At 44.4% G+C, this 72,089-nt stretch overlaps 1 long non-coding RNA gene and 1 pseudogene across 1 annotated transcript; one reads left to right on the forward strand and one right to left on the reverse strand.

Annotated features, from left to right (window-relative positions):
• The first annotated feature begins 25,670 nt into the window (after window positions 1–25,670).
• Window positions 25,671–40,312, forward strand: LOC144890909 (uncharacterized). Its single transcript, XR_013622574.1, has 3 exons — window positions 25,671–25,687; window positions 28,322–28,455; window positions 40,248–40,312. It is a non-coding gene; the product is annotated as an uncharacterized LOC144890909 (long non-coding RNA).
• A 17,184-nt stretch (window positions 40,313–57,496) lies between these two features.
• On the reverse strand, window positions 57,497–58,609 carry LOC144890656 (syntenin-1 pseudogene; annotated as a pseudogene).
• Between the last annotated feature and the right edge of the window lie 13,480 nt (window positions 58,610–72,089).

Consider the following 72,089-nt stretch of genomic DNA (forward strand, 5'->3'; position numbering starts at 1 on the left):
CGGTGAGAAAAAGTCGGAGAAGAAGCTGGTTGCTTTGCGTTCTGGATCGAACGTTGTCGAGCAAGAGACACGAGTGAACTTTGGGTTTCCTGGAAAGGGATTCCGCGATAGAGTTGTTATCGCTGTGACTGATCAAACCTGCGTGTCAGGTTGGCGTTGGATTCGGAGGAACCATCGTCGTGTGATTACGTTTCAAGTACGAGCCGTCCGCCATTTTGACTCATGCGCTTCGCGCGTCAAGCAAACCTTCCTTGATTCGTCAACCGTTTCCACCGCGTTCAGACGTATCTGTGGTGGGTGGGTGCACCGAGGCTTCTGACGATTACTTTGCGGCTCGCCGATCGTGAACAGTGAAAGTTCGTACCTGGAGGGGGCCTTTGGATTTCCCAGTCGCCGTGAGTGCGCCTTTGTGCCGCTTTAACCACGTGACCGCTTTTCTCCGCTTTGGACCGCGTGCGCCTTGGTGCCGTTTTGGGCGGCGTGTCTGTGCCTGCCCTCGGAACGAGATTCTGGTTTAGAGTCGACATCGTTCCGTTGATCACTGGAGGGGACCAACTCTGAGCTCGAAGACAGGAATATCGAGACATTGGGGAAGGTTCTTTCCACTCAATTGGAACACTGTGAGTTACCTTATGCATGCTAGCTGATGGAATAGAGAGTGCACTCTTAATTGTCATTTGTGGTAATGTTATTCCTGTGTGATTTATAATGTATTATTGGTTTGTTCATAACCATTGGTGTGGTTTCCTTACTGATTTCGACACGGAATAATATATTTTTCTGCCGTGGCCCCTCCCGGGGTTCGGAGGTATACCGAGATCAGGAGGTCGGGGAGGAACACTTAACACTTCAATCCCACAACTCCCTCCAGGTCTTTAAAACAGCTGTTCACCACCATCTCTTATCTTCCGCCATCCAAAACCTTGATCTTTTCTACCCCCTTTAATTCACCGCAGATCCACTTTTTTGAAATACCGACTTCTTTCCTGGAAGTCTTAGCGGTGTCCATGTGTTTGTTTGTTTTTTTAACCTCTCCTACCCCCTCCCCCCTTCCCACGCCTCCTCCCCCCAAGCCTTCTCCCTCCCACAGATCTCCCGATGTCCCTGCTCTCCATCTTGTCTCCCGCTCCCTTTATCATATGTTTTATGTATTAGTTTGTATTTTTGGATCAATGTTAGCTCTTACATGAGCCTCGATGTTGTATACAAAAACAACAACAAAAAAACATGAAGATGCGAAGTGAAAAATGGAACACCTGATCAGCCCCAATAGTTCTCATCTTTTGAAATTGTCAGTTTCCCCATAAAGAGAAAAATAAATTGGACCTATTTAATGATAATGCGTTTGGTGTTTATTGCTGCCAATTTACCCACACTGCAAATGTTAAATGTGTAAGCGTTGATAATTTAATTGTGTTTTAACGATTCCACCTCTGTACCTAATTTGTGAGTTGCAGAAGTAAACCTCAATATGCTCTTCACTTCACATCTCATATATAAGGCATTGCTTGGGAATTGCACACACGCGGCCATGCTGCTGGAAGCCTCTTGCGAGCTTTCTGTCATTGCGGAACATGGCAATTGAAAATAATGAATCTCTAGATTGAATACAAGTAACCTTTAATGGTAATCATAAACATATGGCCAGGTTTTAACACTAAAGTGGAATTGTGTTTCGACTGCAACCCCCAACGGACATCATGCGATGGAAAGGGAATTTGAGTGCGGAGCACCTGAGAGATTTGTTCACTGTCTAATCATGAAAAATGGATGCATTATGGTCTTAAAGGCATTCATTGCCACATTATGATTTTACAGGCTGCAGTGGGTAAAAATATGTCCTACTCAAACAAACCATCCCTTTTGCTGCCCGAGGGCTTTGAAACATGAAAGAAGGATGAGTTTCTTTCTCCATTTAAGCTTTGCTCTGACTCTGCGCTTAATCTCAACATTCCAGTGGCCCTCTCCAAGTTATACAAACATTTTTGGGAATGTTGGCTTCTGATGACATGCGTTGTTTGATAAGGCTACAAGTGCAGAGCTCTTGGTAAATAGTAACCAGAGGGCACTGGAGTTCAACCTGCATGTATTTCTGCATCCGCTCTCAATAATAAAAATCAACCGGTCACTGTTCGTGTCGTGCGGCACTCACAACTCGAGGTCAACTGGGCGACCATCCATAAGAGTGGGATGGAAGATGCGTGTTCTCGAAAAAAGTGAGAAACAACTTTAAAGCAGGCGTATGCCGAGTTCTCAAAAACCTTACAGCATCGCAAGAGTTTCCATGAATTATAGTGGGTCGTGTCCTTCTTTTTTCTTCTCTTTCCCTGACGGAATGAGCTTCAGCAGCTGGAGCGAAACGCAACAAGTCTGTAAGCAGTTAATGGAGTGACATGTGTTGTAGCTTTGGCCAAACCTCAAGGCTTTCAACAATTACGGGTAAACTGCGGACTCTTTCACTCAGCAACCAAACACAGTCAATGGGGTCACACGACGCAGTCAAGAACATTTGAGTGTGTATTTCCTGATTGTGCATCGTTTCCTGGGGAACTTCTATCAGAATGTTTACTTCTGTCCTTGTTCATTTCCAATGAGTATTTTTTTTCCCTTTACCATCTCTTTTGTTATTAGTTTTCCCCAGGAATCCCCAGCATCAACCAAAGAGCATATATGAGAATCATAGATAAAAAACAAGTTATAAAGAATATATGAAAATCAATATAAATAAAAAACAAGCAATAAAGACCGGCATGCAACAAGATAAAAAATATCCCCTTAGAATTTCTAGTCAATTGGAATACCCCAATATAAAAAGGTGGATGAGTAAACCAACAATAAAAGCTATGGAACAGGATGTAAATCAACAAACAAGTCCACACAAAATGTTAAACAACAAACAAACCAGCGGGGCAAGATGTAAACAAACAAACCAGCGGAGCAAGATGTAAACCAACAAACAAACCAGCGGAGCAAGATGTAAACAAACAAACAAACCAGCGGAGCAAGATGTAAACAAACAAACCAGCGGAGCAAGATGTAAACAAACAAACCAGCGGAGCAAGATGTAAACCAACAAACGGCGCAGGATTCCTACAGCCCGGCCCGATTTAAGTATAGCTTCAGAGGAAGGCATGTTGGCACACTGGATATGAGTCAGGCTAATCTGCTGATGTGTATGGATTTTAAGGTGTTTGTGAGAATATCACATGGATGGTTTAAGAATGCCATGATAACATAATGTGATGGATATTGAATTCTCTTGGTTCAGTTCTGGTTCTTTGCTTTATCCACTTGAGAGCTGCTTCAGTTGATTCTGTACAAGCAGGTGCAATACCAGTGGGGCGAAAATGAGAGTTCTGGGACACTTTACCTTAGACAACCCAACCCTCCTATGATGATATGTAATAATATAACCATCATACATAACAATATGGACATTTATTTACTTATTCATAGTTATAAAAAACAACGGGTTTAAAATATATATTAAAAAGTTCTGGGGCACACTTTACCTCTTAATAAGAGTGGGCTATACGGGGGTCAAAAATACTTTTATTGTTATTCTTCTTAGGTGACAGTTTTTTTGTATTCCATTTGACCTATCTCAACATGAAATGACAAAATTTTCGGCCTGGGGTCCAAGAAAAAAGTGTACAGGGCAAAAATTGTAGTGTCAAAAATAGACAATGTGAAATAAAAATAGACAATATAACTTATGTCTTAATAAAAATATGATTACTTAACATCGAAAACATCAAAAATATGTCTTAACTCAAAACATACAGCAAAAATATGTCTTAACTCAACATCTGAAGGTTTGACACTACTTCTAATTGCATAAATAGATTGCCTGGCCCCATAAACATAGGGTTAGACACCACAACCAAGTAAAAAGACACAGAAATGACAAAGTTATGGCTAAAAATGTGATTTTTCAGGGAAAACGGCGGCCATTTTGGATTTTTGCCCTGCACACTGTTTTCTTGGACCCCAGGCCGAAAATTTTGTCATTTCATGTTGAGATAGGTCAAATGGAATACAAAAAAACTGTCACCTAAGTAAAACAAAAAATGACCCATTTATAGCCCACTATAAATTTTTATAAGCCCACTATAAATATAAGTATAAATATAAATATAAGCCCACTATAAAGCCCAAAACAAACTCTTAACCTTTAATATTCCCCCAAAGAATATATTAATCATATAACCTCCACAATTGCATAACTGTCATCATTTGAAATAACAAGTCCATATATTTACACATGAAAAAAGCAAATGATGACTGCATTGTCATAAGACATTTGAACATACCCACAAATACATAATTATTGATAAAACAATGTGCTAAATGTGTAACTTTCTCTCCTATAAACAACAAGAAAATGGCTAAAAGATATTGTCATAATACTTGCAATAAGTGTATTTTTGAAGTAATTTTAAACATCATCTCGAAGCTAAAATTCATAATGGACTAACAAAAACATTAGCCGATTATTATTTGCCTCAGTTGTTTTTGTAATGTTGTAAAATTACATTTAAGAGAGCATTTAAAAACCCCTAAACAAAACAAAAAATGTGCTGATATAAACATTGAAAGTCACTTTTTCTTCCTTAAAAATATATTTAAAATGAAAATATTTATTTATAAACAGTGAATAAACTTTTTTTTTCAACATAAAATTATATATTACATATGGTGAGTAAAAAAAAGACAATTTTTTAATACTAAACAAAATACTGTAATAAATACAATGAATCTATCCAGATGAATTGTATTTATTACAGGAGTGTTTTATTTTTAAGAATTTTTGTTATGTCTTTAAAATAAAACACTCATATAATAAATAGGATTAGGGTTAGGACTCTTGATGGGACTCATAAGAATACTCTGATGATGATCAATAAATACAGCAAAGAAAAACGTTTTTCCTCCAAATATAAACGGTGAGAAAAACATATCGTCGAACTTTTGACAAATCTCTTAACGCCTCTTATTTTAGAAGACCCACCACAGCACAAACACACAGACTACAAGTAGGAGCAATAGAACCACCCACTCATTGTGATGTTTGTGGTATAGACTTTCAAAATGTTACGATAAACCATAAACCACAAACCACAACTGAAATTATTCTCCTGAAATTGAAGATACTGCTCACCTAAGAACTGAACGAAGAGATAATGCTTACGAAGAAAACATGAACGTCATCTTATTTAATTTGAAAATTTCTGTAAATCATACAAATGTTGCTACTCCTAAAGCGAATCTCCATATAATTAAACATGTTAGAAAAGGGTTTAAAACAATTGGGTTCAATAAAAAATTTATTCAGCATTTAACGCCACAATAAATAATAACTCACCAGAAGGAAAGCAATCTATATTATATTAGCCGTAGGTGATTCTGTCTGTCTGTCTGTCTGTCCTTCCGGGGGTGTGGCTTACTCCATTTAGAGAGTAGCTCCACCCATTCTGTGAGAGGCTTCATAAACAAATATCCACCATTTTATTAACTTGCATAGCTTTGAGGCCTGTTTTGTTAGGCCCACGGTGTCTTGCGCTCAGTTTTATTTCAACTCTAATTCGATATATCATTTCATTTTTCACAGTCGCTAACATAGTTTTAGACTCGGTTGAAAAACAACGGGAAGAAAATTCGATGAAAGTTTCCGTTTATAGAACGAAATGAATTCTCAAAGGCCTGTGATTTCAAGGCCATTGAGTCTCTCTCATGCCTTTATCTCCAATCTAACTCACCATCTGATTTCATTTGTATCGTTGGTTTTATACTGGGTGTCAGCAATAATTGAGAACATTCACGCACACACGGAAAAATGCAGATATATTATTTTAAAAATCACGCCACGATGTATCATACACCGCCCAACATGACACAGACGGCAACATGTCGACATATATTAAAAATTCGCTTTTTCTTTTCCGTTAAGATATATTACTTTTCCGTTTGATGACAGTCGTCACAAAAACGTCAAAAATGATGCCGACATATATTTCGTCGTTCCTTATTTCATTCAACATTATTATCCGGAAGTAAAGGTTCACGTGTTCATTTCACGTGTGAAAAAACAAACTCCACCTTTGGTGGCGGAGATAATAACATAGCAAGAATGACCGCACTGTGGCCACAACCTGCACCAAAATCCAGTAACGGCCTGATTGGGAAAACATAAATTTAAATCGCTCTTATAAGATGAACGGCGTGATTGGGAAACACACATTTAATGTGCTATTGAAGGATTAACTCGACACCTCTCATCCATGACAGCCTCCCCATAGTTATATCAGAATGAGCTGATTCGTCACACGATCACGGGTTGTTTAACCCCAATATGGGACCGTTCAAAAATTACGTAACGCTTTTTAAAATATTAATTTGCATAACGTAATGCTTGCTTACCGCTTTCTGATGGGCTTGATTAAATCTTACTATTGTTCGACATATGATTAGATTTTTCGGGGTCCCTCATCATGAATAACACTCGACCGAAACAAAGCCAATGGAAATTTGACGTAGCAGACTCGGGTAAGTGAGTAATCAGCAGAGGCCTAATGTGTTCGACTCAGTGGCCCACCAGAAAACCAATATGGCGGTTATATTGTTTCGTCCGTGCTATGGTGGGTGGAGTCAAACGGCAGATGTGGCTGGCTGCCCAACCAATGGGTACACATTTCAAAAATCAAACCCCAACAACACCAACGGCAACGCGAAGCTCTTGTAGACCTGTGATAAAAGTATATAAAGTAAGTAAGACATACCTTTCTGTCCACGAAAGTCCAAACTCATCCCCTTCCATCAAAGGTTAGCCAATAATTAGTCTTCAGACAAGTCCTCAGACAGCAGGTTTATAATCTCATCCCGATCTTTGGTGATAAGTGTGTATTCCTTTTGGACTTAGAAGGGACAAGAACTGGAGGGGGTTAAAAATATTTTAAAAATAAATTACAATCAATCTATGGGATAAATGTCATACATATAGAAGAACCACCTTTCGAGGCCATTTTCCCCCACAAAGCAGAGGTTGGCCTTGTTTTGGCACCGTGGTCCCCTTTTTGAAGCAATGTTTTACAGCCGGATGTCCTTCCTGCCGCCAACCCTGTTAGTCGCCTCTTGCGACACACAGGGAATTACCAGTGAACTGGTACTCAATTTGCCGACCTCAGAAGGATGACAGGCTGAGTCAACCCCCCTGGCATTAATTCAGCGAATGACCGGGATTCAAACCGAGGATCCTAGGATCCTAAGCCGGCACCATAACAGCTAAGCCAACATCAGGCTTAAATGTCATATATATAGGATGAAGAAAAAAATACTGCGTACCTATCTGTCCTACATAACTTTAAGTATTTTTTTTGTCGTGCCTTGATTTGAATAAAGAACCCCATCAGGGAGTTCTTGAAGGTGTTTTTTTTATTTATAATATCGACTTCAAGCTCATCTTCCCTGTCCAAGAGCAGATAAACTCTCGAAGCTGGTGATGGAGACTGCACTTGTCTGTCTAAAATTTGCCTTTTTATACTCTGAGAGCATTTTCGGCCACACAGTTCATCATTATAATCTATGAGTAATTCCGCTTGCAAACAAAACAGCCTAATTACCACATGCGAATGAGCCATATAAGTTAATCATTCATCTGAAAGGTGAACACAAGTCCAGGCAGGTGTATAGAAGTTAATGGGGGGTGGCCTATTAAAGGTCTCTATGAGAGCATTTCACTTACACAGCACAAAAGGTTAAGTGCCCCAGAACTTTTTTTCACCGAAGATTTTTTTTTTTAAACTATGATTAAGTAAATGAAGACTATATTAAGGTTATACGGTTATGAAGATTATATGATTACATCACGATATTAGGAGTTAGGTGTCAAAGGTAAATTGTTCCAGAACTGTCATTTTCACCTTACTAATTCTCCTCAGGAGGATGGTCGTGGGTGTGATGCCAATTATGGGCAATAGCCTTCTTTGGATGACCTTCTTTGGTTGCATGCAAACCTTCTTTGGTTGCATGCAAACCTTCTTTGGTTGCATGCAAATCTTCTTTGGTTGCATGCAAACCTTCTTTGGTTGCATGCAAACCTTCTTTGGTTGCATGCAAACCTTCTTTGGTTGACCTTCTTTGGTTGCATGCAAACCTTCTTTGGTTGCATGCAAATAGCCTTCTTTGGATGACCTTCTTTGGTTGCATGCAAACCTTCTTTGGTTGCATGCAAATAGCCGTCTTTGGTTGACCTTCTTTGGTTGCATGCAAACCTTCCTTGGTTTCATGCAAATAGCCTTCTTTGTTTGCATGCAAACAAAGAGTCTTCATTCTCATTGAATATTTGGGGTTGGGGGGAAGAGAGGGTTAAAATTTGTAGGTGCACTGATTGTGGGATCCAGAGCAGGTCACCAAATCCTAAATGGCTCCGACGTAAATGGAGATGTCTGTAACGGAACAGCAATGCAACAATGACAGGATGCATCAGTTGGGAGTCTACTTGTCTATGAGCTGCCTGCTCCTAAGTTTGCTTCCATATGGAATTGAATCCCACAAGAAATTAGTGTCTGGTGCCGTGCCAGTGGAGAGCAATGGACTGTATAAGAGTGTACTCTCATATGAGCTATGCACTCACTCACACTGGAGATTAAATCCTAAATTTCAGAATTAAATTTCACGAGGGCAGAGGGTATCTGATTACCTAAGGTGATTCAAATTTGATCCGGTCTTTTGCTCATAAATGGCAGAGGATCTAGAACTTGGACTTTTGCTCGTATGGGCAGAGGGGATACCGATTGCCTAGGTCACTAGGATGATCCAATTTTGATCAGAACCTTTGCTCATAAATGGTAGAGGATGTAGATCGATACATTGTGAAGGAATTAGTTTTTAGTGTTGATAACTAATACTCATAAGCACATTCTTCTTACTTGCTGAAAATGTTTCTAGCATAACCACAAAAAGATACACTCAATGATACAGAAAAGGGACTTTGGCGCAGGAGGAGGCCATTCAGCACATCATGCCTGCGCTGCACAATCTCAAGAAACCATAACCCATCCACACACAAGCTGCGAGTCAGGTTCACTATGTTAACAAATATAATTTCGTTCGAAATTTTGGGAGATGAGCAAACCTGTACATTTTTGGAATCATCAGAGCATGGAGAATCCGAAAATCAAGGTTGGATTTGCACAAACACAGATGTTGGATTTTCAAAATGGCCGCCATAAAATACATATTTTGCGCGATCTCGGCTTCTAGTCAACCTAGAAACTTCATTAAATATGCTAATCCTACGTTTTATGGGTCAAGGAATCCAATAAAGGCCTCAAAATAGTGCTCAGGATTATAGAAAAGCAACAAACAAAGGTAATTGGAAACCATTGTGTTTATATTTATGATATAACTGTATTACATAATACATGATATTGCAAGTCCTTTGAAGTTATAGGTATGGGTTTATAAAGCAAGAAAGCAGCCTTGTTAGTATCAGATTGAACTATAAGTCCTATACACAGGATCTACTAGGTCTATACCGTTCAGGAATATGCTTTTACAGATCTTCATCACTGTCCTGAGTGTCATTTTCGCAAAGGTGTCTACGCAAATGTAAACATTAATTTTTGGATTCCTCATGCTCTGAATATTCCAAAAATGTATAGTTTTGCTAATCTCCAAATATTTTGAACGAAAAAACGTAGTGAACCTGACAATATGGACAAGTCCTGCCAATATTCCCATACCAAAGTATCTCCAATGGATTTAGGTACCTATCTATTTCAAATTTAAATAGATTTACCAGACTCGTTAGCATAATGGTTAAAATGTCTGTTCTGAGTCTGGGAGGGTCGGCGGTTCAAACCGTAGCTGAGTTATACCAAATAGTTTAGAAATGGTATGTGCTGCTTCGTTGCTTGATGCTTGTGGGAAGGGAAACACCGCTGGGAAGGCGATGGAAAGCCACCCTAGTCCCCTTTTTGAAGCAATGTTTTATGGCCGGATGCCCTTCCTGCCGACAACCCTGTTCGTCGCCTCTTGCGACACACAGGGAATTACCAGTGAACTGGTACTCAATTTGCCGACCTCGGAAGGATGGCTGGGTCGAGTCAACCCCCCTGGCGTTAATTCAGCGATTGACCGGGATTCGAACCCAGGATCCTCGGATCCCAAGCCTGCACCCTAACCGCTAAGCCAACACCAATGATAAAACCATCCTGTATGCAACTGGAGCAAATCATTTACCGAATGAATCGCAGGCACACTGACCATGTCGATGAACAGCGCAAACATCGAGCACGTTAGTCGATGATGTTGGCGATGTCAGGTAGACTGACCAAAGAGTTCCTGTGGCTCAAGTCGTCTCAGAAAGAACCACTAATGAATGAGTCAACCATTCGTTCCATCTTAGTTGAAGTCAAAAACAAAATTCCAGGTCAAATTTCAACTAACCATATGATTTCTCAAGCACTGATTCCCTTGATCATCACAATCATACTTAGCTTTTAATATCAAATGTGACAAATATACTTCCTCATAATAAGGCCTTATCCTTACTACTACCTTATCAATCTTTATCAATCGATACCAGTGATTTAATGCAACCTCAAGGATCAAATTGTCTTCATAGACGCAACACTTTCTTTCTATAGTGAATGGCAATTGCATCTGGAATTAGTCGAACGGGAGAAGCGAAAGTTACTTGATATTTAAAACAAAGTTTTGGCCATTACTTGCCCATCTGTTTCATTTTTTCCCCCTTTTCGAGTTAGAACACATTGAAGGGATTCAACATGAACAACTCCTCCGCCCCCCTTTCTCTCACTGTCCCTGATTTAATTCCTGCCCTTTCTTTTGATTGCAAAACGAGCTGTATATCCAAAGCTTCTGGTTTAAATGAGAGTCATGCTTAGCTATAAACACTGCCAAAATCACCCCTGAAACTGACAAGCGAGGAGGCAAACTGTTCTCCAAGCAGCTTTCATTGTGTCGGTTTGGCCGAGGAACAGCGGAGAGTCAGCTCTGGATGTGGTCCGTCAGGACACGCCGAGGGTACAAGGAACCATCACCAGGAAGTTGAAACAGCTGAAGAAATGAAACACTGGCATGGCATGCAAGATGGCGTCAGTATTGATACGTACATGTTGTGTCCATATTTGTGTGTGTGCTCCAGGTATGTGTGTGTGTGTGTGTTTGTGTCGTTGGTTCTTATCTCCATATGCGTGTTTCAGAAGGTGAAACGGAGCCCTCCCAGGTCTCAAAGTATCCACCTTTGTGTATGCGTGTGTACATATACAGATATATACATATTACAGTCTTGGCTAAAAACATTGGCACCCTTGCACTTTTTTCAAATAATGCACCATTTCTTCCAAAAAATTGTTGAAATTAAAAAATATTTTGGGATCCACAGATGTATTTCTTTGGTTTGCATTGGAACAAAAATAAAGCTATGTGTGTGTATAAAAATATATATATACAACAACATATATACGTACACACATATGATCTAAAATTTAAGCCATGAGGGAACATTGTCCGAAGTTTGTGTGTCCAAAAAGACACGTCTCAGAATTGTGGTGTGTGATCGATTTGCAATTAATTCGATGGCAGAGATTTGAATATCGTCTATTGAGTGATCCGGTTGATTAAAGTGTACAGTGTAAGGCAGAGATTTGCCCTAATTGGTGTGAAAGTTACCACCTCACGGTAGCTCAATCTGCCTTGCAGCATGCCCAGGGCATGCTGCCGTTGTTCCCTTGACAATCGTGGCATGTTGATTGAAATGCCCATTTTGCACTGGCCTTTTTAAAGCCAATATCAAGACATCACGTGCAGCTCATTAAAACCATCCCGTACCCCTTGGCTAATCACTGACAGTCAAAACGGCTGTTCAACAGCTGTGCTATGAAGTGACCATTGAAGGTTCAAGTGACCATCCGTGACCGTTTTGTCTGACAGTGAGGACACTATTGTCCACAAATAAGTTCACACATTTACAACACGCAGTGTTATTGTTGATATTTAAAGGTTTCAAAGGTGGTAAGTTTATTTTGCGTTTCAGTATATGTGTGAGCTTAGTTCCCTTCTACTGTTAATTCTGCGTTGAGTAGGAGCCAGGAAAATAGGCCCTACTTGCCACCGATTTCCCAGCCACCCTAGCCTCGATCCAGTTTGTTAAGCATTGGTTGATCATTGGGCGAGTTAACACGAGGTAGGCCTGGGAAGGATCGGGGCGGAGTCGAGGCAGAGCGGCAGAAGCGATGACGGTAAGCATGAGCCGCCAATCAGAGCTCGAGGGTGGTGGTGGCGGCGTGGCGTCAGAGGGCGTGGTGAGAAGAGTCGGGTGAGTTCCAGAAGGTTCGGGGGGCGTAGCTATAAAACCACTGTGCGAAAGCCCTCGAGAGGACTCGCAGAAGAGAGAGAGAGATAAAGGACTCGCGTTGTGATGAACTTGACGAACTTGCACAAGAACGCACGGGCTAACCAGCTCGGAGTGTATTGAAGAAGAGGAGTTGGCCGCTACATACACGCGGGCGCAGTCAGACGCGCTTATGAACGAGTATTGCGCATTTGAGACACGCGAGTGAACAAGGCTTCGTAACCGCCAGCCGCGCTAAAGTCCGCCCTCTACCGTTCCGCCCCATCATCCCTTTGTACGAGAAACGCGCTATGAGTCCCTGCCTTCGCCTGCCACCATCTTCGCGGGACGTACCGGGGACCATGGAGAGCCGGACGGGAACCATCTCTGGACGCGTTGGGGAACACCTGCCCATCTGCAATCCCCTGTGTGAGTGTGAGATGGGCCCGTTGTCCCAGGGATAAGTTAAGACTGCTTAAGGATTGCTCTGTCTCCTCATCCTTGAACTGTATATATGTGTGGCAATAATTAAACCCTTGTTCTTTCTTTCTGATTCGATCAGTCCTGTGGTTTCCTCAATTGACTAAGCGTGGCACGAATAAGATCGCTCCAATCGGGTTCCAACATCTAAGACTGCACGGACCACGTGTACGCAATCCGCTCGGCGTACTCAAACCACACGTGGTTCGTGTGAGGCTTGTTTCCTCGCTCCCAGGGCAGCGCGGGGACTTAGGTACGAGCGAAAAGTAGTCCCGAAACCCTACGCCGCGTGTGTCTGGGAGGGACGTAATGTCTCGGTTCCGCCAGGCCCAGTAAAGATAAGGGGATTAATCCCCCCTTAATAAGGGGAAGAAGGCCGGCGTAGAGAACCATAACAATATATATATATATATATATATATATATATATATATATATATATATATATATATATATATATATTAGATTAATGAACAGGATTAAATAATTAAATTGATATATGTGGGAAAATTACATGCCCAGACCAGGAATAGAACCCAGGTCCTCTGGAAAACTGTACCAGTACTGTGCCATCAGATCTATCTGGGCGACCCCGACTGAGCATGCAATTTTCCCACACATATGATTGATTGCCACTCTCTTTCCGTCAATGCTTCCGGGGCACTCGCTGCCAACCATAGGAGCAGCAACGGTCTGATCATGAGAGGGTCTTCCTCCAATGGGGGGAGAAATCCATGTCCGCTATTATAAACACCACTAGGGCGTAGTGAAGGTGTGTGTACACATAGTCAAAGTGGAGGTGCTGTCCCAGTGTGTGCACGCATACGTGCAAGTTGCTGTTATTGGTGTTGGTGCAAGTAGTGCGTGCAAGTTGCTGTTGGTGCAAGTTGTGTGCGTGCAAGTTTCTGTTGTTGGTGCAAGTTGTGTGCGTGCAAGTTGCTGTTGGTACAATTTGTGTGCGTGCAAGTTGCTGTTGTTGGTGCAAGTTGTGTGCGTGCAAGTTTCTGTTGTTGGTGCAAGTTGTGTGCGTGCAAGTTGCTGTTGTTGGTGCAAGTTGTGTGCGTGCAAGTTGTGTGCGTGCAAGTTGTGTGCGTGCAAGTTGCTGTTGTTGGTGCAAGTTGTGTGCGTGCAAGGTGTGTGCGTGCAAGTTGCTGTTGTTGGTGCAAGTTGTGTGCATGCAAGTTTCTGTTGTTGGTGCAAGTTGTGTGCGTGCAAGTTGCTGTTGTTGGCTGCTATCTCCACATATGGGTGGGTGTCAGGACATGGAACGTTGAACTACCAGGTGTGTGTGTGTGTGTGTGTGTGTGTGTGTGTGTGTGTGTGTGTGTGTGTGTGTATGTGTGTATTGCCAGCAAAATTGCCATTGGCCATTGTTCTTAGACCAATATTGTTGTAAATTTGAATCTGAATGACTGCTACATGTGTCGGGCATAACATAATGGAGAGTCATTGCAGTACAATGAGTGTTAAGCTGGCTGTGCAATCTATATCCAAACTTTCAAAAAATCCCATGGGTGATCTCACAAAGCGCGCACTGTGTCGGCTTATGTTCAACTGCGTAGCATTCACTAGCTATGTGTGACAAATACACGTCAAAGGTATGCATAGCTGTCATAGATATTGCTTATTACAATTTTCACTTGATTAATGATTCATTATATGACATTACTGTGATGGTCCTTCATTGTGGATCCAATTTGTTATTCACATTGAGATTACATTACACATCCATTATGCATACCAAAGGTGGACGGAGGTTGTTTTCACCCCTGTTTTTCTGTCTGTCTGTCTGTGAGCAAGATATCTCAAAAAGTTGTGGACGGATTCAGCCAGAAACTTTGTGGACAGTTTCGGTGTACGACAAGGACGAATTGAATCGATTTTGATGAAGATTTGGATCCGCATCCAAGAATTTTAAAAGTGATTCTTTACCATTGAGAGATACGACCAAAAACGATATATAGCATGGTATTTCAAAAAGTTGTGGACCGATTATAACAAAACTTGGTGGATGAGTTGTTTAGGTAACAAGAACAAGCCAATTCCAGATCCGAATCCAGATCTGGCCTATCAGTGGGATACAAATCGTAAAATGTTCAACATGGCGGAGGTATAAGCTCTACAGGTTCTGGAGATACCTGTGAGCAAAAGAAAACTATCCAGAATTATGAAAAATAACATGAATTTGTAATAACTTGCAATGTAGCATTCATATGGATAATTATTAAATATTTTGCAGAAATTATGTATCATAGCAATTGCAGTCAATTGCAATTCAATTATTTTTGTTAATTAAAAAAATATCATATATTAGGGAATAAAAACACGTTTACAAAACTTGCAATAAAAATGTACAAAACCAAATTTGGAACACATTGCTGCCATCTGCAAAAACGTTTTCACAAACTTTAGGTTTACAAAGCCTTGGTAGTTGGCACCCCACATACACTGCCTTGCCTCATTACTTCACTTGGCATATCTGAGAGCTTTCCTGTCCTTTGTGGATAACCCATATCTGCCGCAGATAAATAGTATTCAGCTTGCACGTGGTAAAAACATTAGGGCAGAGCTGAAAGCAATTACAGACTCTGGGATGGAAATATGAATTGGCAGCAAATGGCCCTGCCTGTGATGGGAGCTCAACATTTGTCAGAGATCAATCGAGAGTACAGGAGGACCCTGCGGTAGTGAACCTAGTAGTACGCGTTCTGCCAACGATGCTCGTGTCGTCACGTGTGCCAGGGTGTTTTGTGCCAAAGTGGCTGCCCTGTTTTGCCTGATGATTCCGTGAACCGTGCGAGCTCGATGCTAGGAGGCAGTGGTGCGCAATAGGAGGCGAGAGGCTGGAGGTGGGGGCAGGAGGCTAAGGGATGTTTGCTCTGGCAAGGTTCCTGGCTGAGCAGGTTTTTTGCAGATGTGGAGCTGGCACACACATCCATACGCCCTCCTCCTGCTCCTCCTCATCCCCAGTCTCTTCCACCGTAGCCTTCATCCATGGATAATGTGCGGCTTTCTGCACTTCGGACACGCAGGCGTGCGCCATAAGCACCTGTGTGAATAGGCAGCTCTGTAGGCATGGCCTGGCAAAAACACTTTCTTGTCTTTAGGGTCTTGTATAATAGTTTGCATCATCTTGATGACAATACTTCAAAAGCAGTATCTTCAATTACTCTTACTAGCAACTGTACCAGCCCTACGGGCAGGGCTTCAATTGGGAGGCCCAAATGAAAAGGCAAAATATCAGAAATTGAAGGATTTTTTTTATTTTGAACGATTTATTTAAACATCCGTTAAATCATATCACACGCAAATCAGCAAAATCTAAACAGTATTTGTAGAATTTCAACAAAAGCCACATCACTGTTCATATCGGTAAATATTATTCCATCGTGTTTGGAAAAACTGGAAAATTGGGAAATTGGAAAAATTGGGAAAAAAATTGGAAAAACAATATAGCCTATTTTACTCCAGGGGGTCCCAGGATTGGCTGAACAAAATTTCGTTGCGATCGGTTCAGCCGTTTTTGCGGTACCAGGGAACAGACAGACAGATAGACGGACGGACATTTGGTGAATTATAGTAAGATACTCAAGGAAGGGAATCCTTGGCGAAACAGGATGTTCAGTGAGCAACAAGTTAGATCTAACCTATTAGATTTCTTTAATTGCAGGGTATGCAGTTGAAACATGTCAATGGAAATACAATTCTTTAAACTGCAGATGGATCTGTTCTTTTCAGGAAAGCTTAAGGTGGAGAAACCCAGGTTGGTCACAATTTTCATCTTGCCAGAACTTAACTCTCGGGCTGTTTGTTCGAACCCTCCATGATGATCATCTTACTCTAGATTACCAAACCAGTGTGGATGGATATAAGACAATTTATCTGGCAACATTCAAGCTGACGATTAACAACATTGTCTCACAAGCATCCTTCATCACTGGCTGGGTGTACTTTTTAGAGGTGCTGTCCCTGTATTCATGGGACCACACACCCGAGCTCATTAAAGACCTGCAGTGGGAGGCCCAGTAACAACTAATGTTCGTAATTCAGCAGGTAAGGAATATGATGAATTCCCTTGATGAATTATTGATGAATTGGATTTAATGGAAAGTAAACTCAACTTTCACAAAGTGAGAATTACTAGATATATTCATTCATGAGCTTTTCACTTCATCTCCTTATATAAATATAATTCACCATCAGCCAGTAAATGCAACTTAGTCAATTTCCTAATCATTTCTGTGGAGGTGACCATGTCCTTATTTTGTTGGTCCCTGATTGGCCATACGAAATGCCACATGCTTTTAATAATCTATACTATAAGAGAGTCATTTGTCTGTGTGTGTTTCTGTGTCTGTGTGTTGCCATTTTTTACGGGGCAAAGCAGTCTAGAACAGTGTTTGTCCATCCGTCCGTATGTATGTATGTATGTATGTATGTATTGTTACAGACGCGGTGGTGGATGTTGGTTCACCGAGCGGTTTGGTATGACCACGCCTGCACGTTTACCCGATTATACTCGAACGTTGCCGAGTCGCGCTACGCTGAATCAATGAAGGAAAAGGACACAACGGCTGGGACTAAAATGACACGACACCAAGGGTTCAGTTCTCAAGACCTCCGGAGGAGGTTATATTAGGGGGGAAGGTTAGATTACAGGAATGAGAGGGACAGCATAGAAAGACAGGCACTTAGACACACTTATCTTATTCCCTGACAGACGACAGATAAACAGGACAAAACTGACTCACACGGGGATTGATGGCAAGGAAAGGCAGAATCGATGGCTCCAGGTGCACCTGGGCTCAGGGCAGGATCGACCCGGTCCGGTCTAGAGATGCGGGGAGGTCGCAGCGCTCGGATGTGGTGATTGTCTTCTCAAGCTGGGGGCGCATCTCACGTCACATCCGGTGAGTCGCTGCGTATATCCGGCGGGGAGTGACACGCCCTCGGCTCGTTAGCTCCGCCCCAGATGGAATCGGTCCGCCCTTCTTATTGGGTGCGGGGGGGTTACCAGGCTCCGCCCTTGACGAGGAGCTGACAGCCAGCCCCTTCGTGGTAACCCCGTGGAGCGCATGGGTAATGGCGGCTAACCGAGCCGGAGTGAGGACGCACACTCCCCGTGCGCGCCGTTGTTGTAGTTGTTGTTGTAGTTGTTGTTGTAGTTGTTGTTGTAGTTGTTGTTTGGGGAAGAAGATGGGAGGAGGTATGGGAAGGTCCTAAACTCACTACTGGTGCCATATAATCACATTCTGGTGCAACGAAGAGTCAGAATTAATGGAAACGAGTCCTTAACTGACATAGACTAAGAATAACTAGCAAGATGTCCGAAAGTTGTCTACGTGAGATGCGGTGGACCTGGGCACGACATTTAATGGGGGAAAAAGGGGAAGGTCGGTTCTACAGAGTGTTGTTTACAGACAATGGGACTAGGGAATGGGGGATTGGGGATAGTTGGGGAGTATTGGGGAAATAGGGGAATATTTACAAGCGGATATGGAGGCCAAATCCCATATTCGCAACAGTATGTATGTATGTATGTATGTATGTATTGTTATGGATTCATCACTTCCACCTTTGTTGTTATTATGTACTTGTAGGATTTTTAGTTTCAGGTAATATTGTTGTTAAGATTTTTGTGTGAAATGGAGATGATTTTAGTAAAAGGTAGAAGTAAATGTTTGTGAAGGAAAAAGAAAAACGCGGCAAAGAAACGGAAGAGGGGAGAGGAGTATCGGTAGGGAGAGAGAGATACGGCCGTGACGTCGCATCGGGGCTGCGAGCGGACATTTTTTGATATTGGTCGCGAATGAGTTGAGGCTTCTCGGGGGGAGCGGGAGGTGGGGGGGGGGGGGGGGGGGGGAGGGGGCAAAGGGATTATCCGCGACATTGTCATATATTGCGAGTGTAATTAAACCTGCGTCTCAGGTTTTATCACCAAGTGTGAGTTATTGTTGGAGGGAGCCAGAGCTTCCATTACGTGTCTACACACCATTTTTTCCTCGACGAGGTGGTCTGCTTGGTGCATCTTATTTAGTTATTTTCACCTGAAAAACATCGCCCGTCTCCGTCCATCCCTCTCCTCCGTGGCTGCAGAAACCCTCATCCACGCCTTCATCACTTCCCGTCTGGACTACTGCAATAGCCTTCTTTATGGTTCACCCTCAACAATCACCAATAAACTCCAATACATTCAGAACTCCGCTGCCCGTCTACTCACCCATTCCCGGACCCGTGACCACATCACCCCCGTCCTTTACAAGCTTCACTGGCTCCCCATCTCCCAGAGAATCCAGTACAAAATCCTCCTCTTGACCTACAAAGCCCTCCATAACCTGGCCCCATCCTACCTGGCTGACCTCCTCTCCAGACACACTCCCACCCGCAACCTCCGCTCTGCTGGTACCAACCTCCTGACCCCACCCATCCGGACCAAATTTAGATCCTGGGGGGACAGGGCCTTCTCCATCGCTGCTCCCACCCTCTGGAACTCGCTACCTCACACCATCAGAGACTCCTCCTCACTCACCACATTCAAAACATCACTCAAGACCCACCTGTTCAACACTGCATTCAACATTTAACCCACAGCATCTAACCCCTGACTATCTCCTCTCCTTCTCCCTCCTTTGTGCTTTGAATATTTCCCTATTGATTCTTCTTTTTTTGCAATTGTTTTTATGTTTTGCTATGCATTATGTTTTGCACTCTGTCAAAGCGTCTTTGGGCTTCCTGAAAAGCGCTATATAAAATAAATGCATTATTATATTATTATTATCTTGTTTTGTCGTTGGGATTTCCATATCGACCTCATCGTCTGGATTGCCGTTGGTTTCCATATCGACTCAATTCCCAAATCGACCTCTCACCTCGTAACTCCTCATCCACAGCCGCGCCAATGCCTGCCTGTTGTTTTGCCGTTCTGCACGACTTCGATCTCCAACCAGCGTGGGGATCCGTGCACGGACTTTGGGGAGTGTTACATTCCACTCACGTTGGTGTATCGTGTGTTTATTGCTTCTTTGGGGAATGATGGTACCATCATATGTATTGTTCATTTGATGCAAGTGATATTTTCATTGTACTTTCTTTAATAGGGTTATTATTGTGTATGTGAGAGCCTTAATACAATTACTTGTTTTGTTCTACACAATTGCGTTGGTGTGGTTTTACCATGGTTTAGTAGAGACCACAAAATAACAAATCTTTCTGCCGTGTTCCCGCTCCAGACTCTGAGGTGCACCGTAACCGGGGTTTGGGGAGGTAATACGTAACAGTATGTATGTATGTATGTATGTATGTATGTATGTATGTATGTATGTATGTATGTATGTATGTATGTCCCCTCAAACGTATACCAATCAGAGCCGAGGATCTGGTCACATGACAGGGTGATGTGATTACATTTCATGTCATTATGGCAAACATCGGCTGACTCCACACTCCGCCATTTTGATTCCAATTTCGTACAGGCCGAACATATCGTCGAACCTGTCATATATCACAGTCGCCATGCTCTACCTTTACGTTCTTCATTCAGTGTGAAACACAAACAAACCGATTGTTAAAATCACCATAAAATATCAAAAGCATAGGTGTTACGGTTCTTCCAGCGACACAGTACGTATAGACCTTAGGCTTCATGCCTCACCTTCAGGCCGCTTAGGACAAATTAGCCCAGGTTTCTTAGTACAGTAGTATTGTTTTCATAATAATGATAATAGCGTTAATACTAATAATATAGTAAATATAATCGTAACACTGCAATCCTTTTGTCGTTATTGCAAAGCTAATGGATTGAAGCGGTGTATTGTTCATGAATCAATGATAAGCGGTGCACGGTACTAACAACTGCGGAAGCAAGGTATTAGCCTCGGGTTTTAAAAATAATATTATTTTTGAAATAATGATAACGTAGCGTTAATATTATAGTAAATCTAATCGTTACACTAATCCCTCCGTAGTGACTGCAAAGATACTGGAGGTTAAAATAGGTCATCTTCTATATATTAAAGTCGCGGCAGTTTTGTGTCCGTCTGTCATGCTACGTCATTACGTCTATGATGTCATTACGCCGTACAATGGCGTATGATGGCTGACTCCACTGACCGACATTTAAATGTATATACCGTACAGGCCAAACATGTTGTCGAAGCGGTCGAACCTGTTATGTGTTTTTACACATGGCCGTCTGTACGTTGCAGCGAGTAGAGTACTAAGGCTACACCGCTGTTAGACTTTCGGTCTTGTTTCTCAGAGATGGCTGAACAGGTCTTTATCAAACTTTCAGAGGTTCCTATCAGTGAGTGCCAGGAGTGTTTTAAGCCAATTTTTTTTTTAATTCTGAAAAAAGTTCGTTTTTTTGGATTAAAAAAAAATCGTTTGATAGTGCATGAGGCTTTGTAGCTATATGAAAGGTAATATTAAATTATCCCCAATTAGTGTGTGTAATGTCATATTAAATGGGAATTTTCCTTTTTGGGTGTAGGTACCTACAAAAAATAGAAAAAAAACCCAAATAGATTTCTTCAAAATGTCAACAGGATTAGAACATCACCTGGCTATGCTGGGTACACCTGCCAGTATTCTATAAAACAATAAAGAAACTAGAACGGCACTCAGTAGAGAGCATACCTCCGCCTGTTTGGCCATATCACTCAATGGTGAAGAATCACTTAAAAAATTATACTATCCGGATCCGAATCCAGATCTTCACCAAAATTGAATCGATTCTTCCTTGTCACACACTCAACCGGTCCACCAAGGTTCGTCCAAATCCGTCCACAACTTTTTGGGATATCCTGTTATGTATCATTTTTGGCCCGATCTCCCAATGGTGAAGAATCACTTAAATAATTAAATAACTCTCATATCCGAATCCATATTCAGATCTTCACCAAAATCGAATCGATTCTTTCTTGTCACACACACACAACCGGTCCACCAACGTTCGTCCAAATCCATCCACAATTTTTTGGGATATCCTGTTACGTATCATTTTTGGCCCTATCTCCCAATGGTGAAGAATCACTTAAATAATTAAATAATTAAATAAGTCTCATATCTGAATCCACATTCAGATCTTCACCAAAATCGAATCGAATCATCCTTGTCACACACACGACCTGTTCACCAACGTTCGTCCAAATCCATCCACAATTTTTTGGGATATCCTGTTACGTATCATTTTTGGCCCTATCTCCCAATGGTGAAGAATCACTTAAATAATTAAATAATTAAATAAGTCTCATATCTGAATCCACATTCAGATCTTCACCAAAATCGAATCGAATTATCCTTGTCACACGCACGACCTGTTCACCAACGTTTGTCCAAATCCGTCCACAACTTTTTGAGATATCCTGCTATGTATCGTTTTTGGCCCTATCTCCCAATGGTGAAGAATCACTTAAAAAATTCTAGTAGCCGGATCCGAATCCGGATGTTCACCAAAATCTAATAATTTCGTCCTTGTCACCTTCGCTACATCTCTGCCAAATTTCGTTCGAATGCGTCCACAACTTTTTTTAGATATCTTGTTCACAAACAAACGGACAGACAGGGGTGAAAACATAACGTCCATCCACCTTTGGTGGCGGAGGTAAAAAAAAAAAAAAAACCCTTTTATTGATCAGATACAGTAAAGGTGACGAGATTTGAGGTTATCTTCTCTTTAAGTCTAGAATGAATCGCCATTAATTTCCTTGTTTCCAACAAAGATTCTGCTGAGGATAACTTCTACAAAGGGTTTATGCAAGGGCATGCGATGATGTCACGTCACCAGACACAATTCATGGCCAGGTTTCCAGACCGGTTAAGAATGTCCGATTGATCAATCATATCCTACTTGTTAATGTTATTTTAAAACAATTTCAGGTTTCAAGAACCGCAAGGATAAAATGAGGTTTCAAAAGGAATGAAACGCTCCTTGGTAAAGCTATGAATCGTTTGCTCGGCACATGGCTCAACCACACTCCATGAAGAAAACGCTACTGCCCCCCTGATGATGCTCATAAAACGATGTTTGTTCGCAGGAGAATAATCTAACATGACATTCAATGCCGTGCAGGTTGCAAAAGAACAAATGTAGTACTGCAAACCAAGCATTGCATTTGTTAAGTTATGGAGTGGCAGCCTCCATGTTATATCTCATTTAAATTTTTCACTCCAGTCTTATCCCGTTTTGATTTACATCTTGTCAGGAACTCATTTTCACACAACAAACATTGCACCGAGCCACTGGAGTAGCGTTAGTTTGGCAAAACATCGTGAAACCACACTTTGAGTGGCTAAGCCAAGAGATGTGCTTTGTTGTAACGAAACAGTTTCCATATTCAACGGGATGCATGTCACATGGGCAGAAGTTTTTTTTGAGCGAGCGTTTCGCCTCCTCCTGCGTTTCGAGTTGGGCAGCAGCTGCAGAACACATGTTGGCACATCGTGGAAATATTCGCCAGCAGAACACGCGGCTTTGAAAGCACGCCCAATGCCTCATTGTTGGAGGCACCTCCATAGGCAGGTTTCTGAGCTAGGTGGTGATCTGGAATGGTGAGGAAGGTAACGTTTAAGATGTCTGTGATCTCACCGTGACTCCCGAGTCTTTGAACTTGAACGGAAGAACTTTGAAAATGAAAATGGCCGCCATGGAAAGAACGAGCCCTCAGAACAAGCTCAAAGGGTAGAAGAGGACACAGAAAAGGAATGTGAGGTTAAGAGCGGATGGAAATTGACAATGATGACCAGTAGCCCACGACCCAGAGGGACAGATGGCAAAGTGCGTTTGTAAAAGTTTAGATTAACTTTATTGACACAAAGTAGAACCATGTATGCTCAACAAAGCTGGTACAGATGTATTTACCATAAAGACCAACACAAATTGTTAACCCGTGCACGCAAAGTGAAAAATGCGGTTAAGCAATCAGTAACTTCTGTCTGTCTGTCCTGTTTATAAATGTCAGTTTATTATCGAGGAACAACTTGATTTCAATAGAATGATGTATTTTGAACAGGAATCGAAAATGAAACCCGGAGTTTAGTGATAGGCCTACTTATGCTCTGAAATCATCCCGATCGCGCATGCGCAGAGAGGAGCGAGATAATTTGTTTACCGTCTGTCTGGCAGTCAATGAAAATTGAAAATCATTTCAAACAGAAAACTTACTGTTTTTAAGGACGTCATAAAGGACACAAAGCACAGGTATGAATTACCAATGTCACATGTTAAATGAGGTGGTGTATAAGACACTGCTTCATATTTTTCTACAACTTATAAAATCCTCATTTTATTTTATTTCAATTGAATTATATACTTGAACACTGCAGAACACAAATTGCCTTTTTGACACTTCCAAAAACCCTTCCATTCAGCAGTACTTGGACAAAATATTATTGCATTTTACGTCATCACAACCAATCAAATTTGCCGTTCGTAGACCCCGCCCATGTCCATTTTTTCAAGACAGCGTGAGGTATAGTGTTCTATGAACTCTACTTTTACTAAGTTATAGTTTTATCGCAATTATTTACATGATATTTTTTACATATTTATGATCTTGGTTTAAGCGATAACGGGTGTCTTAATATAACTTTCTCATCATAAAGATAAAATAAAGAAAAAAATATTGATACAAAACAAGCCATCTGCCATCTGGTATGGTGTACCTTTTGTCTTAAGAGCAGAATGAGAATGGGTGGAGCCAATTTTGTCTCACAGTAAAACCTACCAGGAAATACAAGGAACTTCAACACAGGAGGAACTTACAAGTTCAACTTACGAGTTAAAAAATACAAGGAACTTGGGTGTGTAATAACATCCTTTTTGAACATGATTAACGAGGTGCTCATAAGAAAAAGAAAAAAAAACCGATGTGGTGGCTTACCAATATGGCGGCCCGCCATCTTGGTCAGCCCACTGCACGTCGCGTCGTCGTCTGCACTGCGTCGGCGTTCTTAAGCCCCCACTTTGTTTGAGCCTACTTAAACGTGCCTTGCCTTGGAAACACGATCGATATTTATGGTGTGGGGATGCCAATGGCAATATCCCCCCCAATATTTTTTGCCTTTTCCCTTCACAGTACAAATGCGTCTTGTTTACGGGCCGCCCGCTACACCGAGCGAGACGCCCGCCCGGGTTTTCAAAATAGCTTCCGTGTTTATTTATTTCTTTTGTCCGCATGCATTTTGAGATACTTTCTACTTTACCATTTGAGCTTTTGTCATAAAATTTTTAACTAACTTTTATTATGAGAAGATGTAGAACACTGGTTAATAAATTTTACATTTTAAAAATAAAAAATACGTTTCCGTCACGGTAAAAGCTTCAATGTAAGAAGAAGAGGAACAGAGGCGAAAGGAAAGGAAATTGTCATGTATGAAGGTGCAAATTAATATTCACCCGTTTTCTCCCGACACGGTGACCGCGGGTTTATTTCCGTTTCCGGGAGTTACGGCCCAGCTCGGATGGCGCTGAGTTGAATCGGGCTCGGGCCTGTATCGGGAGAGTCAATAAATGTGCAACAATCGGTCGTAGTCTTTCGAGATACTTTACATGGCGATGAGGATGGGATGCTTGGAAAGGATGCATGTGCAACAGACCGTGGTGACTTAAACCTGCAGGTGCGAAGGACACGCAGGGCATAGGCCTATCTGATGGATCGAGGAAACTCATGTTCATCACCGAATGAAAGTCGTTTCAGATCCACAAGGAGTTCATCCTCATCTCCGCAGCCAAATCTCACAAGATGCATAGTTTTTCCCAGCACCAATTTCTTGAAGAATGCACATGTTTCATCATCACAACCTGACGAGTCCAGTTGCCAAATGGGATTCGGGAGCCCAAGCGTGTTTCGAGGTATGGATGATGTTTTATGGTTGATTCTGGTACTATGGCATGTGCTGAGCAGGAATCAGCCGGGTGCCGCTTTGGCAGCTTTGGGGAAAATTTTTTACGGGCCAAAAACAAAATGGCCACCGGGCGACTATGTCGGCGATCATAAATACCCCATAACTTCCTTATTATTGGTGCTAGAAAGTTAATCTTGTTGTCTACACCTATGTTTTATGCACTAAGATTACCCATAACTACACTAGAAATAAACAAATTTGCACCTAAGCTAAAAATATTGTGAGAAAAATTTGAAAGTTTATTCACAAATTCATTCCTTTATTGAAATTCAGCAGGTGAGTACAATCTATCAACCTTGGCCACCACCAATAGCTATTAGTACCCGACTGCAAAGCCGCAATGAGCCGGCGAAGCCAAAGCCTCTTGCCACTATTTTACCCATCACTATGGCATCAGTAGGTTAGGTAGTTGGTAGTAGGTAGGTGTAGTAGGTACCGTACCGAGTTCAAAATGACACCATTTGCATTCTGGATGAGATTATAAAATTTCCTTCTTGATTAATTCAGTGAATTCCGTCTCAACTTCGGATATTTCCGGCCGTGAAAATCTATCCCCTTCGGCCGCGAGATTTCTAAAAAATAATTCTTCGTCAATTTTAGAATATTTGACGCCGTTTTCAGCCTCCGAAAGCTTTAAAAATATATTTTTCAAATGCTCGAATGTCATTGGTTCCGGTGTTTGGTGGCGATTTTCGTTCAAGATAACGAGGTTGGTCTTAACGTATTTTAATTACAAATTAGAGGTGCATTAGATTGTGAATCAAACAAAGACGGGTGAAAGAAACTCCTATTGAACGTTTTTCAATTTGTTATGCATACTTCCGCATCCACAAGATGGCGGCCTCCATTGCACTTCGGAATTCTCAAGCCAAGGGATACAGCATGATCTGGTTTTCGACATAATACGTACGCGTTTATTGACAACACCGGCTGCGCCGGCTACTAGTACCGACTACAAAGCCGCAATGACCGGCAAAGCCAAAGCCTCTTGCCACTATTTTACCCATCACGATGGCATCAGTAGGTTAGGTAGTTGATAGTAGGTAGGTAGGTAGTTGGTAGTAGGTAGGTGTAGTAGGTACCGTACCTGGTAAGACTTGGTAAAAGAGAACAGCAGACAGTTCTCCCCAATACCTACATACAATAAATGTCACAAGAAGCTTAAGGAAGTAACTGTATGATGTGCTAGCTTAGGGCCTATTTTAAGAAATTTTAACTGGGCTTAACATACGTTTTCACAGTATGTGTGTAGTCTAACTTCAGTTGCTGCCAGGGCTGGTTCTCTCCGGGCACTGCGGCTTCCGCTTGCAGTGATTAATTCGGTGAATTCCGTCTCAACTTCGGATATTTCCGGCCGTGAAAAACTATCCATATTTCTAAACTAAATATGTAAACCGCTTATACCGTATTTCTGGCTGTGAAAAACTATCCCATACGGCCGCGCGATTTCTAAAAAATAATTCTTCGTCAATGTTAGAATATTTGACGCCGTTTTCACCCTCCGAAACGCGTAATAAGCTTTAAAAAAATATTTTTTCAAATGCTCGAATCTCATTGGTTGTGGTGTTTGATGACGATTTTCGTTGAAGATAACGAGGTTGGTCTTAACGTATTTTAATTACTAATTAGAGGTTCATTCGATTGTGAATCAAAGAAGGACGGGTGAAACAAATTGCTATTGAACTTTTTCTCAATTGTTTTATGCAAACTTAGGCATCCGGTCGATGGCGGCCACCATTGAGTGATTTCATTTTAGAAATATTTTTGCAAATGCTCGACTCTCATTGGGTCCGGTGTTTGGTGACGCGTTTCGTTGAAGATAACCAGGCCCGTGCGGGCCGATGTTGGTCTTAAAGTATTTTAATAATACATTGGAGGTGTGACGTGTGGTGTGACGTGGGAAATATACGTACGAAAAGGCCAACCCCCGCTTTGCGGGGAAAAATGGCCTCTAAACGGTGGTTTTATTGGAGGTGCATAAGATTGTGAATCAAACAATTACGGGTGAAAGAAACTCCTAATGAACGTTTTAAATTTGTTTTGCATACTTCCGCATCCGCAAGATGGCGGCCTCCACTGCGCTTTGGATTCTCGAGCCAAGGCATAATCAGGTTTTCAACATAATACGTACGCGTTCAATGACAACACCGGCTTCGCCAGTTATTATGTTAACTGTTCTTAACAAAATTAACACTATGATATAGCCATACTAATAACACCTACAGATAATGCTGATCAGTCATATCAATACATACAGCGAATGAAACATCACATTGTTCATGAACAGAGTATTATACCAACTCAACAATAGATAAGAATATTGGACGGAATACTAATTCATATCAATTCATTCATCCTACTGATACACAATATTAAATAAACTTGTATCACTCATTAAAATTTACAGGTATCCGGTATCATAATATCAATCGATTAAAACTAAACGCGGTAAGTACCATTTAACCAATCATTTAGCCCAGTTGTAAAATACATTAATTTAGACAAGTCCTTCAGACGTCTTCATCATCGTCCTGTGATGATATGGTTCTGGTGTGATCATTGTTGCATTCTGCTCCAGCAGATAATTGCAGAACATGGAACATGACATCTGGGCAACCACACAACTACATCTACCGGTGGAACATGGACGTGCTGAAGCACAGCCACATTTGATCATCTGTAGCACCTCGAGTGGATCAGGAGAAACATCATCAGGTAACATCACTGGAAACAACTTGTTGTCCTCCTTCCTGGTCCATCCATACTGTACAGGATCTGCTGCTGCAGGCGGCATGCTTGAGAGTGAAGATTTCCAGATCATAGTCTGATCGTGGGCACGGTAGACATGCTCAGCAAAGGCATCTGAAGTGGGTGGCAGAGACTTTAGCTTTGGAGCACTGGATATTTTCGTGTTTGCCATTTTTGTCGACCAGACAGCATAACGCATCTCTGACATGTCTCCATCATACTTTGAGCCATAACACATGGATATGAATGATTCAGCTTCAGATACTACATCGTCCATATTGACGTCTTGCATTCCCAACAACTTCAGTGACGTTCCGCTGCTCAGTGCTTTCAAGGCTGTTGCTTTACCAATGCCGTAAAGATATGAAGTAGTGTCACAACCGCTCAATGCATGAACTCCAGGAAGATAGTCTGTGATGTTCCTATGTTTGTTTGCCGCAGCCTTTATGTCTATGACACATCGTCCAGCAATGGGGCTCTCCATCGTCACACCACAATTTAGTTTCTCTCTACAGTAGAAGTGTATGAGGAGTACAAAGACATCAGTGTCATCACAAACTACGCAGATGTTCGATGTACCTCTGACTGCGAATTCTACCAACTGGTTCACTATGATAACATCAGCCTCCTCGTGAGTGTTATGCAGATTATTCCTCGTGGTTATTTCACCGTTTCTGATCGCTACAGGAACTGGGTGTTCAGATGTGATGACCAGCACTTTGTTAGTATTGCCTACCAGATGATCAACCAGATATTGGCTGATCAAGCTGATCAGTTGGGTCTTGTTGTGTGTGACATTCAGAACTATTTTCCTGGCCAGTAGAGGCGTATGCAGTGTCAGTAGATGTTTGTGGCTAGCATCTTTGCCAGCGTGGTTGGATCTAGCACCCTTGGTACTTGTTGGTGGATATCTATCAAAGATGAGATGTACACAACACTTTTGAAGGTAGTAGTTGAGGCTTCCCATGAAGTTCTTTATGTAATCTTCGACAGTACCACTTGCAGGCCAATGGACACTCCACAACAAGGCACACCCGTCAATGATTATGGCATCTGGAGGGTTGGTACGACAGTTTGATACTTCAACTTGTAGCTTAGTCTTCAACGTGGCTTTGGCCTGTGATCTCATGTGTCCGTTTTCGTCGAATAGTGATGGTGGAACTGCAGATAATTCATACGTGAGACCCTCTTTAATGTTCAGATCGCGAGACTGTTGAAGGCTGAGGACTCTGGTGTATATAAGTTCAGTGTCTTAGACAGGTGGACCATCACTCTTGATAGATTTCTTGTTAGCAGCCATTGTGATTACACTCTTCTTCAGGGTTCCATGGAAGCTAGCTGGCCATCCTGATTCAAACTCATTCATCTGCTGTTGTCTGATTTGTAGTGAAATGTCTTAAAATGTTGAAGTCTGTTGTCCCTGATCTGCGAGATTTTTTGTGGGGAATAACTTCATCAGTTCCTAGATTGTCATCTTTCTGCCTGGATAGAAATCTTTTTATGTGATGTGCTGATGTATATGTAGATACACAATTCTTGTGACATCTGATCGAATCAACTCCAACAAGTTTATTAATTAACCCATCACCACGCCTGATGCTACAGTTTCTAACAGTTTCTACTCTACCAACACCACAGTTTATAAGATTAGGAGCATCATTTGTACAGTCAAAGAAGCATCTGCCATACATCATTGGTCGTAGGGTTGCAAAATTCCCGGGAATTTTGAATGCGGTAAATTTCCACCCACAATATTGGGAATTTTGCGGGAATATTGGGAATTTTCGGAAACTTTCGGAAACTTTGAGAATTTTCACACAATTTGAAATTTTGATGTGAGAAAAAGATTAGGGATATTGGATTAAGGTTCTCTGGTTAACTCAATAATGTTTTTTTAAGAAAAAAGAAACATGCTTCAATAGTTTTAGCACTAAGACCACTGATTGTAAGTAATCTAAACATTTTTATTACTTACTGAACTGTGGAACATATTGTAGCGGATTTGAGAATCATGTAATTTTTGTAAATATCACCCTCTGTAAATAGTAATTCTTTGTAAATACCTCCGTTTCATGTAAAGGTCAAAGGTCGTCCCCTTAGCTAGTCCATGTACAAGCACGTAGCCAATCGTAAGATCCTCTATAGTTATTTCTTTATTCTATGTCAGTATAAGGCTCTGTTTCCCATTAGTTGACTCTGCATTGCACCAAATGAAATAAGGTAGAATCCCCTTTCAATTGCCACCAAAAACGCAATTGCCGGCAGCGTTCGCTGCGCTTTGGCTGGGGCTCGCTCAAATCGCCCCACAAACCTCCATTACGCACATGGTTAAGCTGGAGAAGAAGGAGGAGGAGCCGTCGGATCACGGGCGTGGCACCACCTCGTCATCAAAGGTAGAGCCAGCGAGCCCCCACCAGCCAACCAGGGCTGATGAGATACCATCACGGGCGTGGCGCGCATTGATCTTAAAGCGCGTTATATAAGCGGCCGCGCAAGCCTTTTCGCGGCAGATGCGTGACCCGGCAGATGCGTGACCCGGGAGATGCGTGACCCAGGAGATGCGTAAGAGTTCAGTGGAGAAGGAGTGGAATTGCGCTGAACCAAGTCGGGCTTGCGGTTCTGCCGAGAGATAGACGACGCTGTCCAGCCCCTGCGCGCGCGCAGCTTTGATGCGCAGCTTTGACGCGCAGCTTCGACGCGCTGCTACGCGGGAACCAGATTGCGGTGGCATCGGTGGCCGTCGATTTCCAGCCCGACGTCCCGTGTGGGAGCAAGCTCCAGCTGAACCTTCCTCTCCTTCCAGCCATCCACCCCTGCCATTCGTGTAAGTCTGACTGTCGTCTGTTTGTCTTTGTTGTCTGGGGTTTTAAGTTAAGCCTGTAGATAAGCTAGAATTGCACTGTGTCTTCCTCTTCTGTAAATTACTTTCGTTTTCTTTCCTGCTCCCTTGGTTTCTTTGATTGTGTAAATAATAGTTAATAAATTCCTGTTCCTCCTTACTTTGGCTTCTTCTTCCACATCCGATCGTGTTTGTGATTTCCCCCATTGAGTATCTGTGGCACGATTTGGCCGGCGCATATGAATCGGGTTTAGTACTTGTTAATGGTTCGAATCGCGGGCTGCTAAAACCGCTCGGCAAATAACATCTTGTCCGTGGTTTCGAACGGGGCTATCCACCGGCTTCGTGGAGAGGTTGGCGGAGGTGTACGGGACTCCCTTGACCAATCACCTCGGCCAATCTCACCCCACGAAGAAGCGGGATAGTTCCAGGACCGGGGAGACGGCCAGCTTAACAGGACAAGGGGCTAACCACCCCTTGCTAACGGGAGAGCTGTCCCCCGTTTCCGTAACAATATCATTACACATTTTTTACGACCTGTGTAAAAACAGTACACATAATGCCCATGAGTCAACAAGCACTGGAATAGTATTATACCCCAAATCACATGTGATTAAATCTTATTCTTGAAAATCACATTTGTCAAAAGTTACAAACATTTTGAAGTCTTATTCTTGAAAGTTTTTATCAGTGTTACAAACATTTTTATCTCCACTGTTTGGGTAAAATGTTCACCTACACAAACAAGGTTAAAATTTGATTGGTCAGTAGAATAATAGATGTTGTTTTGAAAATTACCCAGGGAAAATTATTGGCGTTCATTAATACTAGGGCATGCCCGTACTATATATATATCTAAAATTATATCCCCCCCCTCTATTTACATGAAATGGTTTGGTCCATTCGCAAAGCCAAAGCGAACGGCTTGCGAGTACGGTGGCAATCCCCCCCCTCTATTTACATGAAATGGTTTGGTCCAAAGCGAACGGCTTGCGAGTACGGTGACAATCCCCCCCCCCCCCCCTATTTACATGAAATGGTTTGGTCCAAAGCGAACGGCTTGCGGAGTTTGGTAAAGAAATCGCCATAGCTCGGTAACTACTTGTCCGATTAATATGAAACCTTGAAAAGGCACATCCTCGGGTCCCCAGCAATATACCTGGCAAGTTTCAAGTATATCGGACCCGTGGTTGTCGAGAAACAGCGGTCACAGACAAACACACAAACACACAGACACACAGACACACAGAGATTACTGGAATTATAGATAGATATATTAAATAGTTAAAGAGCATATGTTTTGTTTTGCAATTAGCAGCAAGATTCTTGAATAAAGAATTAGCTGACATAATGAACAACTTGTGAACATGTATAATGGATACATACTTTATATGTGAAATAGATTTACTTTATATATTGTTGCGGATATCAACGTTGGCCTTTCCCCTTACCAAGAGGGGATTAGTCCCCTTGTCTTTTACTAGCCGACGCGATCTGCGGGGCGAAAGGTAGGCTGGCTGGTGGTTACTTCGCGGCTCAGCCGCGTACGTAATAAATGAACCGGGCTTTATATGCGCTCCCAATACAGTTCACTGCAAAGCGCCTCTCCCGCAGGAGTCCTCTCACAGAGCGCAAGGCCAAACATGCGAGTCCTTATACATGCGCGAATCGTGCCAGTCCTCATACAATCAGACGTCTCCACGCAGCCCTTTTCAGCTCAAGCTCCCTCTGTAAGTCCTTTCAAAGCCAACCTTCCAACGGGTCCTTTATCATGCGCAAGCCCAAACATGCGAGTCCTCGACAGTCCTCTTTCATGCGCGCTCTCCCAACAAGTCCTTTCACACGAGTCCTTATACAATCAGACGTCTCCGCACAGTCCTTTTTAAGGGCTTTGTGCGCGCGCTTATATAGCCTTTTCAGCGAACCTTCCAGCACTTGCTAGATGCGCCCTTACCACGCCCTCTTAAACCATGCCCACGGAGCCCTGGTTGGTCGTTGCCCTCACCGTCACCGCCTTCTGACGTGCTGCTTGATGCGGCCACACCTCTTCCTCACGCTCCTCCCCCCTTTCCAGTCCTACCTCGTGGCCACCCGACTAGTTTGAGCGAGCACCTGGCAGCTAACGCTGCCGGCTCAACGCGTAACAAACGAGGTGGATTAGCCGAATGGGGCGCGGGATGGATGCTGCCCAACGATGTCGATTTGGATGGTGGCCGCAAAATGAATGGGACCTAAGCTTATTTCTTTTACACAACGCAGGTATCACTAATGGAAATGGCCTTATCCTCATACATACTATGACATAACTAATGTTCTAAGGTGGCCTACGTGTTGCTTGTGGACTAACTATGGGGGCAGACCTTTAACCTTTAATGATGTTATATTTACACTCTCAGAACCGCAACACTGCACCCCTCCTTCGCCAGGCTCGCCCCAGAGACGAACCCACACACGTGAGTACGACCAGTTCTGATGCAAGGGTCAGGACTACTCTTTAACTTAGTGTGACACTTAGGTGTGGTTTCCCTCTACAGTAACTCTAACGCCCTGTGTGTGACAGTTTTAAACACTAGATATGTCCCGCCTACTGCGTTGTGTACTATCAGACTCACGCCCACAACTAACCGAATTACGGAAATAATTCGCAAACTATACATAAAGCTGGTGGGGAGCACGTTATTTACAAGACTAATCTACTTTTTTACAACATTACAACCCAGGACCTGTTCTTTTTCTGGGAGAGAAAGAAGTTTGGAGAGGAGAAACGCAGAATGCACTGCACCAATACACCATACACCAATATGCACCAAAAATGCACAATCATCAAAAAAAAAAATGCACAATCACATTTCAAAAATATAATCAATGATGTCTTGTGCTTGGCTGCTGGGCGGCTGCATATTGGCTGCGTCTTGCGTCTTCGTCTTCGGTGTGCCATCATCAAAACTTAGTCTTTTTTCCTGACACACCAAAGGAATTAATAAAAAGGCACAAACCGTGTCCGTTTTTATTTCGGCCAACAGGGCCAACTTAGGTGGTCCGACTGCATGGCATTGATGCCACTTAAAAACACAGTGGTACGCAGGAGCAATATAACGCTTGCAGCGATTGTCTGCCCCAGCAAAGGTGCCAGGCCACAGAACGTGTGGTCCATAGGTGCACCGGTGCAGGCAACAGGTAGCAGAGTGCAGTGCAAAAGTGCAGCCGCACAGCTCAGGGTTCCTGCACACTCCCCTCAACAAAAGATATGGGTCTATGGGTGGGGAGGAAAGACAAAGCAGAGAGAGTCAGCGGGGGAAAGGGCGCAAGGGTACACCCAATACAAGGTAATGAAACATGAGGGGTGCGGGAGAGCGAGCGGAGAAAGCTCGTCCCTAGCCGTTCGTCACCCCCCATGTCAACCTACACTACCCTTGCCCCTCCCCGTATTTACACTTCCTTTACAAATTCCGTCTCTACCGTCTCGTCTCCCATATCTCCCCCTAAACCAAATTTGTCATCCCTTCCCTCCCAAGAAGAAAGAGATGGAATACACACAATGTCTCACCCACATCATGATGCGTCTTTCATTCCAAATCATCCGCAAAACCTGGTGTGGAGTCCTGTCACCTTGGTGAGTGGATGTGGATGGTGCGAAGAGATTTCATCCTAACTATACTCTAATTGACATTAACTCTTTAAACTACCCGGGGTCATGCCCTGCCACTTGGCATCTTTAAACTATGCGGTTCTAAAAACCAATTCCCATTGACCTACTCTGTGGTGCCCAACCAAATTTGGGTCTCACTCCCCCCATTTTTCAATACTGTGCCTTCGCACAATTTTGGGGCTTGGTCGTGTGGCTCTACCAGCAGGTCTACCTACCTGCGCACCTCCGCCACTGAAGTCGCCACCCGAGCTTGCCTAGCTCCTCACAACTACCCTAAACTGGGGAAGGCCCTCCTGGCTCTCTCACCCCTCTGATGCCCTCTCTGGCATTGGGCTACCCGGGTCCTCTCTTAGGATCCTCGGGCCCCGCTGAACTCTACTTGAACGCTACCTGGCTACCAGAGCCTACCTGCGGCCTCACCTGGCCGACAGACTACCAGTGGCGGAGTGCTCATTTAACCATACTCACGAACAGGCTCACACGCCCAGCCATTCCACTCACTTATGCACCCCTCAAAGCACTTCTTTGCAACTCCCTGCACCACAGTTGTCAATATCCAGCAATTTACCTACTCCCTCTACCTAAATTTAAACTACCCTCCCTGGGTATTTGTGAAGCCCATCTTCCCCCATCCACTCCTTCGCACCATGCACTCCACACCACTCATTCCACAGTACTCACTCCACACACCATTTATTCCACACCATTTATTCACTTGCACCCCATGCAAGTCAATCACTCAACACACTTACACACATCCTCAATACACCACTCATACACTTTCTCCGGTCAGCCCAGACCAATGCCTCATTTCACCAAGTTCATTCCAAAGAGCCTCACACACACAACCATTCTTGACCAATGCCTCATTTCACCAAGTTCATCCACAAACAATTTCATTCAATTCCTCATTTATGCCTAAAGCTCATCCTCATACTCACACGCACAGCATCATCGAACTAACTACTTCCCCTAATACTTGTGCTTTCCCCGTCTTCCCTTTACACTGAGCACTTCCCTCGTCATTATCATCCACCTAATCTGACTACGGCCCCTCTACCGGTACAAAGTCACTACTTAAATCTTGTCCCTACTGTCATTTACTAAATCCCTAACAATATCCTAGCCCGCCCTCGGCTAGTTTTCACTGCCGTCCCCATAAATCTACTGCTCCTTTGCCCCAAAATAATGATGAAGAATGGTAAAGCTACCATTCGCAATCATCACTGCTACCATTTGTCCACTATACTCGAGACTCTCGGTGCGGCAATACATCGTTATCACAGCTCGGCTTCGCAAAGCCGAGCAATGCATACTGGAGGTCTGCCTCCTGTTGGTTGGGTCCGTCCGGCATTTCCGATTCTGGGGAGGAGGCTTACTTGGGCCGAGGTTCCAGGCGCCATCCCTGCGCGGAGCCTTTCGGTCTCCGGCACGATGACCCAACCTCCCCCGGTCGGAGCACCGCGCCCGCCAGGGGGCGAAGGTCCGACCTCGCCTTCCTCCCCTCAAACCGTGCCGTTTTCCCCTTGCGCCACGGCACGGCACCGACCATACAGGGTGGGGCCCGGCCCGAATCGTACACGGCGCTCCTTGCGAGACCGCCGCGGCAACGATCCCCGCCGGCCCCCGCAGCACACAAAGAACCCCACGCCCCGAGAGCTCGCGTCGGCTGTACGTCGCCCTAAACGCTGCCTCGGTCTGCGTCGATGCCCGACTCGCATTCTCACACCCACACCGCGCGACTCACTCCTCTCTCGCACATCCAGGCGTCCCCATACACTCCGGCGCACTCCACTCAGGTGCATTCACGCCGCTCGCACACTCCATTAGTACACATCCTCGCGCATACCCTGGCGCACACTCCCGTTACAACCTCTGTAACAACCATGGGTGCGCACTCCTGCACATACCCAATCAGAGCACACTTACCCATGGGTGTGCAATCTCTCGTTGCACACCCAATCACGTGCTCTGGTGTGCACTCCCGCACACTCTCTCCAACACGCTCTGGTGTGCATCCTCGCACACTCTTCATCCATCTCACACTCCGTTCCACACTCTTCCCACATACACTCCGTCGAGCATTCTTCTTCGCACTCTGTAACACACTCGTGCTTCGGTGCCGTTTGCACACGCGCGCCATTCACCTTTGTACACCTCACCACGGACCTTCCACGAGCGCCCGGTGACGTCGGGATCCCAAGCGCGCGAAAATCTTTTCGTGCCAAACACTTTCGCGCCATACATTTTCGCGCCACACACAGCCCTACTCACCTCCGGGACCCTTTTCCGCAGCAGCGCCTGCAAATTCTCATTTTGGTTAGGCAGCACGACATCACCATGCGAATGCAGACTTTGAGTACATTCCATTTTTTCCTCCCGCGATTGATTTTCTAAGTCTGCCATCTCCTCAACCCCAATTTCCACTATCATTATTTCTTTTTCTTTTTCCTCGACGACCGCCGGTGCTAATAAAATAAAATTTTCTAATTCGGCGGCCGTCGGCTTTTCCACACCCCGTGTCGCGATTTCTATACCAGTCCACGTAACTATGCTCTGCTCCAGCTCGCTTTCCCCGCGTTCCTCAAATCGCGCTACCTCGTCACGTACCAATGCGACCTTCCCGCCTGACCTGCGCTTTATTTCTTTCCCGATCTTTTATTTGGCCTCCTATTCTGTTACCACACCCTTTTAACCCGTCCTTCATTCCTACCATTTGATTCTCTTGGGTGGCCATCCTGTTTACCAACCCTGTTAACCCCTCTTTCATTTCTTTCATTTGGCCACCCACGTCCTTCAATTGGCCCCCCATTTCCTTCATTTGGCCCCCCATTTAGTGTTCCAAATTATTTAACCCATCTTTCATTTGGCCACCCATTTCCTTCAATTGGCCCCCCATTTATTTTTGCTCCCGGGTGGATTTATCACTTTTGGCGTCAAACTTACCATTTACTTTATTTATTTCATTCTGTTGGGCGCCCATCATTTTTTTCATTTCTGCCATAAATTGCGCCATGAAGGCTTGCATGTCTACCACCCCCACTTGTGCAGCGGGCGCAGCCCTCGTCGCCATGTGCGAGGCGCCGCCATTTTCTTCCCCTGCTACCTCTGCCATTGCTCCCTCATCAATCACGTTCTCCATTTCTCCCAATTCTTCCCGGGGGTCCTGGGTTATTTCTAATTCCTCCTCTTTCTCCTCATTTACCCCCACCGGCATCCGACCGTCTTGGCTATCCATAGCACGATGTTAATTTGGATGTTACTAAATTTCGGCCGCTCGTAATTTTGAGTGCGTTAGGCGCACTTCGGGTCCAATCCCACTCCTGACACCAAATGTTGCGGATCTCAACATCGGCCTTTCCCCTTACCAAGGGGGGATTAGTCCCCATGTCTTTTACTAGCCGACGCGATCCGGGGCTATGACGTTCCTTCCGGACGGCGTTGAATAGGGTGGTAGGCCGAATTCCTATTACCTAAGTACCAACGCCGGCCAGGAAGCAAGGAAATAAACCCCGCCTGAATCACGGTTATAAGTGGAAATGCCGAGCGATAGCGAACCGTGATCCGAGCCGTTAACAAGAACTAAACCCGATCTGAGCGGTTCCGAATCGTGCCACGCTTACCCAATGGAGGAAATGACTGATACGGTCGAATTAGGAAGAATGAATGAATGAATGAATTGGTTTATTTACAATTTGTACAGGAAGGAGAAGAAGAACACACAGTGCAGCTTAATACAGTCTTAACTTATCCCAGGCCACGGGCCCGTTTCACTCTCAGACACACTCACACGGGGATGTAGATGGTCGGGTTGATGGTCCAGGGATGATGGCGTCCAGGCAGTCCGCTCCGGTCCCCGACTCGTACGGCAGAGATGGTCAGGAGATGGTCAGGGTCAGGGCGGCAGAAGCTCCCCCGCGGGTCGTTGACGCGGATCGGACAATTACGGGGTTAAATGCAGGGCGAAGGGTAGGCTGGCTGGCGGTTACTTCGTGGCTCAGCCGCGTACGTAATAAATGAACCGGGCTTTATATGCGCTCCCAATACAGTGCACTGCAAAGCGCCTCTCCCGCAGGAGTCCTCTCACAGAGCGCAAGCCCAAACATGCGAGTCCTTAGACATGCGCGAATCGTGCCAGTCCTCATACAATCAGACGTCTCCGCGCAGCCCTTTTCAGCACAAGCTCCCTCTGTAAGTCATTTCAAAGCCAACCTTCCAACGAGTCCTTTATCATGCGCAAGCCCAAACATGCGAGTCCACGACAGTCCTCTTTCATGCGCGCTCTCCCAACAAGTCCTTTCGCACGAGTCCTTATCCAATCACACGTCTCCGCGCAGTCCTTTTTAAGGGCTTTGTGCGCGCGCTTATATAGCCTTTTCAGCGAACCTTCCAGCACTTGCTAGATGCGCCCTTACCACGCCCTCTTAAACCATGCCCACCGAGCCCTGGTTGGTCGTTGCCCTCACCGTCACCACCTTCTGACGTGCTGCTTGATGCGGCCACACCTCTTCCTCGCGCACCTCCCCCCTTTCCAGGCCTACCTCGTGGCCACCCGACTAGTTTGAGCGAGCAACTGGCAGCTAACGCTGCCAGCCCAACGCGTAACAAGCGAGGTGGATTAGCCGAATGGGGGCGCGGGATGGATGTTGCCCAACGAGGTCGATTTGGAGGGTGGCCGCAAAATCAACGGGTCCTAAGCGTATTTCTGTTACACAACGCAGGTATCACTAATGGAAATGGCCTCATCCTCACACATACTATGACATAACTAATGTTCTAAGGTGGCCTACGTGTTGCTTGTGGTCTAACTATGGGGGCAGACCTTTAACCTTTAATGATGTTATATTTACACTCTCAGAACCGCAACAATATGAAACAACCATGTCCATGAATTGCCTAAATTGCACTAATACTATCACGATGGAAACTTGTTTAACACAAACATTGTTAACACAAAATTCCTGATAACACAACATATTTTTTAAGTCCCATGCATGCATCGTTATGTGTTGTATTGTAATAACCTGATAACACATTTCTGTTAAAACAAACTAAAATTGGTGACCCTGCCAACTTTGAGTTAAATTGTTTCCACTGCACTGGGCCTACCAAATGTACCATTCTGGAAGTTACAGTAAAACAGTTCCAAGTTATTGTTTATATTAGTTTATCAAGCCTTGATTGAGTCCCCTTAGTCTATGGGTTGATGGTATTTGAGGCCTAGCCTACTTGTTTCTCAGTCGAGTGTTTCTGTTTCACCTTCCGATTCAGATGAACTTCCAAGTACCACTTCATCAACCTCGGAGTCATATTCAAGCTGAGTCGATACATCTCTGTTGGGCTCAAACAGCTTGAGGTTAGACCGTATTGCAACCAATTTCTCCACTCTGTCATTTGTAAGTCTGTTGCGCACTTTTGTGTGAGTGTTACCAAAGAGTGACCAGTTGCGCTCCGAAACTGCTGATGTTGGTGGTATCTGGAGTATCATTGAAGCGATAGGTGATATGGCTTCTGATGCACACAACACTGCCACCATGTAGCTGCTGTAATATGCTCAGCTGATTCCCCTACTGTTACGTGCTCCTCCCCAAACCCCGGTCACGGTGTACCTCCGAGCCCCGAAAGGAGTCACTGCAGAAAGATGTGCTATTATGTGTGCCAATGACCAATGGTGAAACCACACCAATCAATCAATACAAACCCAAGTATTGTATTAAAATCGCACAATAATAACAACTTGCACAAGTACAAGAAAACCTCAATTGCACAGCAAACACCATATAATTCCTATGATGGTACCACCAGTTTCTTAACTCAATAACTCACGGTACTCCACGTGAGCGAACTGTAACACCCCCAAAGTCACTGTCACGACACCAGGCCAAAGTCGATCCACGCTCCGGTGATCACAAGAAAAAAAGGTCGTACTGAGACCTGAACCCAGGACGGCTGACAGTCGACGCTGCAGAACAGCCGCTGGGTGAGAGGTCGGGCCGACGTCGGTCAGGTAAAAGTTCACCCAAAAGGCGACTGGGAATTCACACCTTCGGTTCACCAGACAATGACGCTGACATGAACGAGCAGCAGTTCCCAAGTGGAGAACCGCGAAGAACCGCGAGTTTCCAAGTGAAATCCACGACACACACGGGAACCAGGCGAATGGCTGGTGCGAGGTGAAATGGCTGGTGCGAGGTGAAATGGCAGACGGGCCCGTAATGGAGGCGTATCTGCTCTCCAGCGATGATTCACTTTCGAAACCAACAGCAAAACCCGTCTCAGGTTTATTGGCCACAGCAATAATGACACTGTCACAGGCATCCCTTTCCCGGGGAAACCAATATTCGCTCGTGACCAATGTTCACCAGCGTCCGCTCGACACCTCGAAGCAGTTAGGCCTTCCTTTCCCGATCTCATTCGATCCGCTCCAGCCTCTTCTTCTTCTTCTCGCCCTCACCCATCTCGTTTTCCTTCTGAGACATTATTTTTACCTTTGAAGACAGTTATCTCCATTTCACACTCAAACTGTAACAATAATAGTACATGAAACTAAAAATGCTTCAAGTGGATGACGACCACAAAGACGGAAGTGACGAATCCGTAACACATACGCCTTCTCCATTCCAAAGGCCATTCTTTGCTCTGAACTTTGCTAAACTGGCCATCACTTTCCCTTCATCCAGATGAAGATGGCATGCCATAGCTGATATAACAACATAGGCAGCGTCTATCTGCTCTTCACTGAGAGTAGGCTTATCATGGTACTTTGGGTCCAGCATATAAGCTGCTGCGTGAATTGGCTTCAGGCAAAAGTCCTGGCGTTTTTCAAGGAACCTCAGCACTGCTTGCTCTTCTGCTCTCTGTAATGGTGTTTGGGGAAGTGTGACTTTAACCGTTTCCACCAACTCAAAAAGGAGCCTTTGGACATGTGATATAATTGCCTGGTCATCCTCGATCTCAGTAATTGCATCTGCAATTGGTTCAAGCATCTTCAGGCTGTTGACAATACGTGCCCAAAACACATCATTGTCAAGAAGAATCTTCCTGATATCAGCATCTGTCTCCAATGAATCCATGATAGCCAACTCTTGTAGGGACTCCTTGCCATCAATAAGGCTGTTATAGACTAGAGGCAAAATCTGAAAAGGGGCCTAGAAATCACTTTAGGGAGTACGGAATGTTAGGAGCTGGCATCCATGTCAGACTGTTAAAGTGGTTCATAGTGAACATATTTCAAGTGGATGCCCATCAAATTTGGCCTTTTTAAATATTATACAGCCAAAACAAAGTGGCCGCCATTATCGAAAACTCCGAAAACTCCGGATTGTAATAAAATTACACAACTTTGTATTTATACAGGATAACAATGAAATTTGCTGTATTTGGACATATTATAATAATACACACATCTTCCTCAAACGATCTAAGTGATATTTTATCTATTTCTTTCCCTATGGAGAGACAAACATGAAAAAATGCTCTGAAAATCTAAGAAAATTACATCTTGATGCATTATATTGAGCTTGTACAAATGTACGGACATACTTTGATGAAGTTCGTTTGATTTAAAAAAAAAACTGTGTTGGGATAATATTAACATCAGTCTTCGGTGGTGTAGTCCGAGTCATCTTGGGCACTGTTCAAAGGATTCCGACACGTTCCGTCAGCGCAACCACAACCAGCGGTACATCTTAGCTCCTTAAGACGACAACTGCATCTGTGAGATTCGCAATTCTTACACTGGCATTGTGTAAGCTTGAGGTAAACCTCTGGAAATGGTTTATCACTCATCAAATGAGGAAGTATATTTCCAGTTGTACCGTCCTTGTTCCATCCATTTCCCACCGGGGAAGATATATCTGGTTGTGCGATCAGTGAAGAGAGCCAAATTGTACACTGATGGTGTGCTCGCTTGATATGCAGCTTCAGAGAAGATCGGGTTGGTGGCAACTTCTCTGGTTCTTTGTGACCTTTGAGGAACATTTTGAAACGCACGTCATTGATGTTTGTGTTGTTATCATTGTTTGAATACAGTCTGCAGATGAAGCTCTCTACATCTGTCAGTGTTCTTTTAGTAAGTGTGCCGCGTCCGAGCCCGTCCAATAAGGGACAGTTCTTGATGAACGTTTTCCATGCTATTGTTTTGCCAATGCCACAAAATTGACTGACTGTGTCGCAGCCCGAGAGGGCATGGAATGCTGGAAGATTGTGGCGGGGAGCTGGATCAAGGTCTACAGCGTGCACAGCAACAAAGCTCCGTTGCTTCGCTGTTCCCGTTTGCAACCAAAGCTCTCCAGATAAGTCACTGGCAAAGTGAACGAGGAGAACAAGGACGTCTGTGTCCCTGGAACAAATGATCAGACGCTCAAACCCAAGATCTGTCACAGACTTGGCGTGTAACAATATTCTGGTATCAGCTTCATCGTGGTTTGATTTGAGGGAGTTGACGTCCGTTCCACGGGATGACTCAACCGCCGTTCGGTCATGGAATCCGCCAGATGTCACGACTTCACGATTCGGTTGAGTCGACCTTGCTTGACGAATGAGCTCCATGCTCAAAAAGTGTTCCAGGTCTTGCTTGTTTTCTGGGAGGTCAATAAATTGCCTCCAGTTGACGGGTAATGGCACATCCCTGTTGTCCACTTTGCGACGTATTGGCCGGGTTTTCCCGGTCCGTAAAATCCGAGTGGTGTCCTTGATGGTATGTGCTTCATACCTATCAAACACAACGTCAACTCTGGAGCAAGTGTCACTGAAGTGACTGAAGACAGAGGCTACGAACCGGTCTGCGAGTTGTCCAAAATTGTGGGCATTTGCAGGTTTGCCGATTGCTTGAACAAGTGCCTGGCCATCGATGATTACACACGTTTTCAGATTTGCTGTCGGCGGCTCTTTCTCTACAGTTGTTCTTGTCTGAAGGATATTTCCGAGAGCTGCTTTGTTTGTGGATCGCATTGCTCCGGATGTGTCTGCAAGTGATAGAGGAACCGGCGAAAGTTCATGGCTGAGGATTTCCTTCAGGTCCACCTCGCGTCCAGCTTCTTTTGAAACAAGCAAGCGTTGAAAGAGGTTACGGTCTGCTTTGACGAGTTTTTGTTTCAGAGTCGAATTTTTGTTCTGGACCTGATACATGCTTTTCAGCATCAGGCTTTTCGACTGTCTGAGCTTGTCATGGAATCCCACTTTTTTCGTGATGAGACGTAAGCCCACAAATTCTTTCAATTTGTCTTGCCCTTGTGCATGTGCTGTCAGAAGACATTCCGTTATTTGAGGAGAAGCTACATCTCGAGTGGCCAGGCTAACGACAGCTAGATTTTGGTGTTGAAAAATGCCGAATTTCTTCAGTTGGTCGACAATCTTCTGAACATCTTCCTTGTCCCGCTTTAGTCTTGAGGGTCTGGCTTCTTTTACATAAGAAGGGTTGTAGTCTTCATCTGTAGCATGCATGTCCAACATGGCGCTTGTGTCGTCTACTATTCTGCTCCGTTCGTTGAATGTGAGGCACCATTGATCTCTTGCTCCTTCTGATCTCGTTATTCCTACAAGACCACCGGCAACTTTGCCGACTTTGTTGACGTGCTCTAAGGCTTGATCCGTCGATAGCTGATTGAATGTGTTATTGGTTGTCTTGACCACAAAATTTCCATTCATGAACTCCTGGTGAACATCGGGGTGGCTTGTTTCAAGGATCATAATGTCAGCAAGATAAACTGCCCCCCAGCGAGTGTAGTTTGCGTGGTCATACTGAGCAAACCAGGGTAACATTGCAGCAAAGGACGATTTATGTAGGTTCCAATTTCCAGTTCTCTCTGCACGCAGGAACAGCAACAAGATGGAGATCATTTTGATGTACGTCACCCAAAATCTGGTAGTGGGTGGTTGTGTCTCTTGGAAGTCGTCCAACAGTCTTGTTATTCTGGAGTGCTGAACTGCGTCTTTCAGTGCTTTGACTTTGTTGCTGGTCACATCTCGCTCATTGTGTGCTTCCAAAGCTTCTACGACGTTTGGACTGATAATGTTTGGAGCTCAACTTCTTCTACTTGGTGATCTTTAGCCCATACGATGAATGTCGGCCAGAGTGTTTTCCAAACAGCTTCAAATGTTAGCTTGTGTGCACGAATAGCCCGGTTGTACGATTTGGCCTGCATGTTATTTTGAGCTGTATTCTCTCCAAAAACGGAACTCTCCGCCCACACCTCCGTAAGACCAGAGTCTGCAAAATGATTTCCAATCACACACATGAAATTCTTGACAATGTGGAACCCCCCAAGTCGCAAGAATATCGTTTTGCATTCATTACTGTTTGCCCACTGTATTTCCTTGGCCTTGCAGTACAGCTGCTGGTCCAGAGTAATGACTGTGGACTGGCCAGGATTTATAATGTTGGAAATCCTCAGGCATCGCATCATAACTGTCCACAGCGTGTCGTTCTCGTGGGCCGGGGTGTTGAGGAGCGGCAAATACCCGATTGTGCAGAGCTCGTGTTTGTCTTGTGTTGTAACTTGGTTGAACCCGGTCCACGCTGGCACATCGTCACTGTTAGAGCCATAGATGCGAGAGAGAATCCAGGCCATATCTCGGGCAGAAGCTTCGCCAGACACCTGATCATCTGGGGTAAACATCGTCTCATTCAAGGTGGCTGTGAATTTAGGATCTTCTCGAGAAGATTGGCGAGTGACTTTCTCCAAACGATGAAGTTCGGGAGGGACCTTCAAGGACCTTGACTTTCCAAGAGGAAGTACTTCCTGTTGCTGATGTTGAGGGGTCCCTCTCTGGTAAACTACCATCTGCGTCGCATGAAACGTCCCCATACCATCTAATGTTTCTTCGATAATGTCGATGTTATCAGCAGCGTATTGGCAAAACTTGTTGGATGATATATTTGAAGGGACAGGAGTATTGTTGCAATCTGCGAAGTGTTGCAGATTTTGAACTCCAAGAGTTGTGTCCAGTCTACGTATCTGGTCATAGCTGGGACAGTGTCCTGCGTGATGGATGAGTTCAATCAACGATTTTGAACGTGTTGCCTGATGAATTGCTAGGCCAAGTCCAACGTGTTTTGGTGTGAGCGTTTTGTGCTTCGACACTGCGTAGACTAGGTCTTGACTTATGCTCAAAGCAGTTCGCTTCACAAATTTATCGTCAGCCTGTCCGTCCACTTCCCCAGACAGCAAAATACTGAGGAATAGAAACAAGCTCTCCGGTACAATCTTTTCGGCACTCTCCTTACTAACTGACGTGCAATTATTTAGGCCTGGACGAGAACTGATGTCACCTCTAATGCGTAACGCGCAGTGATGCAAGGTCAACAACTCTTCTGTCTCTGAGCGCGAGAACTGGGTTGGCCTAAGATCATCCATATTTCTCTTTGTCTCCATTTCATCCGAACGCCTTTTCTGTGTCTGAACAGCGATCTTAGATGACAGTGTGGAAAACAACAATTGTGGTTGATGTGGATCGAGTTGAGGTACAAAGTTGATCTGTCCTGGAAGAAGTCGGTGTAGTTTCTCTTTGAGGCGGGATTTATTGTCCCGGTATGGTCCAGCGTCAATGCCGAATTCGCTGAGCAAAGACCTGTACCTTTCCCAAACGTCTAGAAGCGTATAGATTTCACCTCGGGCCAGTCCAGTCGATACTTCAGATGTGACTTTCTCAAAGCAGATATCTCTGGACGTTTGAGTTGTGCTTGTACTAGATTTCGATGCTTTTCTATTGAACTGTACATAACACTTAAGATGATACCTGGCATCAGCAGCCACGAGATCACTTACTCCTGCCAGGCGACACCGCAACACAGGGTCTGTTTGAGCTCCTTGGAGAATTTTGTCAGAAACATCAAAGGTAGCGACCAAATACGTTTGTTTGCAACTTTTCTCTTGGCAGAAAAAGCACAAATCAGTGTCCATAATGGACAGTTTACTGCGTAGAGATGGTCTCGGTGGTGAACTTGTCTCAGGTGCACTGCTTGAGGTGGCAAGAGTGCTTTCATATTTTTTCCTGAGTCGAGTTATTTTGAACGAACTTGTAAACGTCGAATAGCAGTCTTTGTGATTCAGGACTTCAGTCTGTTTTGTGATTTCCTTAAAGTCAATGTTTTGAATTCTTTCAACAGTGTGCCAGTTCTCAGAGTCATTGTACTTCTTGCGCTCTGCAGCGGCTTCACGGACTCTTTGAATTCCGGCGTCTCCGAGGTTTCTCGTTGGTTTCTTTGGGTCTCTGTTTTGACAGAAGATGCAGAGGGTCCAGTCAGTACTTGTGTCAGAACTCCGCTTTTGGCTCTGGCATTTTACCTTGGATTCCATGTTGAAGCTCAACTCAGTTCACCACATCCTGCAAACATCAGAAATTGCATAATATGATAGCCAGTTTCTGCCGGCATTTTTACGTGGCGTCCCGACCGTGCTGTCCCATTACTGCCGTAATGTCGAATCCTATAAAAAATTGAAATTTGTGCAGCCCGACTTCACGATAGCCGGACTGCGGGCTGTAGGTATCAAACTTTTCAATCAGCGTTTTCCCGTCGCAAAGATGTCCGTGTTCAAGCCAAAAAAGATCAATGCTGCACCTGTATAGCTGGTGAAAAGCTGAAGTTCATCTCAAACATCGGTCATCGGTCTGAACATCAGGCAACACTGACGCTGAACGGAAGCGGAAACACCGGAAGTGAAGCTGACCTGATAACGAGGCACTTCCGGCCGCGCCCAACATGGTGGATACGAACAGAAAATACGTGAATCTTTCCATAATGAGTTTCAAGTTTGTGAGAGGTTTAATGCCTAATGATTTGGTGAAATTATGTTTTAAACACATATGCTAAAATCACATTATGCTAAAATAATTTATTATATAATAAATGATTTTAACATGTGATTAAAACATAATATCTTTGCATCAATATATTTAGGACAATTCATATATTTAGAACAATTCATAGGTATCAATGAGATACAAATGCAACATTTCAGAACCATATTTTTGGTAAAGGTTAACATATTTTTCTTAATAGTCAAATCTGACTATTGTATATAAATATGCACATAACTTTATCAAATATGTATAGTTTGGCATGATATTTGCAGGACATCTTACTGGTATCACTGGAGTAAAATATACCAAACTACACAAACATACCCACAGTAAAAGTCAAGATAAGTCGTGTGATTTGAAAATTAACAGAGTTCAGCTTTGAGATTTTTTGTACATTTTTGTGACTGATCTGTATATAACTTTATCAATTCGTTATGGAATGGCCTAATACTTCTTGGACACTTTACTGGTATTGCTGCGATGATATATGTCAAATTTCAGAACCACAGCTTCAGTACAACTGAAGTTATCAGACATTTTCTAAGTTATACATTTTCTATTTGTCCGGCCATTTTGTTTTTGGTATAAAAAAATTAAAAAGGCCCAAATCAATGGGCATCCACCTGAAATATGTTCAGTATGGGTCATATTAACTAGCTGACATGGATGCCTGCTCCTAACATTCCGTACCCCCTGAAGTGGAATTTGAACATTTTTCCACCAGTCTATTATATATGATTACAACTGCACCCCATCTGGTTTTGCTGGGCAATTTCAAAGATGTACTTTTCTTTTTGTTGCTCTGCTTTGAAGTGAAAGTGGCTGATACAACCTGTCGCTTCTTGACATATTTCACCACTTTCTTAGCTTTCTTGTACATGGTTTGCATTGTTTGTAAGTCCATGATATCACCAAGAAGAAGACTCAGCCCGTGGGCTGCGCAGCCAATAGGCCTTATGTGAGGGTATGCCTCTTCAACTGTGGCCCAGGCTGTTTTCATGTTTGCTGCATTGTCTGTGATAACTGCAAATACTTTGGCCGGTCCAAGCTCAGTAATGACTTTTTTCAACTCATCAGCTATGTATTGGCTAGTATGCCTTCTGTCTTTTGTGTCTGTGCTTTTGAAAAACATTGGTTGCGGTGTGGAGATGATGTAGTTGATAATGCCTTCTGTATACAAGATCGAGGCTCGTGAAAGAGCTAACATTAATCGCACAAAAAGACAAACCGACACACAAAACACAAAAAACAAGGGGAGCGGCAGACAAGATGGGGAGAGAGGGGGAAGGACACAAACACAACATTTGAGAGCAGGGACATCGGGAGGACTTGGGGGGAGGTGGGAGAGGAATAAAACATATGAACACTGCAAGGACTCTGGGGTGAATTACCGGGGGTAGAAAAGATCAAGGTTTTCGATGGGGGAAGATAAGAGATGGTGGTGAACAGCTGTTTTAAAGACCTGGAGGGAGGAGTGGGATTGAAGGGAGTGGGGGAATTTGTTCCAGAGGCGGGAGAAAAGGGGAATGAAAGAGTGAAGGTGAGCAGAGAGCCTAGACTTTGGTAGTTTAACCATAAGAGGGTTGCAGGCAGATCTTGTGCGACCTGAAGGAATATTGGGGGGACAGAGCACAGAGAGAGCTGGGGGAGCAAGGCCGGAAAGGAGTCGGTAGAAGACAGAAAGATCACCAACCTGCCTGCGGTGAGTGAGTGAAAGGCCCTCGGAGTTGACTTCATCGCAGGAGATTCCAATGATTCTGAAAGCTTTGGCCTCAACAGCGTGAAGCCGAGCAAGGTGCGAGGCAGGAGCACCAGCCCAGAGGGGGGAACAGTATTCCATTGAGCTGCGGATGAAAGCCTTGTATGTGGTGAGGAGCTCAGGTGTGCCAAGGAAGGACTTCGCACGACGGAGGATGCCCAGTCGGCGACTGGCTTTGGAGGCCAGCTTGGAAATGTGGTTTTCCCAAGAAAGATCATGGCAGATAGTGAGACCCAAAAGCTTGAGCGACAGAACTTCTTGGAGAGGATTGTTGAGAAAGTAGATGGGAGGGTTTTCCAGTCGGTCATTTCGGAGAGACATTGTAAGAGTGTGAGATTTGTCAGGATATTGGACCATCCATCAGAAATCACTGCAACACAGTTGGCACTTTCTTTTGTCTCATTGACCTTGCCCTGAACACGAATATACTCTGCTTCCATCAGATGTGTAGACAGTGCATACCTTGTTGGAAGGGAATATGCAGGACGGAGGATGTTGTTGAATCGTTGCCAATACACATTTGATGTAAGCATGAGGGGAGAGCCAGTTGCATAGATGGCATGGGCCAGACATTCATCTGCCTTTTGTTGGGTGGCTTCATCAATTGAATAAAAAAAGGATCTCTGTTTGGCTGTTGAAGTGGATGCACCAGTAGAAATGGATGCATCATCAGCTGTAGTGGATTGAGAGGACTGACAGGGGGATGAAGGAGTTGAAGTGGATGCAGCAGCTGAAGCAGATTGACAAGATGCTGTAGCGGCTTTCGGTTTGACGAGTAGCTGTTGTCTGTTTTGTTTTTTTCAAGTTCTGTGGAAACTTTTTGCACTTTTTCATATGATTCTGTTGCTTGGTAGCATTCTTCACATACTGCTGAGAACAGTACTTGCAGAGGTACAGCTCTTTTCCCTCTTTCTTCACCAAGGTGAAATGTTTCCATACATCTGACGGTACATGAGGCATTCTGTAAAAACAGAAGAAACATACTAAGTATTCCAGATGAAAGATACAGTGTAGTATCAAAGCTTAAATTCAGACGATTTTACCTGGTAGCTACATTTTCATGTGTGGGAAAATCAATTTTAAAAAATAGTTAATAAACAAAGACTTACCTCACTTAAAACTGGGTCCAGGGTGAAATAACAGCAATCATATACAGTTTGGCTTAGCGGTGTTGGCTTAGCGGTCAGGGTACCAGCTTGGGATCCGAGGATCCTGGGTTCGAATCCCAGTCGATTGCTGAATTAACGCCAGGGGGGGTTGACTCAGCCTGTCATCCTTCCGAGGTCGGCTAATTGAGTACCAGTTCACTGGTAATTCCCTGTTTGTCGTAAAAGGCGACAAAAAGGGTTGGCGTCAGGAAGGGCATCCGGCCGTAAAACATTGCTTCAAAAAGGGGACCAAAAAAACTACAACAACCACGGTCCCCGAAAAAGGCCAACCCCCGCTTTGCGGGGGAAAATGGCCTCTAAAGGTGGTTATTTTTTTAATTATATATACAGTGTAGATGTTATGTAAACTCAGCCAATAGGAATAGCAGCTCTGAAGGTAAATACAGCAGCTTTATGTCCAACTTGTAGTTGTACTCAACCTTGGAGCTACTTATTGAACAGAGAGAGGTTTAAAATCAAGAAATGGAAAATCTCACTTTCTGAAATTACTATTCACTGGATGGGGGAATTCCCATGGCTCTGACTGTATCTAATTATAGACCTTATAAAATGATAGATGAGAAGGGGGTATACCAAAATGACACATTCATATTCTTTAAGACAGAGACTTTCCAGACAAATCACAAAGTAAATTTGGGAGCAGTTCACATTACCAGTCATGGCATCATCATTTGAAACAAATGTTACCCTGTATACATTGTGTATATAGTGGTACATCATTCGCACATATCCTATATTTGAGCCAATTAAGCTATATGAAGGCGCTCGGCAGACCACAAAGCATGTGAAAACTCTTTTATTTATGTGGAGTAATATAGAACACAATAATGTTGTTGCTTTCTAACAAAAATAACATTATTTTTCCATTTCTAAGATAAAATGAAAATTCCCAAAATTCCCAAAATTTCCAACCCATTGAAAATTCCCGAAACGTTCCATGGAAAGTTTCTGACCCTTTGCAACCCTAATTCGTCGTGCTGTTATATATACCTGTTAGGACAGAAAGAGATCAATGTTAGCAAACCACCACCATTATACATGCATAATTTAGTATAAATATTGGTCATGCCGGCAATATCATGCTGTCGGGAAGTGACAATGATAAATTATATGGTATGATTGGCTTCCTGGACCCTGAAAACATAGGTGTAGACACCAAGATTAACTTTCTAGCACCAATAATAAGGAAGTTATGGGGTATTTATGATTGGCGACATAGTCGCCTGGTGGCCATTTTGTTTTTGGCCCGTAAAAGTTTTTCCCCAAGGGTGCCAAAGTGGCACCCGGCTGATTCCTGCTCAGGACATGCCAAATTACCAGAATCGACCATAAAACGTCATCCATACTTCAAAACATGCTTTTCTGAAATTCCACTGGACTAGACTGCTCATCAACAGGAACAATATCTTTGATAGCACAACGGATTGCACCAGGAGCCAAATTATAGAACCTCGAGACCAAGTCTTTCGGTATTGTGCAAATTCTGTTCTTGTGACAGTCTGCCGCAACATGGTTCGCATCCGGATACCCTCTTAAGTGAATGATCTCTGTGCGACCATGGTCAAGAAATAAACATTCAAGTTGAAGAACAGAGTCCAGTGGTACTGGCTCTTCGTGCCCAGTGTAATTTTTCGCACAGTTTTCCAATTATTGTTGTGACCCAACTCCAGGCTGCGCACAGAGTGTAGACTCTGCCTCTTCATACTTGCCAACCCATTGATTATTTCAAGGCCAATATACGAGCACGGTACCAAGAGTCATCAATCAAACTCCGCGCACACACAATAACTGTCCGAGAGCAATGGAGTCAGGCAGATGAGCGACTCTCCCACATAGGCCGTGGGCAGTCCCTATGAAAAGGCCCTAAAAACACTTTTCGTTCTGAGGAAGGGGTGCGAGGTGAACTTTGGGCTGCTGGTAGACACGTATATGGTGGACATTAGGACAAAAGTTCTCCACGAGATCGTGGCCCAATTAGGCACAGTGAGCTGTCGAAGTTGGTCGCCAGGGTGCGAAAAGTGGCTTTTTTGCATTTTTCCCATTTTGGTAATCGTATATCTCCACGAATATACATCTCCCAAGCCTCAACTCTACGGGGCCGTCAGATACTAGAACATATATCACGAATCAGAAGTATCGACCATGTAAACATTTTATTGTCAAGATAATGAAAATTCAGAAAAAGCGATTTTTAAGGATTTCCTACATTTTTACGAGTCTGTATCTACCTCCAATACCGACCGAGATGTCTGAAATGACTGAAGACAACAGCACGTACGACTATCTTCCACTTTTGGAAACATCGTGGTCCTGGGGTGGCCAATGTGGAAATTATAAAGGATGCAAATCGGTACTTTAGCCCGAGCACGATCAAATCTTTTTGATTAGCACTAATTATCTCGACATTGAGAAGGCTTCATCTTCCACATCGACTGACCTAGAGATTTGAAACCGCATACAGATACAACCACCTGCTTACTTAACATTAATGGAATACTGCCATCGTACTGCGACAGTAATTAGGCACGTCGTCATTAAAAGACGGATAACACTTCGTCATTAAAAGACGGATAACATTCTCATCTTATACATGTGACACTTTCTGTGCAGACAGAAATGGAAATTAGAACAGTGAAGCTGTTAACTAACCTACACCAGATTCCACTAAGGGAAGACTACACAGAATCATCTTCACAAAATTACTAATTAAGCCTTAATTATCTTCCTGTGACTGATTAAGCCATGTATCACAATCTGTCAATCTCACTTAAACAGTTAAACTAGTCTCATGAAGGACAACAGTTTCCGGTGATGCACAATGACCAAGTTTGTTCATCATGTTCAGTAACTGGGATGACCCTGTCAAATGACGAATGGTCATACCCAAACACAGGGACTTGGGTGTTTCTTTTTTACCTTTGGATGCAAGCAGGATAATGTCCTGGCAGAGTGAAAATATTTTCAGCTCTTCATCCTCGGGTACGCGGACAAAATCTTCAAGGGCTGGTTCATCACTAGCCCCAACAACCCAAGCTAAGAAGTTGTATATAGCTACTGGGACCATACCCTTGACAGCAGATAGACCAAGGTCAGATGCTAAAGGTGGCCAAGGGCACTGAAGTCCAGGAGATACATTTACTTCTGCCTTGAGGAACAAACCTGCATTATAAATAATGCGGACAATATCAGCATCAATCTCCCGACCTGATGTGGGCACTGCATTGCTCTGACGGGTTGGGTGGCTGGATGAAGGACCTGCACCAGTGCCAATGTCACAGTCACTCACTTCAGCAGCACTTGTCTCAGACTCACTACTGTCAGATGATTCTGATGCACACTGACTGGCAACTGTTGTTGCTGTAAACGTGTCTGTAAACACCAGCAGTGATGTATTCAGGCATGGTGGTTGATGAAAAATCAGTTGTGGAAACGTCTGCATCAGTAGAGATTTCATGCGATCATCCCTGGAAAAGATAAAATATGTTCAGCGCATTTCCACATCATTACACAACTTTATAATTTGCAGTGAATTGGCAGCATGAGCAAGCATACACACTCAAACTACACTCACCTCATATTTGACAATATGACACCATGATGTTTTTTCACCATTTTTGTGAATGTATCCACAAGTTTTGTTGGCCTGAATACTTCTCCATTGTTGATGATTCTTGTCTGGATCACATCTTGGCACAACATTCTATAAGCTTCTTCATACAAGATGCTGTGAGAAAAGAAAAAATAAATAAGGTCCCACATGAAGAAATTATAAGGAATTATTTCACACAAGTGATGTGATATGTCGTCATACCTTTCATTTTGAGGTGTACTGACTGCTGGCCCTCTGTCCTTGCTGAGAAATCTTGTGTATTGCACCACACATAACTTATGGTAACTGACTTCTGCAGCGACAATCAGATCTCCTCGTGTGGACCAATATACTTTCATCTTTTTTCAGCTTGGCAGCTTCAATCAGACGTCCTGAAATATAATTTGAGGACTTAAGATGTGGGAGGAAACTTAATTGTTCTTAAACAAGCCAGAATGGCAAACAAAAATGATCAAATTTGATTTAGCTCATAACAAATGGCTTCGGTACCTACCTGCTGTGAGTGTTTAGGCTTGAACGAGTTTATCCCGCTTCGGCCCATGAACTCGGTTGAGGTAACGCGACTTTCTTGCAAATGATGCAAATACGTGGGAGGATATGGCCTTGTGAAGAGATTGGCAATGCCGATATTGATCGCAGACTCTTTTTTGGTGACGACATCACACCAGGCTTTTGAACAGAAGCATCTACTGCAGATACTTCAGTAGCTCCCTCAAAAGCGTGCAAGCATCGTTTCTTACTCGCAAGCTGTCGCTTTTTATCAGTGAACCGTCTGTAGCACGTTGGATGGTAACCAGCACTCGGTGGAATATCGGAGAAGTCAATGCAGGCATGACTGTGATAACGCGACTGGGCGATGTCACCACTTTCCCCGTCTAAATCTAACCATTTTCCTAAGCACTCGCGATATTTACCCAATCTAATCTCAGTAAATGGACACACATTCTGTTCTTGTACCGATGACAGATGCAAAACACACCATAAAGGCGACTTCTCCGTAGATTTTGCTCGGGACATGACCAAGTTCAGGCCGACGTGGAAGCTGCCATGGCAGTACAAGTAGTGCCCATGTTTACAAAAATACGGCTCCTGATTGGTTGCGGCTGATACTGCTGCGCCGGCTGGCCGACTTACCGGCCAACGTACGCAGTTAATCGCCGATTACACTTTGAAAAATGATGCATGTAACTTCTAATTAATGCTCAGACTTGGGCGTTGTTCACGCAGAGAACTTTTTACACAATATAGCAAATATCATTTGGACCATATTGTGAGTGAAAATAAGTCACACCCTTGTCATGGAACGAAACGGAACGATAGCGGCGGACAGCCCAGGGCCTAACAGGCTGACTGCAAAACTTCCTTCCATTGAAAGTATTGATTGTACTCTTCACAAAGGCGTACGTCGACATGCACAGGGCTTTCAATGTGGCTTACAATCACGTGCTCAGCCACTGCAGTGGATTCTTTGACAGGTCGACGTTTGACAGCAAATGGTGGAGATGAGCGCTTCATTGCGCAGGCAAGATCATGGGAAATGTTTTCTGCTCCAGCTGGACAATGCACCCGTCCGTCATAATTATTCCGAGCTGCAGTCATTCATTCATTCATTCATTCATATATTCTTATCACGGAACGAAACGGAACGATAGCGGCGGACAGCCCAGGGCCGAACAGGCTGACTGCAAAACTTCCTTCCATTGAAAGTATTGTTGCGGATCTCAGCGCCTGCCTTTTCCCCTTACCAAGGGGGGATTAGTCCCCTTGTCTTTGACTAGCCGACGGGACTCGGGACCGATGACGTCCTTCCTAGACAGCGCGAAGTAGGGTCGTAGGACTAATCACTAATACCGAATTACTCGCGCTGCCCAGAAACGAGGAAATAAGCCCCACACGAATCATGGGTGTTGGTGGATACGCCGAGCGGTAGCGAACCCGTGACCCGAGCCGTTATCAATGACTAGATCCCGATCCAAGCGGTTCGTAATCGTGCCACTCTTACCCAATGATGGAAATCACAGAAACGGTCGAATTGGAAGAAAAGGAATAATAAGATATATTTACACGATGTACAATGATTCAGCAGAAGAAGACACAGTGCAGTCCTTAAGCAGTCTTATACTTGTTCCCTGGACAAACGGGCCCGTTCACACTCAGACACACTCACACGGGGTTTGCAGATGAACAGGTCAGCACGTCCAGGGATGGCGTCCGGGCAGCTCTTCCTCCGGTCCCCAGCTCGCACCGCGAAGTAGATGAATGCAGCGGCCACGAGCTGTCGTTGGCGGGCACAGGATAATTGCGGGGAGAACGGTAGGGCTCGGCTCTGGCGGTTACACTGGCGGCTGCGTATGTAATAATTCAATAGGCGCTAACAATGCGCTCTTCGATTCCTTCCAGACCTCTTCGACACAAGTGCTTGTTCACGCGAGTCCTCCGTATCAGTCCTCTCTTCACGAGTCCTCTCTCATAACTCCGGGTCAGTCCTGTTCAAGGGCTTTGTCCGAAGACTTATATAGCCCTGCTCAGCGAACCTTCCAGCACTTGCTCGACGCCTCTTACCGCGCCCTATCGCGTCATGCCCTCAGAGCCCTGGTTGGCTGATGGCCCTTACCGTCACCGCCTCTGACGTGCTCCTCGATTCTGCCACACCCCGACCCAGCGCTCCTCCCTCTTTTCAGGCGTACCTCGTGTCACTGGGCTAGTTCGAGCGAACAAAGGGCAGCAAACGCTGCTGGCAGCCAAAGCGTAACAGACTGCGGGTAGCCAAAGCGTAACAAATTGAGGGATGCCAAATGGGGCGCGGAATCGATTATGCCCATGATGGAATTGGGGGGTGAATATTGATATATATAGTGCGATGCTAAATCAACATCTCAGAAAATGTCACGTTGTTAAATGCGATACAGTTGTAATAGTCATTTGTACAAAAATTAATCAAACTAAGATCCAAAAGGACCGTGCTTATTTGCTGGCCAAAGACAACAGCATCAAATCGTTATAAAGTAGATATTACATGTACTGGTTACGTGCCTCTTCGGGTAATGCGTCACACAATCATGAAGTTAAATGATAGAGTCAAAACGACCATTTGGGGGACCGGGGGGGGGGGGGGGTGGGGGGGAATGAGTCGTAATAAGCTTGAATAAGACAACCGCTACACAAACCCAGTTTTTTTTGTAGTTGAGGTCAAAGATTATTACAACAGGTGAGGCAACAGCAAAGTTTCCTGTTTATTAAGTAGTTATTAGGAAAAATGGGGGGGAGGGGCAGAGTCTTTGGACCAATGAAAACCTCCAACAGGTTAAACCTCAGGAATAGAATGGTCCATCTGCTTCTTCACCAGGCTGAAAGCCATCTTTTTCATAAGGTGATCGTAGACGTAGGACGGCATGATAGTCAATGTGATGATGCTACCCGAAGTCTGAAGAATTTCCGAAATTTGCATATCCTTGACACCAATGACATTCTGTCCATTGACTTCACAGAGATGGTGATCAATGGGTAGGCCGTTGCGTGCGGCGGACGTGTCATTGGCTATGGATGTGATTTTGCCATTCTTGAAAGTGAAGCCAACATAACCAGCGCTGCCCTTGTGCATTGTAATTGTTCGCTCAAAAGGCCTGTCTCGCACTGCCATGACGATGCTCTCTGCTGAAGCTTTTTTCAAGGCCTTGTGGGCCTTGTCAGCATCCCAGCCACAGCAATTTTGTCCATCAATCTGCAATACCTGGTCGCCAAATCGCAGACCGACAAGTGCGGCCGGCTTCCCAGCCTGGACCAGCTGTATGAAGATCCCCTTGTCGATCGCACGGAGGCGCAACCCAATCTTCTCTTCGCCATCCTTACACAATACGACTTCACGAATACCGTTCTGTGTCTCCGCACGCCGCAGGCCAATATCATTTCCAGTCACCGGAGCAACCATTTGATTCAAGCCCGATGGGCGCAAGGACAGTGGGCCGGCGGGATGCTGAACCACAAGCGGCATGTTCCTGCTAATTTCATCCGAAGTCAGGCTCAGTCCCATATACTCATCAAGTGTTGGATACAGTGAGGAGGTTTGTGCACCTGCAGCTCTTGGTTGAGGCGATAGTGCTCCATCAATTGCCGCCATGTTCTGCTGCTGGGCAAACTGCTCCTGTGCCTGCAGAGCCTGGTCCACCTTCATATCCTCCAAAGATGGATAAAGAGACATCTTGGAATCACACTCGCTCAGGGTTCGCGTAAACTCTGTCGTCTCTGGTACGCGGTTAAAGAATGTACTCTGTGAGGATTGCGATTAAAGAACAGGAAAGAACCTTCATTAAAGATCATTAAAGATCATTAAAGAACAGTTGGCGCAAAATGAAAGGACCTAAGCTCATTTCTTCACACAACGCAGATATTACTAGGGAAATGGCCTACTCTTACACATACTATGACATAACTAATACTCTAAGTGGGCCTACGTGTTGCTTGTGGACTAACTATGGAGGGCAAACCTTTAACCTTTAATGATGTCATATTTACAAATCTCAAAACCATATCAGTATTGATTGTACTCTTCACAAAGGCGTACGTCGACATGCACAGGGCTTTCAATGTGGCTTACAATCACGTGCTCAGCCACTGCAGTGGATTCTTTGACAGGTCGACGTTTGACAGCAAATGGTGGAGATGAGCGCTTCATTGCGCAGGCAAGATCCTAGGAAATGTTTTCTGCTCCAGCTGGACAATGCACCCGTCCGTAATAATTATTCCGAGCTGCAGTCATTCATTCATTCATTCATATATTCTTGTCATGGAACGAAACGGAACGATAGCGGCGGACAGCCCAGGGCCTAACAGGCTGACTGCAAAACTTCCTTCCATTGAAAGTATTGATTGTACTCTTCACAAAGGCGTACGTAGACATGCACAGGGCTTTCAATGTGGCTTACAATCACGTGCTCAGCCGCTGCAGTGGATTCTTTGATAGGTCGACGTTTGACAGCAAATGGTGGAGATGAGCGCTTCATTGCGCAGGCAAGATCATTACCTTCGCAAAAGCGGAAGGTTATGTTTTGATCGCTGTGTATTTATTTGTATGTCTGTGTGTGTGTGTGTGTGTGTATGTTATTCGCATAACTCAAAAAGTATTCAACTGAATTGCATGAAATTTGGTGGGATGATTGGTTATTATACGGGACACATTTGATTAGATTTTGGGAGCAATCGGGTCAAAGGTCAAGGTCAAGGTCACGAAAAGGTCAAAATCGTATTTTTACCATAGCGCGGTCAATTTTTATCCAATTGGCATGCAACTAATGCCAAAATGTTCAGAATTCAATGCCCGATCTTGTGATATACGACATGACCCAGTGAAGACATTACCCTTGTTAGCGGTTGGGGGTCAAAGGTCAGGGGGGTCACGACCTTGCAAAATGTGCGTTTTTTGTCATAACTCGGTCAATTCTTATCCGATTTGCATGAAATCAGCACCAAACTGTTCACTGTTCTGTTCCCTACACTCCCATGCCAAGTACAGAACAGTAGCTGCGGCGAAGGTATGCGCTCTACCGAGTGCCCGTTCTAGTTGGAAATGTTTTCTGCTGCAGCTGGACAATGCACCCGTCCGTCATAATTATTCCGAGCTGCAGTCATTCATTCATTCATTCATATATTCTTGTCACGGAACGAAACGGAACGATAGCGGCGGACAGCCCAGGGCCTAACAGGCTGACTGCAAAACTTCCTTCCATTGAAAGTATTGTTGCGGATCTCAGCGCCTGCCTTTTCCCCTTACCAAGGGGGGATTGGTCCCCTTGTCTTTGACTAGCCGACGGGACCCGGGACCTATGACGTCCTTCCTGGACAGCGCGAAGTAGGGTCGTAGGACTAATCACTAATACCGAATTACTCGCGCTGCCCAGAAACGAGGAAATAAGCCCCGCACGAATCACGGGTGTTGGTGGATACGCCGAGCGGTAGCGAACCCGTGACCCGAGCCGTTATCAATGACTAGATCCCGATCCAAGCGGTTCGTAATCGTGCCACTCTTACCCAATGATGGAAATCACAGAAATGGTCGAATTGGAAGAAAAGGAATAATAAGATTTATTTACACGACGTACAATGATTCAGCAGAAGAAGACACAGTGCAGTCCTTAAGCAGTCTTATACTTATTCCCTGGACAAACGGGCCCGTTCACACTCAGACACACTCACACGGGGTTTGCAGATGAACAGGTCAGCACGTCCAGGGATGGCGTCCGGGCAGCTCTTCCTCCGGTCCCCAGCTCGCACCGCGAAGTAGATGAATGCAGCGGCCACGAGCTCTCCACGTGTCGTTGGCGGGCACAGGATAATTGCGGGGAGAACGGTAGGGCTCGGCTCTGGCGGTTACACTGGCGGCTGCGTATGTAATAATTCAATAGGCGCTAACAATGCGCTCTTCGATTCCTTCCAGACGTCTTCGACACAAGTGCTTGTTCACGCGAGTCCTCCGTATCGGTCCTCTCTTCACGAGTCCTCTCTCATAACTCCGGGTCAGTCCTGTTCAAGGGCTTTGTCCGAAGACTTATATAGCCCTGCTCAGCGAACCTTCCAGCACTTGCTCGACGCCTCTTACCGCGCCCTATCGCGTCATGCCCTCAGAGCCCTGGTTGGCTGATGGCCCTTACCGTCACCGCCTCTGTCGTGCTCCTCGACTCTGCCACACCCCGACCCCGTGCTCCTCCCTCTTTTCAGGCGTACCTCGTGTCACTGGGCTAGTTCGAGTGAACAAAGGGCAGCGAACGCTGCTGGCAGCCAAAGTGCAACAAACTGCGGGTAGCCAAAGCGTAACAAATTGAGGGATGCCAAATGGGGTGCGGGATCGATTATGCCCATGATGGAATTGGGGGGTGGCGCAAAATGAAAGGACCTAAGCTCATTTCTTTACACAACGCAGATATTACTAGGGAAATGGCCTACTCTTACACATACTATGACATAACTAATACTCTAAGTGGGCCTACGTGTTGCTTGTGGACTAACTATGGAGGGCAAACCGTTAACCTTTCATGATGTCATATTTACAAATCTCAAAACCGTATCAGTATTGATTGTACTCTTCACAAAGGCGTACGTCAACATGCACAGGGCTTTCAATGTGGCTGACAATCACGTGCTCAGCCACTGCAGTGGATTCTTTGACTGGTCGACGTTTGACAGCAAATGGTGGAGATGAGCGCTTCATTGCGCAGGCAAGATCCTAGGAAATGTTTTCTGCTCCAGCTGGACAATGCACCCGTCCGTCATAATTATTCCGAGCTGCAGTCATTCATTCATTCATTCATATATTCTTGTCATGGAACGAAACGGAACGATAGCGGCGGACAGCCCAGGGCCTAACAGGCTGACTGCAAAACTTCCTTCCATTGAAAGTATTGATTGTACTCTTCACAAAGGCGTACGTAGACATGCACAGGGCTTTCAATGTGGCTTACAATCACGTGCTCAGCCACTGCAGTGGATTCTTTGACAGGTCGACGTTTGACAGCAAATGGTGGAGATGACCGCTTCATTGCGCAGGCAAGATCATAGGAAATGTTTTCTGCTCCAGCTGGACAATGCACTCGTCCGTCATAATTATTCCGAGCTGCAGTCAGATCATTGATTCCGAGCCGAGTCGGCATCAGCAAATTTCGCCAGTACCTTCTTGGACATCATTTCACGATTCGCACTGATCACAAGCCGCTGATCAGTCTGTTTGGTCCAACTAAGGCAACGTCTGACACACTACAGACCAGGATTGTGCTGTCGACGCCGGCCAGATCCGCACCCACACTCGACGAGACCGCATTCTGTCCAGGCTGTGCAGCTTGGATGGCATTTGCTACCTGAGGGTGACCCAGCTTTTGCGGCTTTTAAAGCACGTAAAAACCAACTCAGCTTGGAAAATGGTTGCCTATTCTGGGGATGTCGTGTCGTGATCCCGGAAAATCTGCGTTCCAGGGTCATGGATGAAATCCATGACTGTCACCCCGGGATTGTGAAGACGCAGTCACTCGCTAAAAACTATGTGTCGTGCCGAATCTTGATGCTGATATCGAACATCATGTTTGACATTGTTACCGCTGCCACAGCGCCCGGAATACACCTGCGAAAGCGCCACTGCATCCCTGGAAATGGCCCAGCGAACCGTGGCATCACTTATATCTCGATTATGCCGGGCCGAGTAAAGGCAGCATGATTCTAATCATCACGGACGTGCACACAAAATGGATGGATGCCTATGTGACGCGTGGTACTACGTCAGCCATTGTCATCGAAGATAATCGGTTCATCATCGGTTCATCATCGCGGTACATCGGTTCACCAGACAATGACGCTGACATGAACGAGCAGCAGTTCCCAAGTGGAGAACCGCGAAGAACCGTGAGTTTCCAAGTGAAATCCACGACACACACGGGAACCAGGCGAATGGCTGGTGCGAGGTGAAATGGCGGACGGGCCCGTAATGGAGGCGTATCTGCTCTCCAGTGATGATTCACTTTCGGAACCAACAGCAAAACCCGTCTCGCAGGTTTATTGGCCACAGCAATAACGACACTGTCACAGGAATCCCTTTCCCGGGGAAACCAATATTCGCTCGTGACCAATGTTCACCAGCGTCCGCTCGACACCTCGAAGCAGTTAGGCCTTCCTTTCCCGATCTCATTCGAGCCGCTCCAGCCTCTTCTTCTTCTTCTCGCCCTCACCCATCTCGTTTTCCTTCTGAGACATTATTTTTACCTTTGAAGACAGTTATCTCCATTTCACACTCAAACTGTAACAATAATAGTACATGAAACTAAAAATGCTTCAAGTGGATGACAACCACAAAGACGGAAGTGACGAATCCGTAACACATACGCCTTCTCCATTCCAAAGGCCATTCTTTGCTCTGAACTTTGCTAAACTGGCCATCACTTTCCCTTCATCCAGATGAAGATGGCATGCCATAGCTGATATAACAACATAGGCAGCGTCTATCTGCTCTTCACTGAGAGTAGGCTTATCATGGTACTTTGGGTCCAGCATATAAGCTGCTGCATGAATTGGCTTCAGGCAAAAGTCCTGGCGTTTTTCAAGGAACCTCAGCACTGCCTGCTCTTCTGCTCTCTGTAATGGTGTTTGGGGAAGTGCAACTTTAACCGTTTCCACCAACTCAAAAAGGAGCCTTTGGACATGTGATAGAATTGCCTGGTCACCCTCGATCTCAGTAATTGCATTTGCAATTGGTTCAAGCATCTTCAGGCTGTTGACAATACGTGCCCAAAACACATCATTGTCAAGAAGAATCTTGCTGATATCAGCATCTATCTCCAATGAATCCATGATAGCCAACTCTTGTAGGGACTCCTTGCCATCAATAAGGCTGTTGTATATGATTACAACTGCACCCCATCTGGTTTTGCTGGGCAATTTCAAAGATGTACTTTTCTTTTTGTTGCTCTGCTTTGAAGTGAAAGTGGCTGATACAACCTGTCGCTTCTTGACATTTTTCACCACTTTCTTAGCTTTCTTGTACAGGGTTTGCATTGTTTTTAAGTCCATGATATCACCAAGACTCAGCCCGTGGGCTGCGCAGCCAATAGGCGTTATGTGAGCGTATGCCTCTTCAACTGTGGCCCAGGCTGTTTTCATGTTTGCTGCATTGTCTGTGATAACTGCAAATACTTTGGCCGGTCCAAGCTCAGTAATGACCTTTTTCAACTCATCAGCTATGTATTGGCTAGTATGCCTTTTGTCTTTTGTGTCTGTGCTTTTGAAAAACACTGGTTGCGGTGTGGAGACGATGTAGTTGATAATGCCTTTGCCACGGATATTGGACCATCCATCAGAAATCACTGGCTTAGTGGTTAGGGTGCCGGCTTGGGGTCCTAGGATCCTGGGTTCGAATCCTGGTCGATCGCTGAATTAACGCCAGGGGGCCTGTCATCTTTCCGAGGTCGGCAAATTGAGTACCAGTTCACTGGTAATTCCCTGTGTGTCGCAAGAGTCGACTAACAGGTTTGGTGGCAGGAAGGGAATCCGGCCGTAAAACATTGCTTCAAAAAGGGGACCATGGTGTCCGAAAAAGGCCAACCCCTGCTTTGCAGGGAAAAATGGCCTCTAAAGGTGGTTCTTTTCATCAGAAATCACTGCAACACAGTCGGCACTTTCTATTGTCTCATTTACCTTGCCCTGAACACGAACATACTCTGCTTCCATCAGATGTGTAGACAGTGCATACCTTGTTGGAAGGGAATATGCAGGACGGCGGATGTTGTTGAATCGTTGCCAATACACATTTGATGTAAGCATGAGGGGAGAGCCAGTTGCATAGATGGCACGGGCCAGACATTCATCTGCCTTTTGTTGTGTGGCTTCATCAATTGAATAAAAAAAGAATCCCTGTTTGGCTGTTGAAGTGGATGCACCAGTAGAAATGGATGCATCATCAGCTGTAGTGGATTGAGAGGACAGACAGGGGGATGAAGGAGTTGAAGTGGATGCAGCAGCTGAGGCAGATGGACAAGATGCTGTAGCGGCTTTCGGTTTGACGAGTAGCTGTTGTATCTGTTTTGTTTTTTTCATGTTCTGTGGAAACTTTTTCACATGATTCTGTTGCTTGGTAGCATTTTTCACATACTGCTGAGAACAGTACTTGCAGAGGTACAGCTCTTTTCCTTCTTTCTTCACCAAGGCGAAATGTTTCCATACATCTGATGGTACATGAGGCATTCTGTAAAAACAGAAGAAACATACTAAGTATTCCAGATGAAAGATACAGTGTAGAATCAAAGCTTAAATTCAGATGATTTTACCTGGTAGCTACATTTTCATGTGTGGGAAAATCAATTTAAAGAAATAGTTAATAAACAAAGACTTACCTCACTTAAAACTGGGTCCAGGGTGAAATAACACCAATCATCTACAGTGCAGGTGTTATGCAAACTCAGCCAATAGGAATAGCAGCTCTGAAGGTAAATACAGCAGCTTTATGTCCAACTTGTAGTTGTACTCAACCTTGGAGCTACTTAGTGAACAGAGTGAGGTTTAAAATCAAGAAATGGAAAATCTCACTTTCTGAAATTACTATTCACTGGATGGGTGAATTCCCATGGCTCTGACTGTATCTAATTATAGACCTTATAAAATGATAGATGAGAAGGGGGTATGCCAAAATGACACATTCATATTCTTTAAGATAGAGACATTCCAGCCAAATCACAAAGTAAATTTGGGAGCAGTTCACATTACCAGTCATGGCATCATCATTTGAAACAAATGTTACCCTGTATACATTGTGTATACAGTGGTACATCATTCACACGTATCCTATATTTGAGCCAATTAAGCTATATGAAGGCTCTCGGCAGCCCACAAAGCATGTGAAAACTCTTTTATTTATGTGGAGTAATATAGAACACAATAATGTTGTTGCTTTCTAACAAAAATAACATTATTTTTCCATTTCTAAGATAAAATGAAAATTCCCAAAATTTCCAACCCATTGAAAATTCCCGAAACTTTCCATGGAAAGTTTCTGACCCTTTGCAACCCTAATTCGTCGTGCTGTTATATATACCTGTTAGGACAGAAAGAGATCAATGTTAGCAAACCACCACCATTATACATGCATAATTTAGTATAAATATTGGTCATGCCGGCAATATCATGCTGTCGGGAAGTGACAATGATAAATTATATGGTTTAAATGGCTTCCTGGACCCTGAAAACATAGGTGTAGACACCAAGATTAACCTTCTAGCACCAATAATAAGGAAGTAATGGGGTATTTATGATTGGCGACAAAGTCGCCTGGCGGCCATTTTGTTTTTGGCCCGTAAAAATCTTTCCCCAAGGGTGCCAAAGTGGCACCCGGCTGATTCCTGCTCAGGACATGCCAAAGTACCAGAATCAACCATAAAACGTCATCCATACTGCAAAAAAATTTTTTCTGAAATTCCACTGGACAAGACTGCTCATCAACAGGAACAATAACTTTGATAGCACAACGGATTGCACCAGGAGCCAAATTATAGAACCTCGAGACCAAGTCTTTCGGTATTGTGCAAATTCTGTTCTTGTGACAGTCTGCCACATCATGGTTCGCATCCGGATGCCCTCTTAAGTGAATGATCTCTGTGCGACCATGGTCAATAAATAAACATTCAAGTTGAAGAACAGAGTCCATTGGTACTGACTCTTCATGCCCAGTGTAATTTTTCTCACAGTTTTCCAATTATTGTTGTGACCCAACTCCAGGCTGCGCACAGAGTGTAGACTCTGCCTCTTCATACTTGGTCAACCCATTCATTATTTCAAGATCCGGTTCTTCCTCCGTCTTGGCTTCCTCCAAACAGTGACGTCCATGTAGTTCCATTTCATCTCTCACTTTGGTCAAGGCCAATATACAAGCACGGTACCAAGAGTCATCAATCAAACTCCGCACACACACAGTAACTGTCCGAGAGCAATGGAGTCAGGCAGATGAGCGACTCTCCCACATAGGCCGTGGGCAGTCCCTATGAAAAGGCCCTAAAAACACTTTTCGTTCTGAGGAAGGGGTGCGAGGTGAACTTTGGGCTGCTGGTAGACACGTATATGGTGGACATTAGGACAAAAGTTCTCCACGAGATCTTGGCCCAATTAGGCACATTGAGCTGTTGAAGTTGGTCGCCAGGGTGCGAAAAGTGGCATTTTCGCATTTTTCCCATTTTGGTAATCGTCTTTCTCCACGAATATATATCTCCCAAGCCTCAACTCTATGGGGCCGTCAGATACTAGAACATATATCACGAATCAGAAGTATCGACCATGTAAACATTTTATTGTCAAGATAATGAAAACTGCAACAAGGTGCATCATTCAGAAAAAGCGATTTTTAAGGATTTCCCTCATTTTTACGAGTCTGTATCTACCTCCAATACCGACCGAGATGTCTGAAATGACTGAAGCCAACAGCACGTACGACTATCTTCCACTTTTGGAAACATCGTGGTCCTGGGGTGGCCAATGTGGAAATTATAAAGGATGCAAATCGGTACTTTAGCCCGAGCGCGATCAAATCTTTTTGATTAGCACTAATTAGCTCGACATTGACAAGGCTTCATCTTCCACATCGACTGACCTAGAGATTTGAAACTGCGCATACCGATACAACCACTTGCTTACTTAACATGAATGGAATACTGCCATCGTACTCCGACAGTAATTAGGCACTTCGTCATTAAAAGACGGATACCATTCTCATCTTATACATGTATGACACTTTCTGTGCAGACAGAAATGGAAATTAGAACAGTGAAGCTGTTAACTAACCTACACCAGATTCCACTAAGGGAAGACGACACAGAATCATCTTCACAAAATTACTAATTAAGCCTTAATTATCTTCCTGTGACTGATTAAGCCATGTATCACAATCTGTCAATCTCACTTAAACAGTTAAACTAGTCTCATGACGGACAACAGTTTTCCGTGATGCACAATGACCAAGTTTGTTCATCATGTTCAGTAACTGGGATGACCCTGTCAAATGACGAATGGTCATACCCAAACACAGAGACTTGGGTGTTTCCTTTTTACCTTTGGATGCAAGCAGGATAATGTCCTGGCAGAGTGAAAATATTTTCAGCTCTACATCCTCGGGTACGCGGACAAAATCTTCAAGGGCTGGTTCATCACTAGCCCCAACAACCCAAGCTAAGAAGTTGTATATAGCTACTGGGACCATACCCTTGACAGCAGATAGACCAAGGTCAGATGCAAAAGGTGGCCAAGGACACTGAAGTCCAGGAGATACATTTACTTCTGCTTTGAGGAACAAACCTGCATTATAAATAATGCGGACAATATCAGCATCAATCTCCCGACCTGATGTGGGCACTGCATTGCTCTGACGGGTTGGTCGGCTGGATGAAGGACCTGCACCAGTGCCAATGTCACAGTCACTCACTTCAGCAGCACTTGTCTCAGACTCACTACTGTCAGATGATTCTGATGCACACTGACTGGCCACTGTTGTTGCTGTAAACGTGTCTGTAAACACCAGCAGTGACTTATTCCGGCGTGGTGGTTGATGAAAAATTAGTTGTGGAAACGTCTGCATTAGTGGAGATTTCATGCGATCATTCCTGGAAAAGATAAAATATGTTGGGCATTTCCACATCATTACACAACTTTAAAATTTGCAGTGAAGTGGCAGCATGAGCAAGCATACACACTCAAACTACACTCACCTCATATTTGACAATATGACACCATGATGTTTTTTCACCATTTTTGTGAATGTATCCACAAGCTTTGTTGGCCTGAATACTTCTCCATTGTTGATGATTCTTGTCTGGATCACATCTTGGCACAACATTCTATAAGCTTCTTCATACAAGATGCTGTGAGAAAAGAAAAAATAAATAAGGTCCCACATGAAGAAATGATAAGGAATTATTTCACACAAGTGATGTGATATGTAGTCATACCTTTCATTTTGAGGTGTACTGACTGCTGGCCCTCTGTCCTTGCTGAGAAATCTTGTGTATTGCACAAAACATAATTTATGGTAACTGACTAATGCAGCGACGCAATCAGATCTCCTCATGTGGACCAATATACTTTCATCTTTTTTGAGCTTGGCAGCTTCAATCAGACGTCCTGAAATATAATTTGAGGACTTAAGATGTGGGAGGAAAATTAATTGTTCTTAAACAAGCCAGAATGGCAAATAAAAATGATCAAATTTAATTTAGCTCATAACAAATGGCTTAGGTACCTACCTGCTGTGAGTGTTTCGGCTTGAACGAGTTTATCCCGCTTCGGCCCATGGACTCGGTTGAGGTAACGCGACTCTTTCTTGCAAATGATGCAAATACGTTTGAGGATATGGCCTTGTGAAGAGATTGGCAATGCCGATCTTGATCGCAGCCTCTTTTTTGGTGACAACAGCACACCAGGCTTTTGAACAGAAGCATCTACTGCAGATACTTCAGTAGCTCCCTCAAAAGCATGCAAGCATCGTTTCTTACTCGCAAGCTGTCGCTTTTTATCAGTGAACCGTCTGTAGCACGTTGGATGGTAACCAGCACTCGGTGGAATATCGGAGAAGTCAATGCCAGCATGACTGTGATAACGCGACCGGGCGATGTCACCACTTTCCCCGTCTAAATCTAACCATTTTCCTTAGCACTCGCGATATTTACCCCATCTAATCTCAGTAAATGGACACACATTCTGTTCTTGTACCGATGACAGATGCAAAACACACCATAAAGGCGACTTCTCCGTTGATTTTGCTCGGGACATGACCAAGTTCAGGCCGACGTGGAAGCTGCCATGGCAGTACAAGTAGTGCCCATGTTTACAAAAATACGGCTCCTGATTGGTTGCGGCTGATACTGCTGCGCCGGCTGGCCGACTTACCGGCCAACGTACACAGTTAATCGCCTGTTACACTTTGAAAAATAGTGCGTGTAACTCCTCATTAATGCTCAGACTTGGGCGTTGTTCACGCGGAGAACATTTTACACAATACAGCAAATATCATTTAGACCATATTGTGAATGAAAATAAGTCGCACCCTTGTCTCGGAACGAAACGGAACGATAGCGGCGGACAGCCCAGGGCCTAACAGGCTGACTGCAAAACTTCCTTCCATTGAAAGTATTGATTGTACTCTTCACAAAGGCGTACGTAGACATGCACAGGGCTTTCAATGTGGCTTACAATCACGTGCTCAGCCACTGCAGTGGATTCTTTGACAGGTCGACGTTTGACAGCAAATGGTGGAGATGACCGCTTCATTGCGCAGGCAAGATCATAGGAAATGTTTTCTGCTCCAGCTGGACAATGCACTCGTCCGTCATAATTATTCCGAGCTGCAGTCAGATCATTGATTCCGAGCCGAGTCGGCATCAGCAAATTTCGCCAGTACCTTCTTGGACATCATTTCACGATTCGCACTGATCACAAGCCGCTGATCAGTCTGTTTGGTCCAACTAAGGCAACGTCTGACACACTACAGACCAGGATTGTGCTGTCGACGCCGGCCAGATCCGCACCCACACTCGACGAGACCGCATTCTGTCCAGGCTGTGCAGCTTGGATGGCATTTGCTACCTGAGGGTGACCCAGCTTTTGCGGCTTTTAAAGCACGTAAAAACCAACTCAGCTTGGAAAATGGTTGCCTATTCTGGGGATGTCGTGTCGTGATCCCGGAAAATCTGCGTTCCAGGGTCATGGATGAAATCCATGACTGTCACCCCGGGATTGTGAAGACGCAGTCACTCGCTAAAAACTATGTGTCGTGCCGAATCTTGATGCTGATATCGAACATCATGTTTGACATTGTTACCGCTGCCACAGCGCCCGGAATACACCTGCGAAAGCGCCACTGCATCCCTGGAAATGGCCCAGCGAACCGTGGCATCACTTATATCTCGATTATGCCGGGCCGAGTAAAGGCAGCATGATTCTAATCATCACGGACGTGCACACAAAATGGATGGATGCCTATGTGACGCGTGGTACTACGTCAGCCATTGTCATCGAAGATAATCGGTTCATCATCGGTTCATCATCGCGGTACATCGGTTCACCAGACAATGACGCTGACATGAACGAGCAGCAGTTCCCAAGTGGAGAACCGCGAAGAACCGTGAGTTTCCAAGTGAAATCCACGACACACACGGGAACCAGGCGAATGGCTGGTGCGAGGTGAAATGGCGGACGGGCCCGTAATGGAGGCGTATCTGCTCTCCAGTGATGATTCACTTTCGGAACCAACAGCAAAACCCGTCTCGCAGGTTTATTGGCCACAGCAATAACGACACTGTCACAGGAATCCCTTTCCCGGGGAAACCAATATTCGCTCGTGACCAATGTTCACCAGCGTCCGCTCGACACCTCGAAGCAGTTAGGCCTTCCTTTCCCGATCTCATTCGAGCCGCTCCAGCCTCTTCTTCTTCTTCTCGCCCTCACCCATCTCGTTTTCCTTCTGAGACATTATTTTTACCTTTGAAGACAGTTATCTCCATTTCACACTCAAACTGTAACAATAATAGTACATGAAACTAAAAATGCTTCAAGTGGATGACAACCACAAAGACGGAAGTGACGAATCCGTAACACATACGCCTTCTCCATTCCAAAGGCCATTCTTTGCTCTGAACTTTGCTAAACTGGCCATCACTTTCCCTTCATCCAGATGAAGATGGCATGCCATAGCTGATATAACAACATAGGCAGCGTCTATCTGCTCTTCACTGAGAGTAGGCTTATCATGGTACTTTGGGTCCAGCATATAAGCTGCTGCATGAATTGGCTTCAGGCAAAAGTCCTGGCGTTTTTCAAGGAACCTCAGCACTGCCTGCTCTTCTGCTCTCTGTAATGGTGTTTGGGGAAGTGCAACTTTAACCGTTTCCACCAACTCAAAAAGGAGCCTTTGGACATGTGATAGAATTGCCTGGTCACCCTCGATCTCAGTAATTGCATTTGCAATTGGTTCAAGCATCTTCAGGCTGTTGACAATACGTGCCCAAAACACATCATTGTCAAGAAGAATCTTGCTGATATCAGCATCTATCTCCAATGAATCCATGATAGCCAACTCTTGTAGGGACTCCTTGCCATCAATAAGGCTGTTGTATATGATTACAACTGCACCCCATCTGGTTTTGCTGGGCAATTTCAAAGATGTACTTTTCTTTTTGTTGCTCTGCTTTGAAGTGAAAGTGGCTGATACAACCTGTCGCTTCTTGACATTTTTCACCACTTTCTTAGCTTTCTTGTACAGGGTTTGC

Source organism: Myxine glutinosa, chromosome 2 (assembly GCF_964187855.1).
Source record: "Myxine glutinosa chromosome 2, kmMyxGlut1.1, whole genome shotgun sequence".
In the NCBI taxonomy this organism is placed as follows: domain Eukaryota; kingdom Metazoa; phylum Chordata; class Myxini; order Myxiniformes; family Myxinidae; genus Myxine; species Myxine glutinosa.